Source organism: Malania oleifera, chromosome 10 (genome assembly GCF_029873635.1).
Source record: "Malania oleifera isolate guangnan ecotype guangnan chromosome 10, ASM2987363v1, whole genome shotgun sequence".
In the NCBI taxonomy this organism is placed as follows: domain Eukaryota; kingdom Viridiplantae; phylum Streptophyta; class Magnoliopsida; order Santalales; family Ximeniaceae; genus Malania; species Malania oleifera.
In genome coordinates this window covers 12,698,939-12,756,222 of record NC_080426.1, presented here as the reverse complement: position 1 = coordinate 12,756,222, position 57,284 = coordinate 12,698,939, and the positions used below count along the sequence as shown (strand labels likewise).

Genomic DNA, 57,284 nt, shown 5'->3' with positions numbered 1-57,284 from the left:
TTAACAACCTATTCTTAAAATATTTTAATGTTCAAATTTAGGATATGATTAAAATAAAAAATATCTATGAGCTTTTTTTGAAAAAAAAAAAAAATCACAAGTCATGTAGAAAATATTTTATCATTTTTTAATTGTCTTGCATGAAATGATTATCCTTGTAAAGTGTTACACTTGAATAAAATAATTAAGTAATATTTTTACTTTATTATGATTTTAAATGTTATATTTTTATTTTGATTAGTTTAATCATAGTTTTTAATTGTTATATGATTTAAGGATGAAAATGAACATTTTTTAATTAAAATTTTAATTTGTTTTAGTTATATAAATATTAACAAAATAGATAGTTATTTTTTATTTGTAATATTTTATTTTTTTATTTTATAATTTTTAACAATAATACCAAGTACCTTAGTTATTGGTAAGATTCATTCATAGCATAACAAAGAAACGTGCAAATGGGCCAAAGGAGAAAAAAATAAAAATTCCTCAATTTTTCTTTAAAATAAACGGGGCTTTGTAGTGAAGAGAACAAAGCGATAAAAAATATATATTTAGAAAAGGTAATGGAAACAGCTAATTACGCATTATTTTAAAATATTATTTAAAGTTTTTAATATAAATTCGAATGACAAATAAATTCAAACCTGCCTTACAAATCGATCATAGAATTCTTAATAATTTTACCAACGGAAAAAAAATAAAAAAAATAGCATGTGACTTACCACCTAGACATCAAAGCCATTGAAAATTTTAAATTAAACAACTTAAAATCTAATGAATAAAAGAATTTTATTTTATTTTATTTTTTTGATTACATAGGAACTACAACCATCAACAAGCCCTTCGGACCCTCCGGTGTGGCACCAAACATACGGATTAGCGTCCTCCATCCCAGTTCTTGTTGATCAAAGCAAAATCCAGATGCGGACACGACTTCTGTGCATCAGTTAGACGTTCGGCTAACCTGACCACCGTGACACATCTCCATTACTATCCACGGTCCTTATTGACTCACAGAGAACTCTCACCATCCACGGTTCTTACTGGCTCACAAAACAAACTCTTATCATCAACGGTCCCCGCTGGCTCATAGAGTAAGCTCTCACCATCCACAGGTACCGTTGATTCTGTGAGTATATCTACTTGGAATTGAACCCCCGATACTCCTTCTTATGTGCTAATGTCTTTTCACCGCACCATGCTCGTGGGGAAAAAAAAATAAAAAAAAAATAAAAAGAATTTCATAATTAAAGTAAGACTAGCTTTCATCAGTCGTCTCTGAATTTCCACTTATTTTACAGTTAAGGTGAACATAAAGTTTATTGCGTACAAAAACGTTTAACTTATCATAATTTTATTTAAATTAAGGTTTCTATTACTATATATATATTGGATGTTTGAATGAATAGAATATGTTTAAATTTAAAGATTATTAACGGGTGAGTAATAAAAATAAGCCTAAAATCAATTTGCTTATTTCTAAAACACTAAAAAATAGTATTTATTATAAATGGTACAACACAAATCAAATCAATACGCAACCAAAGTGAACATATCATAAATAATTTTAAACTCTATTGTGTACAAAAGTATTTAACTTATTCAGATTTTATTTAAATTAAGGTTTCCATTGCTATATATTGGATGCTCGAAATAAACAAAATATGATGAAATATAAAGATTATTAACGAGTGACCAATAAAAAAAATTAAAAATCGATTTGCTTGTTTCTAAAAAATAAAAAAATTATTATTTATCATGAATGATACAACACATATCAATTCATATGAAAATTATCAATATATTATTTAAATAAATAAATAAGCTTATGTCAACAAATACAAAAACTTTTGTAATGATGTTACCTCGATGCTCAATAAAGTCATTGCCTGCTTACAGAAAGTCGAAAAGAAAAGTCAAAATATATTCAGAATCTAGTATTTTTTTTTTCTAAATAAAGGTGGGTTGTTGAAAAAAAAATCGATTCAAATGACTATTTTTATGGAAAGTATTTAATGAGAAAGTTCATGCTTTAACTTTAAAATTTTCATAGACCATCACGTGTCATTTTCTCCAAAATCGACAAAATAAGATGCGTTGTACTTGCCTTTTGTTATAATTTCTTTTCCCATCAAATATTTTTGTCCATTTTATATATTCACTTGTTTAAATTATCAAGATCCTAATTCCTTAAAATTGCAATATTCTCATAACACGATCGTAAGAAAATTAAATATTACTTTTGAAGGTGTTAGGAAAAAAAAAGTATGATTTAAAATTATGATCTTAGAGAGTATGCACAATAAAAACACCAAGATTACATCTATAAAGTTATGTTGAGGTAGGTGTAGAGCCCTATCATGACTTCCAAGTGCATGCCATGTGTTTGTTGCAATTTTAAAAATAGAAAATAAAAAAAAAAAAATCCAACACAACGTAACATGTGCCACATTGTTTTTTTTTTTTTTTTTAAATTTATTTTGTTAATTTTGCGAATGGAACAGCAGATGATTTGAGTGAAGCAACACGTGGCATGCATTCAAAGCAGAGGAAGGTGCTCTGTCCCCAATTCCATTTCTATTTTTTTTTTAGAATATTATAATATGATATAATAATAATAATAATAATAATGGAACTTGAAGTCAAATCAACCCATCTCTTCCCTTATCAACACTCCATTGGCACTTGTAGCAGTAACCATATTAGTATTTTAGCTTACCATGAAAGTACCATTTGATGTGGTTGGAGTTTTAAAAAATGTGGTGGGCTTCCTAGTTGGAGATGATGGACTTTCCTGTCAAATTGGTGGGCTGCCACAGCTCACACCCAAAAAGCCAAGATAATATTATATATATATATATATATATATATATATATATATATATATATAATATTGACCTACATTTAACAAAAATTAAAGTATTTTTTTTAGATTTTAAAACTTTTACAAACGTTCTTCACATTTATTTTTTAGGATACATACACTTTAAAAAATCTGTCAAATATAAAACTATGTTTTTTTGAAATCTTAAAATAGGTCCTGAGATTTTTGAAATCTTAGAAAAAGTCATTACTTTTTTTTTTTCTAATTTTAGGAAAAGTAAATGTTTTATTTGTGTGTATATGTCAAAAATTAGAAGATATGTTTCAAAGGTTACCCAAAAAATATGTCAAGAAAATTAGAAAATATTTTTTAAATGGAGCCCAAAAAAGTTTGCAAGGAAAACTCCAACTATTTCACTTGTTTCATAACTCCTTTCTAGTTAAATCTATTCAAATAAAATAAATTTTTAAACTTGGGTGAGTTAAGAGTTTGAATTTCGCAATACCATGTCAATTATTTGTGGGCTCAACTTTCATTTTCTATTATATTTTTGCATCATATATTTAATATTGTCTGATCACCAAATTGAACTTAAATTAGGCCAAGCTCAGATTGTTGAAACTCCCTCTTAGTATAATATAGTCCAAGTCAGGGGTCTTTTCAGCCTAATATTACATTTTCAAGTTGAGTTTGAATGCTTCATTATATCAGCTATCAACCCAACTTCACTCAAATATATATACAAAGAGAGAGAGAGAGAGAGAGAGAGAGATCCTTGCACAATAGAAGGGGGATACAATTAGAATTCCATTTTCAAAAGCTTGCACTAAAACCATAAAGCGTAAAGTACATGATCCATTGAATTCAGAATGGATTCAATCATCAAGTGGTCCAATAAAACTATTCAACGCGCATATGGTAAACCACTTTTCCAGTGTAGGCTCAGCATCCAATATGTACACAAAATTCCGCAGGCACCAGCGCAAATGGGGAATACTGAATATGGAAATCCTAATCATTAGACTACCAGTGGTTGTTTTTTAAGCATTCCATGAGAGGGTCAAAGGCACTGCCAGAGTTCCTCCCCTCTTATACGAGGCTGCTTACAAGGAGACCTTCACTGCCTACCTTCTCCATTATCTCTTCCTGCTCAACATAATGAACAACAATTGCCACCATGAGGATGCATCTTTTTGTTTGAATTAACCAAAAAAGAAAAAGAGATATATACAATGGCAGCATTCTAAAAATACCCTAATGCAAATTTTGAATTATGACATAATATGATATGAATAAGAATCTCTTTTTCCCTGCTCAGCACCTCAGCATCTTTTTCAGAAGTTGTTCCAATCTCTACTTTTCCCCCACAATAAAACTAACAGAGGAACAGTTACCACCACAACCGTTTTGTTCGCAGCCATCCTCATATTGCTGTCAAACCATCACAATTATATGAACTTGGAATTCCATAATGCTTTTCTAATTTATACCCCTAAGGAATGACATATCTTAATGGACTAGTTCAAGAAAAAAGCAATGAGACGAGTACATAATCTTATTTTTATCATTTATATGTATGTTGCCCCTGAACTGAAAATGTTTCTTGAAGAGATTGAAATAATTTTGTTCCATCATTCTGCTCAGCTGAAGATATGCTATTGGTGCAGAACAAATGTGCAGGTTTACTACAAGAGAAATTGGAAGAAGGAAGGAGGAAGAAAGGAGGAAGAAGGAAGAAGGAAGGAGGAAGCAAGGAAGAAGGAGATACAAGGTGGGGGGGAAAACCTCACACAAAAAAAAAAAAAAAAGATTCTTACATGGCTTTTGCAGCCTACTCACAAGAAAATCACAAATAAACCCATAAAGATGCAAGAAACTACAAATAAACCCCTAGAAGCTACAAACAAAACCCCCAAAACATAAGCCTACTAAAAATAAACTAGAAAAACATAATAACTACTAATACTAGGTTTAGGGCCTAACAATCCCTTGACATTATTCTTTGAAATTCGTCCCCAAACTGGGTCAAAGTGATCCATCCAATTACCCGCTTCCCATCCTACATCAATTCCCTCCTTTTGAAAAACACTCAACTACGTCAAGTTATCCCACTTTCTAACAAAGGAACGGATGGCATGCTTCAATTCAGGCCTGTAAAGAAAAGGGTTAGATGAGTTGAGAAGAAAAGGCTCAATAAACCCACTGAGGGAGTAGCTGAAGGATTGGCGTGGATAAGTTTATTGGGATGATCCTGGTCAGGCCATAGGGTGTTGGTACTAAAAGAGGTGAGGCCCATTTGGAAGAAGAGGGGGCTGGTATTTACACTGAAAAGCAGAGGGCAGGTGGGGTTCAGATGGAAGCTCAAACTGTTAAAAACACACAGCAGATGGAAACTCAGTCTCCATTTAAAGTAGCCAATGGTAACACGTTAGCAAAGGATCTTCAGAATGATTTGCCTGATAATATTCCTGTTTAAGAAACTTCTACCTCTCTGATGTCTGCTCTAATGGGTGTATCACATTCTCCCGATGGTTCTGGGACAAATAAAAGTTCTCATCTTGATTCAGAACTCAGAAGATGAAATGGGTAGTATGTGTGATTCAGAAAAAAAGATTATTGTTAAAATGGCTTTGAAGGGAAGGATACTACGGCTACCAATTTGTCGCTCTGAATTGATTCTGAATACCAAGTTGATATGGAAGATGTGTCCTGGCATGCCAGCAGGCAAGTAGAAACAAGAAGATCTCTGAAATTGACTCAGGTTGGTGTTCACCATTTAAAAACACTGATATCCAGGTAAAAAGGCTTGTCTTGTAGTGACTGGGAGGGTGAGTTTTTCAGTTTTTCTCAAACTGTTTTGTGTAGACTAGTGCTTGATCATTTCCCTCTCTGGTTGGAATCTAGCAAGTTTAATTGGGGCCCTTCTCCCTTTTGTTTTGAAAATATGTAGCTGGATCATCATTCTTTTCAATATTTGGCTAGAGATTCTTGAAGTGAGGATTTGGAAAAGGGTTTGTTGACCTTATAGGTCATGCTCGGTTTTGATGATGACAAATACAACTAGCAAAAATATGAGTATAACCCTAAGCAGGCTCCCCCTATCAATATGCAACCAATTACTTTTACCCAATTATTTTTGCCCTCTCCATCTCCCCCTTTTGGCAATAGCAAAAAGGGCTATAATAGTTAATGACTCTAGGTAATGGGTAAGTGTTACATTTATACATTATAAGTTTTGGAAAATTTTTGAAAAAATTTCAGCAGAGTGCCGTTTGTAAATTGGACTTTCCAAAACACATCCTGTATAAATTGTAACTTGTTTGAGTTTATATATCCTAACAGTTTATCCACAACTACTCAAACAGTTCAGTATGATCCAACTATAAAATATAAAGTCCAGTATTATCATGCAGTAAATGGAAGAATGATGCACACAAGCAACAAACACTATTCACAAAATCTAAGGCAATAAAACATATCAACCATAAGATTAGTTTCTTAGACTTGTAAATTTTACTTGAAAGCTCCTTAAATATTTGATGACTATGTGAAGATGAGGTTTAATTTTCATTTAGTGTTCACTCATCCTTTCGAAAAGATTTTAAAGTTAACTTTATCATAATCATTTTTTGTGGCCAAAATAAACATGTATTTTTCACAAGGTATAGTATAATGAAAGCATGTTGGCCTAATACCAAATGTTACAACAATGTGGTCGAGGAGATACTAACTGTTACGATACCACTTGTTAGAGTACCACATAGTTAACGTATTTTTCAAATGATATATAGAATGAAGGCACAACACATATTTATTTCTCAGGGGCTAATGATTTTAATGTTAAGTGACTCCCCCTAAGAATAGGCATTTTCTTTATACATTAACTTGCGTATAATTCAAGTACTATTTTAGAAACACAACTCAAGTTTTAAGAAAATACTCATTTAGAGAAGATATAGAGTTATGTGTAATAATGTCAAAAAAAAATTTGGCAACATTTTGTTTGAAAATGTGATCAATCCATAAGAACATGCCAATGTCTAAGCACTTTAAGTATATACGCACAATCAGCTCCAAGGGATTTAAGGATTTGAAGCACATAAGCTAAACGTGAATATTTAATATCTGAGATCAAAATTCATTTGCACACGAGATATTCAATCCTTTCAGCTTTTTGGATAAATGTCTACAGAAAATTCGGCAACATGACATTTCCCAAAATTAACTTGCACAAAAATGATTCTTAAACAGTAGTATCTCAAGAGTTTAAGGCATGCGAGAACCTAAATCTGCTAGCAGACAATTCTCATCAACTGCATCCGCCATGCAGGAGACATTCTATAATAAACATGCATTTCAGTAGCATAGTTATCCAAGCACAAAAACTCGTGCAATCCTGAATTCTATCAAATATATATGATCATTAAGCAAAAGCACAAACATCATAAGATAGTATCTGCGTGTGCATGTGGTGAGTGTGATCGTCATGATAAAACAAAAACAAAGGTAAAAGCTATTTTATATAGGTACAGACCATATGATATAAAATAAAATGAATCATAGCCACAAATTCTGATCTGCATACAACTCTCTTGGGCCTAGATATCCCCTCCATCAACACCATCATCAGCACCATCACCTGCGTCAAAATCGAAGTCCATAGTCATCCGGTCTCTCTCGTCCTGCATCTCCTAATTCCAGTCATTTAACTCACTGAGCTAACTGCCATGGTCCTCTCTAAATCTGTGAACCGACTAGCAGTGGAGATGGAGAACTGTTGAAACTCGTCATGAAGTGCAGCAGATGACGACGCAAGGTCTCTAAGATTTGACTGAACTGATCCTCTAAACTGCCCAAAGGAATCAGAGAGGCTAGTGATGGCTGCCATCGGATCCACATTCGATGGCTGCACGGGCTTTGATGGAAACTCCTGCGGAGCCTCCTCACGTGCTGCAGCACCCCTAGATGGCAACCAGACGTTGCCGACCAGCTCATACCAAATAAGTCTCAGGGTGACGGCAGAAAATATATCAATAGACCTCCTTCTCTTCAATGTAGCCACATTAGTGCGGGTGACTCCTATGGATCGAAACAGCTTGTTCAAAATTCCTCCGTACGACATAATAATCCTGTGGCCAATCATTTTGGCCATCATCCATCATATTATCAAGCACGGTAGATCTAACTTTTTGCAAGCAAACAAACACCACATAATGAAGCAGTCCAAAAAAGATACATGCACTCTAGAACCTGCCTTGGGTAGGATATTATATGTGATCAAGTGGTGCACGACTTTGGCCTCTAAAGTAAACTGCCTATATTGTGGGGGATGATTTTGACTGGCTATACGTGGATCGGACATGGTTAGGTTAGCATGTAACGACCCGACCCTTTACACGGACCCAGGTGGCTACCGAAAAAAAGAGAATACCTGTATCTGATAAACATGCACGAACAACCCGCCCTAACTAGGGACATATTGTAGTAACCCAACCCCCAAAAAAAAAAAATAAACAAATAAATAAAGAGATATTTTGGAAGGAGATATTTATTTAGATTACTTAAAGGCTAAGTTAGGTTTTATTTTATAAATTCTCTCTCTAAGATCCTTCGTCGTTCGTCGTCCGTTTCCAAAAATGGAGGGTACTGCGTGGATCAGAAGAGGAAACTCTACAATTTTAGCGGATCGGATTGTCGTTTCGGAGATTTTCGTGTCTTTCCCAAAAATCAAGGTAGAGATCTGATCTTAGTTTTGATTGGATAGTAGTATAAAATATAGTAAGATTATGTTTTGTGGTTTTAGATTTGGATCGTTTCAGAACGTAGTTTCGTTTCGAGTTTAAGGTAAGGGGAATTTGATTACAACAACATTTTTGGAAAACTAAACAGCTAAAAGGCTAGTTTATACTTATATGTATGATTTAACTGCTTAGTTGCTAAATTCTACCAAGTAGAAATGCCGATTTTACAATTTTTGGTAAAAACGAGAATTTTGACGTATGATCTCCAAATCTTACGAAAAACACTTATTTGCATTTATATTGTAATAGGAGATGCTTGAATCCTTTCAAATAATGTTTATTGGATTTATATCATTTAGCGGATTTTTGGACTAAACTCGTGTGATATATGTTGAAATGGAAATGTATGAATTTTCTATACTATTGATATAGATTATGGGAATGGAGTTCCAATTTGTTATACTGAGTATGTGAAAAATAGAGGCCGGTGATAACTGAGCTGTATTTGTGAAAATGGGTAAACCGAGTGGATAGGCGCCGATTTGAACCCGATGTGATTATTTGAATTTGTGAAAATACTGGAATTGCACATGTTATTATGTTTTATTATAAATTGTATATATGATAAATGGAACCATAACTTGCTACTAAAGGAGTTGAAAGATACTCCAATAATAGGGGTTGAAAGATACTCCAATTTAAGAAGTTGAAAAAGCTTCAATAATAGGGGTTGAAAGATACTCCAATGGCAGGGAATATTCCTCAGCTAGAAGGATACAGTGCAACCACTCATATTTAAAATCAGTGTGGGTACATAGATGGTCGGCTAGCAGGTGTAATGAAACCACTGGTGAAATAATAAACCAGATGGGGGCAGTCAGACTATATACAGATACTTGACATATGCCTGCACGAACAGGGCATTGTTGGAGATATCACAGTGCACAACTCGTGCCATGGGATAAATAGGCAATACATGTATGACAAGCTGGTAATTGTTCTAATAATCATATGCATGATTTAAATATTTGATGTGCTGATAAATGTTATACGATACAGTATTATAAACAAATGTTTCAAATGTATAAGTTTGTATGAAAATGTGCATATATGCAGTCACACACTGTTGTAACACTTTCTTCCTTACTGAGAGGTGTCTCACCCTATTATACAACCTTTATTTTCAGGTCCATCAGTACGTCGGTCCTAGTAGCTAAAGGGACTAGGGAGATTTTTTTGGTTAGCTTACATAAGCATTTGAATCTTGTATTAAACCTAGATCAAAGTCCTTTTTGGAGGGTTGTAATAACAGGATTTATTCTATGTCTGGTTTCATATAATTGTGGATGTATTAGTAAATTCTGGTATAAGACTAATATAAATCCCAATGGATGTTTATGTTTTTCCGCGACATTTACATCGGAATTATGTATGATTTATACCCTATGTCCCTGGTTAGGGTGGGTTGTTCGTGCATGTTTATCAGATACAGGTATTCCGTACGTTTGGTAGGGTCCGTGTAAAGGACCGGGTCGTTACACATACGGGTATAAATCATACATAATTTCGATGTAAATGTCACGGAAAAACATAAACATCCATTGGGATTTCTATTAGTCTTATACTAGAGTTTACTGATACATCCACAATTACATAAAACCAGACATAGAATAAATCCTGTTATTACAATCCTTCAAAAAGGACTTTCATCTAGGTTTAATACAAGATTCAAATGCTTACGTAAGCTAACCAAAAATAATCTCCCCAGTCCCTTTAGCTACTAGGACCGACGTATTGATGGACATGAAAACAAAAGTTGTATAATAGGGTGAGACACCTCTCAGTAAGGAAGAAAGTGTTACAACAGTGTGTGACTGCATATATGCACATTTTCATACAAACTCATACATTTGAAACATTTGTTTATAATACTGTATCATATAACATTTATCAGCACATCAAATATTTAAATCATGCATATGATTATTAGAACAATTACCAACTTGTCATACATGTATTGCCTATTTACCCCGTGGCACGGGTTGTGCACTGATATCTCCAACAATGCCCTGTTCGTGCAGGCATATGTCAAGTATTTATATATAGTCCGACTGCCCCCATCTGGTTTATTATTTCACCAGTGGTTTCATTACACCTGTTAGCCGACCATCTATGTACCCACACTGATTTTAAACATGAGTGGTTGCACTGTACCCTTCCAGCTAAGGAATATTCCCTGCCATTTGGAGTATCTTTCAACCCCTATTACTGAAACTTTTTCAACTTCTTACACTGGAGTATCTTTCAACCCCTATTACTGGAGTATCTTTCAATTCCTTTAGTAGCAAGCTGTGGTTCCATTTATCATATATACAATTTATAATAAAATATAGTAACCTGTGCAATTCTAGTATTTTCACAAATTCAAATAATCACATCGGGTTCAAATCGGCGCCTATCCACTCGGTTTACCCATTTTCACAAATACAGCTCAGTGTATTAGTGGCCTCTGTTTTCCACATACTCAATATAACAAATTGGAACTCTGTTCCCATAATCTATATCAATAGTATAGAAAATTCATACATTTCCATTTCAACATATATCACATGAGTTTAGTCCAAAAATCCGCTAAATGATATAAATCCAATAAACATCATTTGAAAGGATTCAAGCATCTCCTATTACAATATAAATGCAAATAAGTGTTTTTCGTAAGATTTGGAGATCATACGCCAAAATTCTCATTTTTACCAAAAATCGTAAAATCGGCATTTCTACTCGATAGAATTTAGCAACTAAACAGTTAAATCATACATATAAGTATAAACTAGCTTTTTAGCGGTTTAGTTTTCCAAAAATGTTGTTGTAATCAAATTCCCCTTACCTTAAATTCGAAACGAAACTACGTTCGGAAACGATCCAAACCGACAACCCGAAAACCTAAAACCACAAAACATAAACTTACTATATTTTCTACCACTATCCAAATATCCAATCAAAACTAAGATCAGATCCCTACCTCGATTTTTGGGAAAGACACGAAAATCTCCGAAACGACGGTCCGATCCGCTAAAATTGTAGAGTTTCCTCTTTTGATCCACACAGGAACCTTCGATTGTCGAAACGGACGACAAACGGCGAAGGATCTTAGAGAGAGAGAGAGAGAATGAGAGAATTTATAGAATAAAACTTAACTTAGCCTTTAAGTAATCTAAATAAATATCTCCTCCAAGATATTTATATACAAATATCTTAAAATATCTCCTTTCAAAATACCTCCTCCAAAATATCTCTTTATTTATTTATTTATTATTCATTATTTATTATTATTATTATTTATTTTTTTCGGGGTCGGGTTACTACATAGCAAATGTGGCAACCTTAAAATCCTGTTCATGGATATAGGAAGTTACCGAGTCTGGGCACTCAAAGTCTCCACGATCTATATCAAGGACATCAGAAAGATACTGTGCATCGAAACGAACATCTGTCCTTAAAACTCTGGAGAAATATCCATTTTCATCATTTCCCAAATTCGCGTAAAATAACCTAACATATGTTGGGTAGTGGGCACTAGGCTGATAAGATATAAAGGTTTTCTAGCCTTGATACTCAAACATGTTCATGACATTTCCAAAATACCGATCCATAAATTCTAAGTCCAGAATCTTACCCAGTATTGCTTCTTTAGGACGAAACTCCCGCACATATCCGATCTTGGAGCGATCTGTCAGAAAATAGTTGTCCTCAGCTTATGCCAGATCGTGGGCTTCAATACGCTCGTTTTGATGAGCCATGGGTATAGGATGAAAGAAGTTAGGCACTGGTGTAAGGATATTGGCTGATATTTGGAGGAACAGTGACGAACGCTCTGAAATTTTCTAAGAAAAATGAGCTATGAACGTGAAGAAGGTATATATATATATATGGCAGTTCGGTCGACCGACGATTCAAATTCTTCACAAACCGACACTGTTCGGTCGACCAGAAAGGATTTATACTGAAATGGGGGGTCGACCGAGGTAGCGTACTGTTCCTTTGTTCGGTTGACCAAGGGAAAACCGACAGGTTCGATCGACCGGAGTGGAGAAGCTCACTGAGGTTCGGTCGACCGTACGGTCAAAGTCAAGGGCGTCGGTTGACCGGGAGCTTTTATTCAGTCAATGCTTGGTCGACCGAGCATAGTAAATTTCCCCTATTTGACTTCATTTTGATCGAAAGCTCTCCCTTAGGTTCAAATTTGATATGTTACACATATTTTCACATTAGCATGATTCTTAGGGATTCTTGATAAAGAAATATTACACAATTGAAGCACGTACCAAGATTTGACAGATTGAGCGTAGATTACTTCCTAGTCTCGCAATTACTACAACCTCTAAATTTAGAGACTAACAAAGGATCAGTTAGAAGATGATTTCACTTTGAATGCACTTTTCCTTGAGTCCTACGGGATTCTCTATCATGACTAGCCAATCCATTTCTCTTCTCAAGCCTCTGGCACTTCTGATATTTTTGTTGAGTTTGTGGCATGTCAGACTGCAAAAGAAATATGGGATGAACTAGAAAAGAAATATGGAGAATCCTAGGAGAAGGAGATAGTAACTCCTTCGAATGCTTCGAGCTCAAATGATCAGGAAGAAGTGAATCATAAGCTAGTAATCAACAAGGAGGTACATGATTCACCTTCTGGTTCAGTTTGTTATGCAGTTGATGATTCTTATGTTAATTACTGCAAAATATCATGTGAAGAATCATCTGTGGTTCCTTGTGAAAATGCTGCTGTTGTTGCATGCAATGCTTCATGTGAAAATTATTGTGCTAATTCGTTTGATATCCCTTGTGATATTACTATTGACACAGCATGCAGTAGTTCATGTAATAACTATGGTATATCTTATGTTGAATCACCAATTGTCTCTTATAATGATATAGTATGCATGAATTCATATGATAGTTACATAGAAAAATCTTGTATTGAATCATGCTACGAGTTTTATGATGAAAGCATATCATTGAATGGGCAGTTAGAAAAGGAGTTATTTAAAATTCATAAGTTTCTAGTTAGAATGTCATATCATAAAACATTTCTGAAAATCAGAACAAAAGGATAACTATACAATTGAGAGAACTAAAAGATTATCATGCTCTCCTTGATAAGATAAAAATTAAAAGGATATTAAAAATTATCGGCTTAAGGAAAGAAGTAAGTGATTATTCTAGAGTTTCACCCAAAATAAAACATGGAGAGAATAATCATACTAAACTCTTAAGATTCAAAAGAAATAAATTTGTCAAAAAGGGTACATGCTTTGTTTATCAAACCCACAGTAATGCCTCAATGAGTAAAGCTAAAATAAATAAGCAAAATCCTGCACGCATATATAAAGTTTGCTTATCCTGTATGAGAAAGGGGCACGTTTGGCTCAGTTGTCTACTCAGAAGTGCCAGAGGCTTGGGAAGAGAAATGGATTGGCTAGTCATGATAGAGAATCCCGTAGGACTCAAGGAAAAGTGCATTCAAAGTGAAATCATCTTCTAACTGATCCTTTGTTAGTCTCTAAGTTTAGATGTTGTAGTAACTACAAGACTAGGAAGTAATTTACGCTCAATCTGTCAAATCTTGGTACATGCTTCAATTGTGTAATATTTCTTTACCAAGAATCTCTAAGAATCATGCTAATGTGAAAATATGTGTAACATATCAAATCTGAACCTAAGGGAGAACTTTCGATCAAAATAAAGTTAAATTGGGGAAATTTATTATGCTCGGTCGACCAAGCGTTGACTGAATAAAAGCTCCCGGTCGACCGACACCCTTGACTTTGACCGTACGGTCGACCAACCCTCCGTGAGCTTCTCCACTCCGGTCGACCGAACCTATCGATTTTCTCTTGGTCAACCGAACATAGGAACAATACGCTACCTTGGTCGACCCCCCATTTCAGTACAAATCCTTTCTGGTCGACCGAACAGTGTCGGTTTGTGAAGAATTTGAATCGTCGGTCGACCGAACCGCGATATATATATATATACCTTCTTCACGTTCAAAGCTCATTTTTCTTAGAAAATTTCAGAGCGTTCGTCACTGTTCCTCCAAATATCAGCCAATATCCTTACACCAGTGCCTAACTTCTTTCATCCTACACCCATGGCTCATCAAAACGAGCGTATTGAGGCCCAAGATTTGGCACAAGTTGGGGACAACTATTTTCTGACAGATCGCTTTAAGATCGGATACGTGCGGGAGTTTCGTCCTAAAGAAGCAATATTGGGTAAGATTCTGGACTTAGAATTTATGGATCGGTATTTTGGAAATGTCATGAACATGTTTGAGTATCAAGGCTAGAAAACCTTTATATCTTATCAGCCTAGTGCCCACTTCCCAACATACGTTAGGTTGTTTTACGCGAATCTGGGAAATGATGAAAATGGATATTTCCCCAGAGTATTAAGGACAGGCGTTCGTTTCGACGCACAGTATATTTCTGATGTCCTTGATATAGATCGTGGAGACTTAAAGAGTGCCCAGACTTGGTAACTTCCTAGATCCACGAACAGGATTTTACGGTTGCCACATTTGCTAACCTAACCATGTCCGATCCATGTACAGCCAGTCAAAATCGTCCCCCACAATATAGGAAGTTTACTTTAGAGGCCAAAGTCGTGCACTACTTGATCACATATAATATCCTGCCCAAGGCAGGTTTTAGAGTGCATGTATCTTTTTGGACTGCTTCATTATGTGGTGCTTGTTTGCTCGCAAAAAGTTAGATCTACTGAACTCGATAATACGATGGATGATGGCCAAAACAATCGGCCACAGGATTATTATGTCGTACGGAGGAATTTTGAACAAGCTGTTTCGATCCATAGGAGTTACCCGCACTAATGTGACTACACTGAAGAGAAGGAGGTCTGCTAATATATTTTCTGCCCTCACCCTGAGACTTATAGGGTTTGAGCTGGTCGGCAACGTTCGGTTGCTATCTAGGGGTGCTGCAACACAGGAGGAGGCCCCGCAAGAGTTTCCACCACAGCTCGCGCAGCCATCGAATGTGGATCTAATGGCAGCCATCACCAGTCTCTCTAATTCCTTTGGACAGTTTAGAGGATCAGTTTAGTCAGATCTCAGAGACCTTGCGTCGTCATCTGCTGCACTCCATGACGAGTTTCGATAGTTCTCCATCTCCACTACTATTCGGTTCACAGATTTAGAGAGGACCATGGCAGTTAGCTCAGTGAGTTAAATGACCGGATTCAAGAGATGTAGGATGAGAGAGTCCAGATGACTATGGACTACGATTTTGACGCAGGTGATGGTGCTGATAATGGTGTTGATGGAGGGGATATCTAGGCCCAAGAGAGCAGTATGTAGATCAGAATTTGTGGCTATGATTCATTTTATTTTATATCATCTGGTCTGTACTTATATAAAATAGCTTTTATCTTTATTTTTATTTTATCATGACAATCACACTCACCACATGCACACGCAGATACTATCCTGTGATGTTTGTGCTTTTGCTTAATGATCATATATATTTGATAGAATTCAGAATTGCATAAGTTTTTGTGCTTGGATAACTATACTACTGAAATGCATGCTTAGTATAGAATGCCTCTTGCATGGTGGATGTAGTTGATGAGAATTGCCTGCTGGTAGATTTAGGTTCTCGCATGCCTTAAACTCTTGAGATACTGCTGTTTGAGAATCAATTTTGTGCAGGTTAATTTTGGGAAATGTCCTGTTTACAGCCAACATGCTGCCGAATTTTTTGTAGACATTTGCCCAAAAAAGCTGAAATGATTGAATATCTCGTGTGCAAATGAATTTTGATCTCGGATTTTAAATATTCACGCTTGGCTTATGTGCTTCAAATCCTTAAATCCCTTGGAGTTGATTGTGCGTATATACTTAAAGTGCTTAGACATTGACAAGTTCTTATGGATTGATCACATTTTCAAACAAAATGTTGCCAAATTTTTTTTTGAAATTATTACACATAACTCTATATCTTCTCTAAATGAGTATTTTCTTAAAACTTGAGTGGTGTTTCTAAAATAGTACTTGAATTATACGCAAGTTAATTTATAAATAAAATGTCTATTCTTAGGGGGAGTCACTTAACATTAAAATCATTAGCCCCTGAGAAATAAATATGTGTTGTGCCTTCATTCTATATTTCATTTGAGAAATACGTTAACTATGTCGTACTCTAACAAGTGGTATCGTAGTAATTAGCATCTCCTCTACCACATTGTTGTAACACTTGGTATTAGGCCAACATGCTTTCATTATACTATACCTTGTGAAAAATAAATGTTTATTTTGGCCACCAAAAATGATTATGATAAAGTTAACTTTAAAATCTTTTCGAAAGGATGAGTGAATACCAAATGAAAATTAAACCTCATCTTCACATAATCATTAGATATTTAAGGAGCTTTCAAGTAAAATTTACAAGTCTAAGAAACTAATCTTACGGTTGATATGTTTTATTGCCTTAGACTTTGTGAATAGTGATTGTTGCTTGTGTGCATCATTCTTCCATCTATTGCATGATAATACTGGACTTGATATTTTATTGTTGGATCATGCTGAACTGTTTGAGTAGTTGTGGATAAACTGCTAGGATATATAAACTCAAACAGGTTACAATTTATACAGGATGTGTTTTGAAAAGTCCAATTTACAAACGACACTCTGCTGAAATTTTTTCAAAAACTTTCTAAAACTTATAATGTATAAGTGTAACACTTACCCATTGCCTAGAATCATTAACTATTATAGCCTTTTTTTCTGTTGCCAAAAGAAGGAGATGGAGAGGGCAAAAATAATTGGGTAAAAGTAATTGGTTAAAATAAATTGGATGCATATTGATAAGGGAAGCCTTCTTAGGCTTATACGCATATTTTTGCTAGTTGTATTTGTCATCATCAAAAATGGGGAGAATGTTGACCTTATAGGTCACGCCCGGTTTTGATTATGAAAAATACTCATTATATCTAATGAGTGTTTGAGATTATGTGCAGGAACTTAAATTGACAGATCAGAATGCACATAGAGAAAGTGAAGATTAAAGACCTAATTACTTTACGTTATAATATATTTCACTTGTGTAATTGGTCTGTAATAGTAATTAGGATTTTTACGTGTAATAATCACATACATCAGATGCATGGCCTAATAGGTAAGCTCAAATTGAATAATAATTAAAAATAGACCTAGAAAAGACCCTAAGACACACGATTGCACTTGTTTATATTAGGCACTTGAATAGGGTGATTGTGGAATGAAACAGGACTGAAATGCACAAAATGTGCATCTTCGGTCGACCGTCCTGTGCAGTTCATTCTACCCCGGTCGACTAAACCCGGTCCGAGTCAACCAATTGACCACAGTCCGGTCGACCAAACCTCCCTGAAGTCAACAGTTTGACTTCCTGGTTGACCGAGAGAATTTTGTATTGCACCAACCTGGTCGACCGAGTTCCCACGTGTGGGAATCCAACGGTCTAGTCGACCGACCAGTTTAGTTCATTCTAGTCCTAGTCGACTGAACCTCGCAAAATTGAAAAAATCGTCTCGGACATACTTGTCCGGTCGACCTTGGCAGTTCATTTTTGGCCTGGTCGACTGAACCCCAAGAACTTGGGGCGACCGAACTTGTCCTGGTCGACCGGAGCTCTCGAGTTAGACCTATTTTTTACCGCGGTTAACTCAGTAAAACAGGCTTAAAATAATTAAATAATGATTACATATTTTCTAATAATCCCGACCATATCCCTAACGGTTATAATTCTAGAGGAATCTATTTATACCCCTTCATTTGGGATGATTAGCTAGAGATTAGCCAACTTGATTAAGAAATTCTCTCTCAAGCTCTAAATTCCTACTACTCATTTTTACACTCCATTTTCACTCATACTTATCTTCTACTATTGTCTAAACTCTCTGTAAGTTGATTGAGTGATTGTTTTGGAAAGGTTTGCTCTCCTTGTCTTGATTGATTGATTCCATTTTCTTGAAAGCAAAACCTTGAGTATTCTTAGGAGACTTTATTAATAAGTCTTGCCTAAGAAAACCTTGGTCGATCTTCTGAGATTGTATATTCATTGCAATATCTTGAGAAACTCGTATTTTATTTTGGTTGCAAAATATTTTCAAAATCATTTACAAATATCTATTGTGTTTTATCTTGAAAAATATTTGAAGAGATATTGGTTAAGAGTTAAAAATCTTTGTGGCAATATTCATTGAGTTATATCTTTTGCTGATTACAAATATTCAAATTCTTTTGCAAACCCAATTTAGACGTTGCTCAAGCTTTATATTATTGAGAAGATCTGCTAGTTGAAATATATATAAGGATTGATTGATATCTTTATTTGAGCATTTAGATTGAACATCTTGTGATACAAAGATCATATAAGTTTGCACTCTCACGCACTGGATACATTGATAGCAAATATATTTGAGAGTTGATATATTAAACCACATTGAGTTTACTTATTATATCTTGTTGGTGGATTATATGATTGTGCGTAACTAGGTACACATCTGCTTTACATGAAAGCATAATCATTGTATCATTTCACTGATTGTGAACATACTGTTGTATTTCCAGGCACGGGCCTAAAGAGGGAGACTAGCCCTGTGAAATAGTCCCGGATTGGTTTAGACCTGGTTAGGAAAGTTAGGTACACCATCCTATTAGGGTGTAGGTTGAGGTCAGCCCCGCTAATTGACCTGGTTGTAAAGATTGAGGTCAGTCCTGTGCTAATTGACCTGATTGTAATCGGTGCCGCTCCACCCGTTAAGTGAGCCATTAGTGGAATCCTTGGGCTTGCGAGCCAGAGGTGGGGACGTAGGCACAGTTGGCCAAACCCCGATAACATATCGTGTGTCTTGTTATATTTCTGCACCTTTCATTTACCGCACATGTATGTTATGGTGTGACTAATGCGCTTGATTTAAATGTCCGCACTTTATATTATTGGCGCATTTGGAATTGCATAGAAAAACCCTAGGTCGTATTTTACGGGTATTTCATTTAACCTAGGAAATAAATTTTAAAATTCCAATTCACCTCCCCTCTTGGGAATACATAAATTCTAACAGGGTTGGTAAGGATACATGGTTATGAAGAAGCTTAAGCATCTTAAATATAACTTGACATGGGTTAGGGAGGCTTTGGGAGACGTTAGGTTTAGCAAGGCTAGCATTTTTGCTGAGTTGGATTATCTATATAGGAGAAGAAGATGTTTAGTCTTTCAGAGAGTGAGGAGGTTAATCAGGTTTCTTTGAAGAATGAGCTAGACGATTTGATTTTTAAGTTAGGACTTAAGAGACAAAAGACTAAATTGAAAAAGGTAAGACGGAGATTGTGGGTGCCATAATTGATTTTTTCTCAAAACCTTTACAGTGGGGAGGATGCTTGCAGGTCTATGATTGAGGGGTTAAATTGAAAGCCCATTTCTAGGGCAGATGTCTTGGTTGGAGACACCTTTTTGAGTAAGAGGACGTGAAGGTAATTGTGTTTTGGATGGAGAGGGATAAGGTTCCGGGTCTGGATGGGTTTAATATGGCTTTTACCAAGATTGTTGGGATGTGATTAAGTGGGATTTGCTAAATGTGTTTAATGAATTTTACTTGTAGGGGATCCTAAACAAGAGCATTAACTACATTTTCATATGACCATGGTGCCTAAGAAAAGTAGATCTATTAAGATTGCTGACTTTAGACCTATAAGCTTAGTGACTAGTACGTATAAGATTATTAAGCGCTGGATAATAGATTGAGTATTGCGCTTGATAATACTATTTCTAAGACAATGCGTTTGTGGGGAATTTTTTGGAAAAGATTATTAAGTGCTGGATAGGGTAGGGAATTTTTTAGAAAAGATTTTTGTTAGGAAAGGGTTCAGATAAAGATGGCATTCTTGGATGAGTGGATGTTTCTCAAATATTTTCTTCTCAATTATAGTGAATCATGAACCAAAATCTTGGTTTAGTGCGTCAATGGGTGTAAGACAAGGGAATCCAGTTCTCATTTTTTTGTTTGTGTTGGTGGTAGATGTCTTGAGTAGAATAGTAGATAGGGTGGTGAAAGACTTGGAGGTTGGTAGAGAGAAAATTGTGTCCCATCCTCAGTTTGTCGATGATGCTATGTTCTTCTTAGGCGACCATAGTCCTTCTTTTTTGAATATTCTAATTCTTCTTCAAATCCTTGGGCAGGTTTATGGGCTTAAAATAAACTTGGGTAAGAGTGGTTTACCTGCTATTAGTTTGAGTTTCAATAGATCTACGGAGTTGACCTTGTTAGCAGGTTGTGGTATATTAGGTCAGCCCTCGTCTTATTTAGGACCCTTAGGCAATCCTTGGCCAGTGGCCATTTGGGATCCCGTGGTGGAGAGGGTATCTAAGCATTTGGATGGGTAGAAAGGTGCTTTATGATCCTCCTAGGAGGGCGCATTACTCTTATTCAAGCTTGTATTGCTCATATCCATTTATATTATTTGCCTATTTTTAGGGTTCAGGTGGGTATTGTAGTAAGCTGAAGAAAATTATAGGTCTTCCTTTGGTCTGGAATTGGGAAGAAGAGGGATTATGAGTTGGGAGGTTGTGTAGGCCTAAACTGGAGGGGTGTTTGGGTCTTGGAAAGTTGCTGTCTAAGAACACTGGCCTATGGCTAAATGGTTTTGACAGTTTCCTTTAGAGGATTCCTCTCTTTGATATAATGTCATTAAAAATAAATCTGGATTGAATACGAATGGCTCAGATGCTAATTTGGGATATAGACGTTCTTCAGAAAGTCCATGGAGGTCTATCTATCATATTTAACCCCTCTTTCTCATACTAAGTTTATTCCTAGTAATGGTTAACAAATTCATTTTTGGGAAGATATCTAGGTGGGGAGTACTTATTTGTCCGTTTCCTTCCTCATCTTTACCATTTGACTCAAAGACATAATACTGTTTATCCTTCTTTTTTAGAATCTGATGGCGACATGCCTTCCTGGGACTTCCATCGTCATTGATCTTTTAATGATAAGGAGGTGGAGGAGTTTCCTTGTTTGTTGATGATTTTGGAAAATTGTTGTCCTTCCTTTGGAGCAGGTAGTCATTCTTGGTCCTCAAGATTCTTCGAAGGATGGAAGTCCCAGGAAACTCCTGCGGGATGTTCTTAATAGAGTTAACAGCAACAATCTTTTATAGAGTAGGAGATCTTCAAAGGCACTTTCTCCTGATGTGTGCTTATTATGTTTTGAAAAACAGCTTTTCATCACTTTTTGCACTGTAGTATGGCTTGGAATATGTGAATAAGATCTTTGTTTTATTGGGAGAAACTTGGGTATGTCCAGCTAAGGTGGAGGATTTCTTGGACATTTCCTTTTCTGGTATTGGAAAAAGCCAAGATGTAATTGCTTTATGAAATGAGCATTTTTTTTTTCCTGGCAATGATGTGGGATTTATGGCTGGAACATACTGTGCATCTACGTACAAGAAGTTGAATATCTCTTATTTGGGACAATTCTCATTATCTAGCATCACTTATGTGTGCTGGTGCTGGTTGCTTTAAAAGCGTGAGATTCTCTTACTTCCAATGGGGTTGGCTTGCTCTGTTTAGTTTGATTGTTGTTTATTCCTTTGGTTTTTTTCTCTGTTTCCTTTGTTTTATTCATTTTGTTTAGTAGCTTATTCTACTTTTAGTGCATTCTTCCTTATGTAATGAAATCATCTACTTTTGTCATCAAAATAAAAAAATTATAATAATAATAATGCAATAAAATTGAATTAAAAAATTTTAAATGAATAAAAAGCAGTTTGAAGAATTTATGTATAATATTAGCATTTGGATTAAATGTTTGTAACTCCCAAAATATTTTGTAAATCATATTGAACATAATAACCGAGGGAGTGAATTTTTATTTGAATTAGATACATCTCAAAAAATACCAAACCGACCCCCAACAACAAGAAGCTAATCCCACTAGGTGGGGTCAGCTACATGAATCCTTTCCCGCCAATTCACCCGATCCAGAACATTTTTCTCTATTAGATTAAGGGCTATTAAATCCTTCCTCACTATCTCATTCTAAGTTATTTTAGGCTTATCCCTACCCCTTTTCATGTTAGAAACAATAACTAACTCACTTCTCCTCACAGGTGCTCTATTAGACTTGCGTTTCAAATGCCCAAACTGACCCCCACATGGTTCAAATTTAAATAACTAGAGAGAGAGAAACTGAAGTTGGTTAACCGCGAGATGTCATGCAATGGTTGACAATATCTTTCAGCTTGAATTGCCCTTAAAAAAAAATGTGCTATGAATTACAAGAAGTTGGTGACTATTAAATTCTTTAAGCAAATTCTGTTTATGAAACACAATAAACACATTACTCGGATGACATCTTTAGACACAAAACTCCTATGAGTGAGTAGGAATAGGCCATATATCAGACCTGATTTTCACAAGAATTCTACAAAAGTATTTGCCCGGTAAACTTTCATATGACACAACACCACTTCCACACGATGAATCCACTGTGTTTCACTGTAAATGCTATGAAAACAATACCCCACTCATTTCAAGATATTTCTAAAGCTAACAAAATTTAAATAGTATCCCCATCTCTTTCCAACACGCATTCCAAATTTCTGACTCTTGACTCTTTAAACATAATAATGCAAAAAAACTTTGAGATCAATTTCAGAATCTCACCAACAATCTCTTATTTGGTCTCTGAAAAGGCTAATAAAGATATTAAGGGGTTTAAAACAGCAATTGACATGTTCTGGTAGAGGGGAGAGGACTCATGGGAAGTTGTAAAGGTAAGGCAGGGATTACTTATATGAGTTGAAACATGTAGCCAGCAGATGACACATGATTCATGGGATTCTAAGAGTCAACAACGCAAAGACCTCCCTACACAGTTTTTCAAAACTAAACAAATAAATGCATAAATGAACATATAAATAAAAGTAGGTGTTGATGCAAACTGCATTTTGACAAATGATAAAACCTTCAAATGGACAAATACCTGGATTACCCTTGTAATTATCCCTGGACCCTCCTGATTTACAATTAAAAATAAAAATCATTAAGACACAAAAAACACATGCATATGAGTGCGTCAATGTGCATGCACACGTGTGTGTGTGTGTGAGAGAGAGAGAGAGAGAGAGAGAGAAAGTTTGCATTAGTTCATATCTGAATTTTTTAATATTAAAGCTCATACACCTCGAATTGCTTCTCCTCCCATGACACTTGCCTCCACGTTTTTGACTCAAGTGATTCCCATGAACTTGGAACTTGAATCGTCTCCACGTGCTGCATGAGTCTTAAGCTACCTGCAACATAGCTTACTTAAATGGTACTTCCAATGCAGATCAAGATATTTTTAACCATCTATCATAAGAGGGTACAGTAACCAAGTAACACTTTTGGTCTAGAATTTCAAGTAACCAAGTAACACTTTTGGTCTAGAATTTCAAGTTCAATGAAAAATAGGCCCTTAATTATCAACCATTGAAAAAGAGACCTTAATGCATCAAACTTCATATATCAAAATAGTTCCTAATTCAATTGAATAGATACCTTGGCTTACTACTAAACTAACACCAGAAACTTTACGTGTCTTCTATACTAATGCCAGGGAAATCAAATAACAATTTCCAACTTGTGTGTTATTAATGTAAGCTGCATTTCTACATTCATCATGTCCAATGTCAATGAGCCAAAAAAAAAAAACAAAAGACTTGAGCGCATGGTGGTACAAGAGCCTGTTCTCAACAAAAAGAAACAAAGAAGTGCTCGGGGAAGAAAATATCAAAAGTAAAGAAGACAGTTATGCTGAACTACCATTTCACCTTGCCAACATGATTACAAAGTTGTCAATTTATGTTAACTCTATATCACCAATACAAAGACTGAAATACATTTTGAAAGGCTAGTTTAGCTATTACAATAAAAATTTTAGTCCTTGACTAAAATTAAGTTTTAGGTCAAGAAAGATCCTTTGGATCTAATCAAATATAAGAATGCATGCATCATAAATGTTGGTTGCAAATTTGCAATTATTTTATTCTTTGTTCTCTTTCTTTCATTGCTATTTACTACTTTTAACTGGATGACTAATCAATTCCTTAAAATGAAAAAAGATTACAACAAAAAAAAACCTTCTACAATCACAAAAAAGAGATCTCTAGACATCACAACCAATTGCTTTGTGGGAATATAACAAAATTTCTTTCATGAATTATTAGAAACCAACTCGACAGATTCACAATTTACCTAATCTTCAATTTCTAGTCCAACTCTACTAATGGGAAGAAACCTTATGCTACATGAATTTGAGGAATTTTTCTTGAATGGCGTCTGGCTCTACATCGACAAGTAACAAGAAAAGATGAAAGAAATTATCAAGCATTTCATTGAGATACTAATTAAAATTGTGTTGTTGAGTCAGAAAAAAGATAACTAGTGATTCAATATACTCTAGAAATACCCTCGGTACAATATTGATAATCTCACAAAGATTCAATTTTAGTCAATTTGCAGAAATCATATTTTACAACATTGATCCCCTTTGACAGTACAAGAATATGTGGAGCTTAGCATATCTTGATGTCACGTCCCAAACCCCGAAAGTGGGCCCCAGGGTGTGATCTGAGAACCTAACCTGTATTTGTATCATATAAATATCCATGATACCAATAAATATGAGTGTCCAACCCGATAGGGCTTGCGGATACCCTATTCACAACCACTACTCACATGAATAACGCAGAGGAACATATTTCAACCTATTACATTCATTCATACCAGAGTACTAAGTCTGTCATAATACAAAACATCAACCCAAGGTATCCAACATTATCCAAAATGACATCCTAGCTACAGTTCAGTACTCACAACAGTACTTACAAAAACTAACTGAATACTAAGCTCCAGAACCCTCTAGAATGCTAGGTCTAGCTACCTGAAGAACCTGAAACAGATTTGTATGATTGGGGTGAGACACTTCTCAGTAAGGAAGAATCAAGTTATATCAGTGTGTGGGCACATGAGTGTTATTCCAATAAAAAACAAAGCATTTCGCATTTTTAGTATTTTCACAAACAGTTCCAGTATATTTCACAATCATTGGTATAATTCGGCAAACCGGCATGTCATTATTGAATATTGACCCACGGTATTGAACCGGCATCCCACAACCCTCGATATTATCCGGCAAACCGGCATGTCATTATTGACCCCACGGTATAGAACTGGCACAAATCTAGTGTTTTCATACTCTTCGGCATAAATCGAAAAATTACGACCATCGATATTAAGCCAGCATGTCTTACGACCCCACGATATTAATCCGGAATGTCTCGACCCCACGGAATCAAATCGGCATGTCATTATTGACCCCACGGTAATGAAACCGGCATGTTAGTAACCACCATTCCTGAAAACAGTTTGGAACTCCAGTTCCTATATTTCATTTTAGACACATCACAACTCAATCATCATAAAATATCCTCTCTTGCCACACCTATTTGGATAATTAAACAATTATGATAATTGATCCGGAAATATAGTTTAACATAAAATAAAGGTACGGTCATCTCTATACTTTAGTTTTATTCAAATAAACAATTTTCCAAAAAAACGAAGACGATACCCGAAACCCTAATTTTCCTAAAAACTGTACACCCGAAAAACTAGCAATCTCACCCGGTGAAATTTTCCAAACAAGTAACCAAAATATCCGTATAAACATAATCTACAATTCTACCAGATCAGATTTTAAAAATAACTGATATAAACAAATCCCCTTACCTGTTCCCGAATACTGAAATACTACTCCAAACGGCTCGAAACAGTCACACGGATTCCCAAATCCTAAAACCGAAAGACCATACGTCAATATCCCTATTTAGTACAGATCTACAAGTCACTAGGCTCGTTTCGACCCTTACCTCAACTTCGGGGTAAAAACCCTGGAAATCCTCAAATCGAGATTCTACTGACTTGTAGAGATTCACCCGCTGATCCACGTAGTAACGTTGGATCGTTAATTCGGGCAACGAGCTGCTTGAGATCTTAGAGAGAGAGAGAGAGTGAATTCGCGGTTTAGAGAGAGAGAGAGAGAGAGAGAGAGAGAGAGAATTATATAATAAACATAACTTAGCCCTAAAGTAATCTAAAAATATCTCCTCCAAGATTTTTTTTTTTCTTTTTTTTTTTTCGGGTTACTACACTTGAAGCACAGGAAAACGTTCTTTTGCTGATATTATCACCAGCATTTGATATTGGGTCATTCATAGCATTACTATACCCACTTACTCATTTTAGGTTGGTTATTCGTAAGCACAATTTTAGCTTACGATGTGTTTGGAAGTCCTCGGCCAAACAAATATTTTACAGTGTCAACAAGGAATTCCATTAATAACTGGCTGGTTTTGATCCTTTAAAATTACTTGATAAATTTAGTAGATCCTTCTAGGAGGCCTCTATGACCATAGATCAAACCTATCCAATTTTTACATTGCGCTGGCTGTTCAAGAACTAATTGTGCCTACTATTTCCTTCTAGGGGCTATTAATCATTTTTGTACTTGCTGTTTTATTTTCTAATTATTTCTTCAATTAATAGATAACAGAATTTTTTTTTAAAAAAAAAAGGAATATATTTTAAATAATCAAGCTCTTAATTATTGAAACATAATAATCAAGCATTTGCAGCACTTGGAGAGGTGCTGTGGGACTTATGGCTGTCCTCGCTACAAAATAAATGGCGGAGGCCCAAACAGTGATTGTCTGCCTATGAAAAACAAATTAGGACTAAGAGATTTACTTGTTACAAATGCCTCTTCCCAGGCTTCATGCTTTGACCATGAGGGGGCAACTTCACGAAGTGGGATCCCTTTGGTCAAGCATACTCTGCACCAAACAAATCCTGTTACACAATTCTCCCATTTTGGTAAACAATGCACTGCCTTCATTTACTGAAAAACAAAGTTAAGCAAATTGTGCCAGTAAAGACTGTGGGCAGAGGTTTGCACTCAAGAAGATGTCCAGAATCGCTAGGCAAACAGCAGATCTTATAATAATACAACATATTTCTATAAACATATTAACCTTTCATTTGGATTCACATAGAAGCATAGCAACACTTTCTAAAGACACACATTGAAGGAACAAAACATTTCCAATTCTAGCACTTACAGGATGGGTATTGAAAGGCAGCCACAATAGAAAACCAGTGATCAATGTGCATATGGGCAATTCCATTGCTGTCCAAACGCCACAGTTTATCACAGGTCTATGATCCCAACTAGGGATGTCCACGTTTAATTTGATACCATGGTTGTCAAAATGCTCTGGCAAGCTTTGGTTCATTAAAATTTGTATTCCTAAGCGAGCCACTAGTCTTTTCCATAATCTATGAATCTCAGAGAGCCTACAAGGCATCATATATTGAATGTGTGTGTGTGTGTGTATAAAATATCTAAAGCACCATTAGGCAAACTTACTCAATCACAAGTTGGCGTATAACTCCTGGAAGGACACCATCTCTAAGAGGAGCAGTTTGGACTTCAAAAGAATATGAATTTGTGTTATCATTCAAGAATCTCTCTTCAGCTTCATTGTTATCCTGAAAATCAATTTAAAAAACATCCTAAAAGCATCCTATGTCATACAATTAATTCTAAGGTCTAAACAAAACAAGACCCATGATCTACAACTTAGTTGATCAAGCATCACAAAATCTCTAGCACTCACTATGCGGCACACAGCAAAGAAATTCGTTACACAGCCTTCAAGTATCTGATCACCATCATTCGACAACAACAGTTCAGTAGCCAACGGAGGCTTCAACTTCTCTAGAGGCTTCCTAATCCTACCTAGACAACAAACTTCCCCAGTTACACATTACAGAATCACCATAATAAGAAAGCTGGAAAAAAATAACCTCATCTATTTTGATTTCTAAGATAAAACAAGGAAATTAGAAAATTAAATATTACAAGTAATGATTTTTCTACCTCAAAACCTACAACCTCTGCTTAGTTCAAACATGTAGTAAATAAACCAAATTTCTTGTATTTAAAAGAAAATTTCATATTAAAACAATGAACTAATTAATTATTTTCTTTCATTTTTGTAGAGACTTAACATAAAGTAACTCGTGATGCTTAATTGATAGACAATCTAAACGCAAACACTAACCTTACCCAATCAGAATACTTCGCGGCCGCAACATCCCTCCCACGACCCACCACAGCCAAATGCGCACCATGTTCTCGTTTACCAAACACCGGAGGAACATAAGCCCCGACATGCACACACACATCAAGAGCCTGAGATATTCTATCACCATTAACCTCTTCATTTCCCTTCAATTTCTCTAAATTACCACTAACAAGAGCCGTAATTGCCAATTCTTCACCACTTCTCCTCTCACTCGATGCAACCGGTAACACTTTACTCAATGAATCGTTAACAAGGGACTGAATCACGGACTCCCAAATTGATGATTGAATTGGCAAGGAAATCTCAGATTTTCCACACTTGAAAAAAAGTTCGGGACTGGAACTGCAGAGAATCCTCGCCGAATCGGCAAGTCTACGCAAATGTCTTTCCCAAAACAAGAGGCAGGAAGCATCGTTGTGAGTGCGAGTTGTTGTGTAAGCCCCTGGGTTAATTAAATTTTGGACTGTAAGCAATCAAATTAAACTGCTACTTTGCTGGGGAAAATAGAAGAAAAGAAAGGAAAAGAAAAGAAAAGAAACGAAAATTTCCAAACTACCGATGGTTTCTCAGCGATTACAAAAAACTAAAACATTTCATGGAAGAAAAAAAAAATCTGTGGGGATGGGGAGCGGACCTGGATGGGATTGGAGGAAGGATGAGACGGAAGGGGCGTCGGAGGTGGTTAGAACAATCCCGTTGGTGAAGAAGAACCTGCTGCTCGTCATTTTTCGTCTCTGTCGGTGTTCTCAGCTGATTCTAAGCATCGCATAGGATCAACGTTTATAGACGTTAATCGGTCTAGATATTAATATAATCATTTCTTATAAGTTATTCTTTAAATTTAATTTATATATACTTTTTTGTTTTTCAGAATTCTCGCGAACTGTCCAAATAAGTTTTATGGAAATAACATAAGGTAATCCATAGAGTGGATTTATATTAGAAAGAATGTCAGGCATAGGCCTCACTCAATTTATTAAAAAGGTATGATATATATAATGTGAAATGGAATTAAAATAATAGTATCTTTGAAAAATGCATCTGCCAAATATGGGATTTAAGTTCAAATAAATAATATTAGTGGAGCTGATTTAGATTTTTTATTTTTTATTTTTTTTTGAGCTAATTCATCCTACTTCTAACTAAAGGTGGCCAACCGAGTAATAGTATAACCAATTGATTTTGACTAACTTTATCGAGATTAGAAGAAAATTGTGCAAATGAGAGGGCCCGAGTATTAGTATAATCATCACGTCCCTTGGAACTATAGGAAGTTATGGTGACATGTATAGAAAGAAGGAGGACTAAATTTATATAGTATTTCCAAAAAAATATAATAAAATATTTTAGATTATTGACCTTGCGTTTGAAAGAAGTATTAGTTTGGACATGTATGGATTTGGAGAAAATGTAATTCACTATAATATTGAGTTTTGTGACTTTTGTCTAAATTTAAATCAAATACTAAAAAGCAATGTAAGTTATTTATTTCAAGTCTTAACTTGAGATAGAGACAAAGAGATCTTCAATAGCATATTAAGAATGAGATAGAGAGATCTTCAATAATATATTACAAATAAATTAATTTTTTTTTTTTCAAACAATAGTGTTCGAAACTCTTTGGACAAAGGGTATGTTGCTATACTTTTCTCCACTTAAATACTAAGGTATCATATCAAATAGAAAGTTGTTTATCCAAAAACTCAAATACTTACTATTTAACTAAGGGAGTCTTGAGTTTACCACCTAAACTGCCATTGAGGGGCATTACATATAAATTAATTATGAAGCATAAAAATTATGAGAATTTATAAAGGATAATTATAAGCTCTATCCTTTTTAAGAATAAGCATAGTGAAAATTTGAGTTTTTTTTTTTTTGTCTTGATTAATGTTCAAATGTTATGTGTATATCAACAATATAATAATAGTTTATGATTATGAATTAATAACTTAAAAAATAATTTTATAAAATATATAAATAAATAAATTAAAAATATGTTATGCTTGAGAGCCTCAACCCTCACAAATTGTAGGGTCGTTGATGGACTAATGATTACCTAAGGGCTAAAGTTAGTTGGTTCAATACATAATTTTATCATTTCTATAGTCTATCATTTTGTCATAAACAAATTATAATTGCCAAATTTCCTTAAATTACAAATACATTATAAAATTATATCAAATATTTTATGTATGAAAATAGTTTGCACAATCCGCATTAAAAACATTTTTATAGTGTTTCTTCAATGCCGACTTACAATGTCATTGGTCGTTATAAGAATATTTACATACATAGTTTGAGTAAAATGTAATATAAAATTATATTAAAAAATTTGTTCAAACTCATCTAAATTTAAGATTCAAAATTCATACTTGCAAAGCAACTTAATAATTTTTTTCTCTTGAAATTTGAGAAAAAGATATGATTGTCTTTTAAAGTTTTAATCAAAAATCTCACAAACCTCACTTCATATTTGATTTTATTTTTGGTATTTATATTCCCTTTGTCAATTTATTGTCATGCCCAAGAAGGAGTGTAAAATCTCAAAAGAGGTCATGAAAATTTTAGAATATCAAGTAACATGTTCATTTTGGTTAGCAGGGTTTTTTACTAGAATTTTAGGGGTTTCTTTTTACTTTTTTTTTGGTTAATTTTTACAATCTCGGGTGATCTGGGATGTGCTGACATTGAAGTTTAAAAGGTTTTAGCATATGGGAATTCTTAATTTTATGTAAATGGAACTATTAGATGTCCTAATTTATAGGTGAAAATATGTTAAATTTGGTATATATATATATATATATATATATTTAGTGTATATTTTTATATTTGATTTTGTTTTAAAATTTTAAGATATTTAATTTTTTTATTTAATATTATATATTTATATTTTGATTCTAATATATATATATATATTTATATATATATATATATATTAAATTTGTAGAGTCTTTGTGACTATTAATTAATAGAATATGAAGAGGAGGAATGATACAAATGGAAAGATATTAATATAAATAGACATTAAAAAGCAAAAAACTAAAAAGGAGGACGTGATGAAGAGTGGAAAAAACGAAAAATAGCCTAGCAATGAAGACAGCTTGGGAGAGAGAGAGAGAGAGAGAGAGAGAGAGAGAGAGAGAGAGAGAGAGATGAGATAGAAGTTCTTTTAAAAAACTATGAAAAAATAAATGAAACTAGGAGGAAGAATTTTATTTGTAATGAAAAATTCCGTGAAAAATTATATATGTTTTAAAAAAGCAATTGAAATTTAAAATTTTGATTATGTAATTAGATGAATCACATTTTTCAAATGATAGAATTCGAGATCCTTTTGGACATTTGACTACTTCATTAGGATAATAAATCTCCGACTTTCTATCTTTCTTCACTTAAATAGTAAGGTATTATTTTAAATGAAAAGATATAACTCCGAAGATTCGAATTCTATCCATTTAATCAGTAGAGTCTTAAGTTCTTTTTTTTTTTTTTATTTAGTATATTAAATTACAAATTTATCCCATAACTCTCACTTAAAATGTGTGAATGAAAAAATAAAATGACAATTTCGCCATAAAAATAGCAGAGTGTGTGTGTTTTTTGAGCAGGTTCCTTATCTAAATAATAATATACCTAAAGAATAATAAATACATATTCCCCATCCCTCAAGAAATTATAAGTTAAATTATGAAAACGTAGCATTTTTTTCAGTTGAAAATTGTAATTAACATTTATAGATTTTTGAGGGAAACGTTTCTTATTCAATCAGCACACATGGCAGGAATTTGAAAAAAAAAAAAAAAAAAAACAGAGGACAAGCAATTTTAGTTCATACTTAGGTGTTAAAATTAATCAATAAGTAAATTTAAAAGAAAATGAATAGAAACTTTTGAAAATTAAGATAAAAATTAGAAATTTAATTGATAAATGAATTACAATGAGCGACATTTGTGTGTGTTTCACTTTGAATATATAATTGCATGCTCTTCTCCAATGAGATGCTAATTAGAAAATTAGGAATTTAATTAGAAAAAATAGTAAGTGCAAGATGCACGTGTGTGAAATTAAGAGGTATTGTTTAACTTTAATTATTAAAAATGTAGAAAATTGACTTTGACCACATAATTAGATTTCAATAGGTTCACATGAATTTTGGAATAATTCATGATTTTGCTTTATCAGTAGTCTAGTCTATCACATGGAATAGAACATTTATCCATATTATATTTCCTCAAATTTAATAATAAATGCTATGAAAACAATACCCCACTCAATTCAAGATATTTCCAAAGCTAACAAAATTTAAATAGTACCCCCATTTCTTTACAACAGGCATTCCAAATTTCTGTCGCTTCAAACATAATAAAGCAAAAAACCTTTGAGATCAATTTCAGAATCTCACCAACAATCTCTTATTTGGTCTCTGAAAAGGCTAATAAAGAGGTCAAGGGGTTTAAAACAGCAATTGACATGTTCTGGTGGAGGGGAGAGGACTCGTGGGAAGTTGTGAAGGGAAGGCAGGGATTACTTATGAGTTGAAACATGTAACCAGAAGATAACACAAAAAACACATGCAGATGAGTGCGTCAATGTGCAGGCACACGAGTGTGTGTGTGTGTGTGTGAGAGAGAGAGAGAGAGAGAGAGAGAGAGAGAGAGAGAGAGAGAGAGAGAGAGAGAGAGAGTTGCATTAGTTCATATCTGAGCTTTTTAATATTAAAGCTCATGCACCTCGAATTGTTTCTACTCCCATGACACTTGCCATACATCAAGTGATTCACATGAACTTGGAACTCGAATCGTCTCCACATGCTGCACAAGTCTTAAGCTACCTGCAACATACCTTACTTAAATGGTACTTCCAATGCAGATCAAGATATTTTTAACCATCCATCATAAGAGGGTACAGTAACCAAGTAACACTTTTTGTCTAGAATTTCAAGTTCAATGAAAAATAGGCCCTTAATTATCAACCATTGAAAAGGAGACCTTAATGCATCAAACTTCATGTATCAAAATAGTTCCTAATTCAATTGAATAGATACCTTGGCTTACTACTAAACTAACACCAGAAACTTTACATAGCTTCTATACTAATGTCGGGAAAATCAAATAACAATTTCCAACCTGTGTGTTATTAGTGTAAGCTGCATTTCTACATTCATCATGTCCAATGTCAATGAGCCAAAAAAAAAGAAAAAAGAAAACTAGAATGCATGGTAGTAGAAGAGCCTGTTCTCCATAAAAAGAAAGAAAGAAGTGCTCAGGGAAGAAAATATCAAACAAAAAACTGAAAGTAAAGAAGGCAGTTATGCTGAACTACCATTTCACCTTGCCAACATGATTACAAAGTTGTCAATTTATGTTAATTCTATATCACCAATATAAATACTGAAATACATTTTGAAAGGTTAGTTTAGCTATAACTATAAAAATTTTAGTCCTTGACTAAAATTAAGTTTTAGGTCAAGAAAGAACCTTTGGATCTAATCAAATATAAGAATGCATACATAAAAAATCTTGGTTGCAATTATTTTATTCTTTGTTCTCTTTCTTTCGTGGCGATTTACTACTCTTTAACTAGATGACTAACCAATTCCTTAAAATGAAAAAGGATTACAACAAAAAAGAACCTTCTAAAGTCACAAAATAGAGATTTCTAGACATCACATTCAATTGCATTGGGGAATATAACAAAATTTCCTTCATGAATTATTAGAAACCAACTCGTCAGATTCACAGTTCAACTAATCTTTAATTTCTAGTCTGACTCTACTAATGGGGAGAAACCTTATACTACAGGAATTTGAGGAATTTTTCTTGAATGACATCTGATTCTACATCGACAAGTAACAAGAAAAGAGGATAGAAATTATCAAGCATTTCATTGAGATACTAATTAAAATTGTGTTGTTGAGTAAGAAAAAGATAACTAGTAATTCAATATACTCTAGAAACACCCTCAGTACAATATTGATAATCTCACAAAAATTTGATTTTAGTCAATTTGATGAAATCATCTTTGACAACATTGATCCCCTTTGACAGTACAAGAATATGTGGAACTCAACATGTCATGAAGCACAGGAGAATGTTCTTTTGCTGATATTACCACCAGAATTTGATATTGTGTTAGCTTTGGTGCAATCCCAAGAGGAGGGGTGAATTGGGTATTTAAAATTTATCACCTAGGTTAAACCAGATAAGCAGTATTACTTAACCTAGGGTCTGTCTAAGCAAATGTAAATCTAATCATTTACAATATAACATACACGTGCAGTAAGTAAATTGCGGAAATGTAAAGAACACGTACGATATGTTATCGGGGTTCGGCCAACTGTGCCAACACCCCCGCCTCTAGCTCGCAAGCAGGAGGATTCCACTAATAGCTCACTTAAGGGTGGAGCGGCACCGTTTACAACCAGGTCAAATTAACACAGGGCTGACCTCAACCTTAACCAGGTCAATTAGCGGGGCTGACCTCAACCTACACGCCTTAACAGGACGACGCACCTAGCTTTCCTAACCGGGTCTAAGCCAATCCGGAACCATTCCAGGGCTAGTCTCCCTCTTCAGGCCCGTGCCTGGAAATACAACAAATGTGTATAAAATTTGTACACGGAAATATGCTTCTAGAAAAGCAGATGTGTGCACCAATACAGCTCAATCAATAAAGCAAGCACGAATGATATGTAGATATGCTCAGTGCTCTAATGTGTGCTAAACACTCAATCAAGTATGATAATCAATCAAGATCTAGAGTGCGTATCTAAGCAAGATTTGAAACACAATATTCGAATATCACAAAATCATATTAGGGTTTCAAATATGCTAAGCAAGATAGATCAAACAAACTCAATATGATATTTCAATTTCTAAAGCACAATGAAGTTGTTTGAAAGATTAGCTTTTCACAAAAGGATTTTTGCACACAAAATCTAGGTTTAGGTATCTTACAACAATAATGCAAGAACCACAACCCTCAAAGTCTTCCCACACAAGATTTATCAAATGAAATCCGTGGAAAAACTTTAGGCTATACTCTCAAATAAAATCAATCAACCTTTATACCAAAAGAGAGTATTAGCTAGAAAGATTACGCATAATAGCCTTATAGAAATACTCACAATGCTTAGAGAAATAAAGATTGAAGAGTATGTGAGTGTTTGCAAGAAGTTTTTGGCTAATATAGGGTTTTAAGAGTTGAGAGAGTTTTGCCGTAATCAAGTTTGCTAATCCTTACTAATAATGATAAATGAATGGGTATATATAGGCAAGGAGGTATTTTTGACCGTTGGGGACCTATTGGGCATTATTAGGAAAGTTTTAAATCATTTTAAAATAATTAATCCTGTTTAAAAAATATTAACTGCGGTAAAAAATCAGGGCAACCCGAGAGGTCCGGTCGACCAAAAATGTTTCGGTCGACCAGGACTCAATTGGCTCGGTCGACCAGGGGACTTTTGAACTGAAAGGCTCGGTCGATCAGAGATGGCGATTTGCCAATTTTTCGAGTTTCGGTCGACCAGGGCATTTTGAACTGCCTGGTTCGGTCGACCAGACCGCTGAAACTTCTCCCGAGAACCCTTCGGTCGACCAGGTAGTTGTAGCACAAAGGTTGTCGGTCGACCAGATGGTCAAATGTTGACTCAGGAGGGTTTCGGTCGACCAGAGCCTTTTAAACTACAAGTTTCGGTCGACCGGGTAGTTAAAATGTTGACCAAAAGTAGTTTCGGTCGACCGTAGTGAAGGCTCGGTCGACTGGGGCTCAAATCAGTGAGTTTCGATCGACCATAGTGAAGGCTCGGTCGACCGGGAGGTCAAAAAGTTGACTCCCAGGTGGTTCGGTCGACCGAGGACAAATGAACTGTAAGGGCTCGGTCGACCGGCCTCTACTTTTATGCACAAACACTGTTCAGTGTTTTGGCTATAACTTTTCCTATACAACTCCAAATTGGATGTTCTTGATACCAATAGAAAGGTAAGAGAAAATTCCACAACTTTAATGTTGAATACATTTTAAGATAATGACTTTTGGATTGAGAAAAATGTCCATCAATGAGACGGAAGAAACATGAAGGGAGTTTTCTCTTACGGACATGCTTCAGTGTTTTGGCCATAACTTTTTCTATGTAACTCCAATTTGGACGTTCTTGGTATCAAACTCAAGCTATGGTAAAATTCCACAATTTTCATTTTGAACATGATTTGATATGACATCCAATTGAGTAAGAAAATTGTTCATTTCTAACATTTGGTCGACTAGCCGGTTGACCGACCCTTTTGAAAATTTAGTTTTTGCCTTCTTTTAACTTTAAAACCATTTAAAAACCTTTGTATAAGTTAGGCATTTTATGACAAAAGTTTTTCATGTTATTTGGAGGTCCTATGGTCAATCTAAGGTCAATTTGAGCATACCTACTTATTATGCATGATGCAAATTATTACAAGCCATATGAGTGCACAGTCCATAATAAAATTACATCCCAGAATGAAGAAACTGAAAAATAAATACAAATGTAGCACAAGATTCTTCATTCATCGGCACGAACACCGCACGCCATCATAATAAGTCTTTTAGTCTCGAAGCGTGCACAAGGTGATCCTGCATACAATTCTCAGTACAACCATTAGTACCAAGAGTATTTGTCATAATCAAAACTGGGTGTGACCAATCAAGTCAACATATTGGGTCACTCATAGCATTACTATCCCCTCTTATTCATTGCAGATTGGTAATTCGTACCCACAATTTTAGCTTACGATGTGTTTGGAAGTCCTCGGCCAAACAAATATTTTACAATGTCAACAAGGAATTCCGCTAATAACTGGCTGGTTTTGATCCTTTAAAATTTCTCGATAAATTTAGTAGATCCTTCTAGGAGGTCCCTATGACCATTGATCAAACCTGTTCAATTTTTACATTGCGTTGGCTATTCATGGACTAGTTGTGCCTTCTATTTCTTTTTTGGGGTCAATATCAGCAATGCAGTTCATCCAATGGTAAACCTCATCCAATAAAATACATTTGAGTTGCAATCTGAAATTGGCTTAGAACGGATTTTGATTCTACAGTTTTACAGTTCTACTGTTCTACATTTTATGTTTTTTTAATTAGATATTAGTACATAAAATGTAAGAGTTTTTTTTTTTTTTAAATATATAATGTCATTTTAATTTATATGAAATGTTTAAAAAATTTTAAAATAAATAAATTATATTTTTAACTAGGTGATCCATTTATTAATTAGGCGAATTTGGATTTACACATTAGTCATCCGTTACTAAGACGGATTAACCGAATCCGAACCTATTTAACCCTTATCCGTTTATAACCCATCCGAACTTGGCCCGTTAACCTGTTTTACCAATTCAACCCATGCAAACTTTCTCAAACACACACACGCATATTCATTTATGGGTAAATTATGATTACTCTATTTTTTTTTTTTAAAAAGGCTTAAACTTCCTACTCCACATAAACATGCATTTCATTTTTATGACTAGGGCTGGGTTGATTGCTCATTAGTTTTTTGCTATAATAATAATAATAATAATAATAATAATATTATTATTATTATTATTATTATTATTATTCATCTTTAATTTATTTATTTACAAATAAATTGATTTTTTTTAAACGACGGTGTCCAAGACTCTTTGGACACTCGACCAATCTAATGGGATAAAGGGTCTGCTCCTCTATCCTTCTCCACTTAAATATCAAGATATTATCTCAAATAAAAATTTGTTTTCCCAAAATAAGTATAGTGAAAATTTAAGTCTTTTTTTTTTCTTTCTTGATTAATGTTCAAATGTTATTTGTATATCAACAATATAATAATAATTTATGATTATGAATTAATAATTTTAAAAAATATATAAATAAGTAGATTTAAAATATGTTATAAATGAGAGCCTCAACCCTCGCAAATTGTAGGGTCGTTGATCCACTAATGATTACCTAAGGCTAGTTGGTCTAGTACATAATTTTATCATTTGTATAGTATGTCATTTTTTCGTAAAAAAAAATTATAATTGTCAAATTTCGTTAAATTACAAATACATTTTTATGTATGAAAATAGTTTGTACAATCCGCATTAAAAATATTTTTATAATATTTCTTCAAGATTAAAAGGTTTTAGCATATGGGAGTTCTTGATTTGTATGACATACAAGAGAGAGAGAGAGAGAGAGAGAGAGAGAGTAGTTTATTGGCAGAAATTGTAGGTCATGGACCATAGTTTATCAATCATCTATTTAATATTTATTAACGTGTATGCATGGAAGTTCATAATTTCATGTAAATGTAACTACTAGATATCCTAATTTTTAGGTGAAAACATGTTAAATTTGGTATATATATCTAGTGTATATTTTTTATATTCAATTTTGTTTTAAAATTTTAATATATTTAATTTTTTATATTTAAATCCGCAGTCTTTGTGAGTATTAATTAATAGAATATGAAGAGGAGGAATGATACAAATGGAAATATAATAATATAAATAGAAATTAAGAAGCAAAAAGCTAAAAACGAGGACGTGAAGAATGGAAAAATGAAAAAAGTTAAAATTTTGGCAGAGTGATTTTAAAGTTAGGAAGCTTCTGTTCTTCATTTTCTTTTTCTTTGGAGCCTCAAAAATGAAGATAACTGGAGAGAGAGAGAGAGAGAGAGAGAGAGAGAGAGAGAGAGAGAGAGAGATGAGGTAGAAGTTTCTTTCAAGAAACTTTGAAAGAGACTGGAAGGAAGAATTTTATTTGTAATGAAAGATCTAATCGTGTAATGACAAAATCTTATTAGGTCCGATTAATATGTTATGTTTTTAAAAAAACGATTGAATTTTAAAATTTTGATTATATAATTACATGCATCACATTTTTCAATTAGGTTAGGAGTTGCATATAAAATATTAAAACGATAGCATTTGAGGTCTTTTTGAACATTAAACTAATTCATCAGGATAATGAGTTCGATCTAACTTCTATCTTTTTTTTACTTAAATAGTAACGTATTATTTTAAATAAAAATAATAATTCCTGAAATTCGAATCTTATCCATGTTCATTTAATCAGTAAAGTCTTTAAGCTCTTTTTTTTTTTTAGGTTATTAAATGATAAATTTATTGCATCACTCTCACTTAAAATGAGTGAATGAAAAAAATAAAATGGCAATTTCACCATTTAATAAATGTGGAAAATAGCATAGTGTATGTATTTTTTATTTTTATTTTGGAGCAAGTTCCTTATCTAAATAAATTAATACCTATAGAATAATAAATTATAGTAAAAACTTCACCTTACCTATGCCTCAAGAAATTATAAGTTAAAAACCCCCAAGGTTTGGTTCAAGTGATAGTACGGGCTGCGAGAGTGCCTTTCACGAGGTCAGGTGTTCAAACCCTCCCGGGCTCGTTTCCGCCCCTAGAGTTCTAAATTTACCCTCCCTTTGGAGTTGTGGGGTCAACTTCAAGGGACGCAGGATTAGTCACGTGGACTGTAAAACGGACGCGTGGATACTCGGTGCGTATTCCAAAAAAAAAAAAAAGAAATTATAAGTTAAAAAAGAAAAAAAAAAGAAAAAAAAATATAAGTTAAATTATAGAAACGTAGCTTTTTTTTTTTTTTCAGTTGAAAATTGCAAGTAAGAGGTATTGTTTAACTTAAATTATTATAAATGTAGCAATTTGACTTTGGGCACATAATTAGATTTCAATATGTTGACATGAATTTTGGAATAATTCATGACTTCGCTTTATCAGCAGTCTTGATTGGCTTCATTTTCAATTAAAAATGACCATTTATGACATTATATATTTGTAGAAAGAACTACTTTAGTTTTGCATGGCAAACATGAGTTGGCTCAAATTGATTAGTTACCCATGCTGCCCTACCCTCTCCCTCAGCCGGTCAGTCCCTCCCTTCGAGTGTTTTCCCAATTTATCTTTTTTTTTTTTTTTAAAAAAAATATATTAAATAATATCTTTCTCGGGAAAATAATTCTCAGAATAACTCTGACGTAATCTCGTTACTTGGAATAGTGAGATTTAAGCAAATCTCACTACTTCAAATAGCAAGATTTGCCACATGTCATTTCAAAAATTATTTAATATATATATATTTTAAAAAGGTGATAAATCAAGAAATAAATTTTTCTACATAATAAATAGGGAAATAAATTTTTTTAATATATATTTTTTAAAAAATGATAAATCGAAAAATAAATTTTCTGCATAATAAATCGAAAAATAAATTCTTTTTATAAATTTTTATATGCTATAATATTATTATATATAATAAAAACATTAATAATGATAGCATAATATTATAAATTATAATTAATTTTAATTGATTTTCTAGTTTTTAAGATTCATATTAAATAGTTAAAAAATTAATATTTTGTTTAAAAAGTCAAAATAATTTTTTATTTGTAATTTTTAGATTTTTAAATAATTATTAAAGTAATTTTTTTTAAAAAAAAATTAAATTATATAAGTTAATATTTTTTATCACTAATTTTGGATTTGAATTCACAAATCAAAATTTAATATATGAGTGCATGCTCTCAAGTCTTAATTAACAACACAAGAGTTAGAAATCTAAAAAACAGTAAAAAATATTTGTTACCTTTTCTATATGAATTTTAAAAAATAAAGAACGTCATTTTTAATTATTTAAAAAATAAAAAAATAAAAATAGAACTATTTCTACAAGAAAAAAGTGTCAAATTTTTTATACTATTAAATTATTTTAGAAAAAATTTCTAAAAAATGAAAAGTTATCTATTTTTAAAATATTTTTTTAAACTAAAAATAAAAATTAAAAATATTTCCCATAACTAAGTAGATCCTTAATTTTTTTTAAAGTCTTCATGATATTTATTTTTACATTTAACTTGTGATTAAAAAAACATAGAAGATGACAATTTTTATATTTTGAGAAATATAAAATTTTAAAAAATGTGACTCTCTTATCTTTATGCTCACATGTGACAATACTTACAAAATATGAAAATTTTAATTTCTTACAACTCATGAGAATCTTATGTAGAAATTTTATTTTTATTATGAACCAAATAGAGAAATGAGTATCGTCTATACATTTTCTATATTGATATAAGGCAGAGTAAATAAAAAATCTTTAAAAATATATTGAATAGAAAAAAATAGATATAATTAAATAGGAATTTTTTTTTTCAAAAATTTATTATTCCAAAAATAATAAGAGAAAGAATTAAATTTTATTTTATTTTCCGATTTATTACGTAAAAGAATTTATGACGCAAAAAATTTATTTCTCGATTTATCATTTTAAAAAATATATATATTAAAAGAATTTATTTCCCTAATTATTGCACAAAAGAATTTATTTCCTGATTTATCATTTTTTAAAAAATATATATATTAAATAATATCTTTTTTAGGAAAATAATTTCCAAAATGACACGTGGCAAATTTTGCTATTTAAAGTAGCAAGATTTTTAAATCAAGTTACTCCAAGTAACAAGATTACGTCAGGATTTTTCCGAAAATTATTTTCCCAAGAAAAAGTATTATTTAATATATTTTTTAAAAAAAGGATAAATGGGGGGAAAAAACTCCACTCCCTTCACGCCTCACGGCCTCCCTGCGACCACTTACCGAGTCGCCAACTGGATATCTTAAGAACAATTTGTTTCTATCATTCTATTCTTTCCTCAAGTTAGTGCTTCTGCCTTCTACAAATTTGCAATGAGGGACAACTCCGGCTTGCGAGTAAGGATTGCTTAAATTGGGAAGTTATTCTTTCAGTGTTATGCCTAACAAGGTAAAAGTGAAATAGGAAAGGAATTTATGCTTTGAGTAAAGGTTCTCTCTCTCTCTCTCACTCACTTTATTTAGAAAACAAATAATTCCACCTTCAAACCAGCATTCAAGTTGTTAATTTGTCCATTAGTCACATTTTTTTTCCTTTTAATACTCACTTGAATTTTAATTTCCTTCTTCAATCCCTAAGGCTAAGAGCCATGGATTGGATAGGCCCAATTTTGGACATTGCAACCCGCTTGTGGGATGGCACGTCGAAGCATATAGCCAACATTATTCATTTGAAAGAAAATCTCAACTCCTTGAGAAAAGAAATGAATGAACTGAGGAGAGCTTATGAAGATGTAAGGATTAAGGTGGAAGTTGCAGAGGAGCAAGAGATGAGGCGTACGCGAACAATTGATGGCTGGCTTTCTGAAGTAGAAGCCATGGAACAGGATGTTGATGAAATTCTGAAAAAGGGTGATAAAGAAATCCAGAAGAAATGTTTGGGAGGATGTTGCCCCAGAAATTGTAGATCGAGTTACAAGCTTGGAAAGAGAGTAAGTGCAAAGCTAAACTCTGTCGTTGAGTTAAAAAAGAAAGGACTAGTTATTGATGTTGTGGCTAACACGCTGCCTCCAAGTCAAGTGGAGGACCAACCCATGGAGCAGGCTATTGGTGTAGACTCAACATTTGCTAGTGTTTGCAAATGCCCTGAAAACAAGAAAGTAAGAATTATTGGGATTTATGGAATGGGGGGTGTCGGGAAGACAACCCTCATGAAGAAAATTAATAACGAATTCCTAAAGATGAGACGTACTGATGAGTTTCGCATAGCGATTTGGGTTGTGGTATCAAAACCGCTAGATGTGGAAAAAATTCAACAAGCAATTCTTAATAGATTAAAAGTCCAAGAGGACAAGGGGAGAACTAAAACCAAGGACCAGAAAGCTACACAAATATATAATATCCTGAAAACAAAGAAGTACGTGTTGTTGTTGGATGATATGTGGGAGCAACTTGATCTCACGAATGTTGGGGTCCCTTTTCCTGATGACAAAAATAAGTCCAAGGTGATATTTACGACTAGATCAAAGGAATTGTGTAGCCAAATGGGCGCTGACCGGAAGTTTGAAATGCAGTGTTTAAAGGGGAAAGAAGCAATGACTTTATTTAAGTCAAAGGTGGGCAAGGAGACCCTGAGCGCTCATCCAGATATTGAGATGCTTGCAGAACGAGTTGCTGGCGAATGCAAGGGTTTGCCTCTTGCTCTCATCACCATTGGCAGAGCAATGCTCGGTAAGAAGAAACCAGAGGATTGGGAGAAAGCAATACAAACGTTGAGGAAATTTCCATCGAAGTTTTCAGGTATGGGGCGTCATGTGTATCCTATATTGAAATTTAGTTACGATAACTTGGAAAATGAAACCATAAAACTTTGTTTTATTTATTGTTCTATATTCCCGGAGGACTATCATATGGATAAAGATGATCTTATCAAATTTTGGATTGGGGAAGGGTATTTTGACGAGATTGAGGAGGGTGAAGAAATAATAGAAAGTCTAAAATCTGCATGTTTATTAATGGTGCGTCCTAGATTAGAGAGTCTGGAAGTAAAAGTGAGGATGCATGACGTTCTTCGTGACATGGCTTTGTGGTTGGGTTGTGATTGCGGGTCGAAGAAAAACAAAATTTTGGTACAAGAAGAAGATGTTACAAAATGGGAGGAGGCAGAAAAGGTGCTCCAATTAGATGGAACTAATTTACTGGAAATAGTTGACGTGTCATTGTGTCCAAATTTGCGGACTTCAATTCTTAGAGATGCTAAACTAAATGTCTTTCCTAAAATTGGCCCTGCCTTGACTGTTTTGGACAGATCACGTAATCGGAATATATCTGAGATACCTTGTGGTATAGGTGAGTTGGTTAACTTGCAGTATCTTAATCTGTCAATGACAAGTATTGAAAGGTTGCCGGTTGAGCTAAAGAATTTGACAAAGTTGAGGTGTTTTATAATAAACACAATGCTACGTATGAATGGAATCATACAAGGAGTGATAGCAAATTTTTCTTTCTTACGAGTGTTTGAAATGCGAGATCATGAGCTTGCATATGATTCTGAATTCATTTTGTTAGAAGAGTTGCAGTGCTTGAAGCACGTGGCAATTACAGGGATCACCATAAAAGCACACTCATCGGCTCAAAAATTTCTTAGCTCCCTAAAGTTACAGAGCTGCACAAGGCATCTACATCTTTCAACTTGTGCAGGTATGACCTCCCTCAAATTACAATCAAGCATGAGGCTCTACGGACTTGTCATAGAGGGTTGTAATGAATTAAAAGAGGTGGCAGTTGTGGTGACAAATTCTGGAGAGGAGAAGGAAAAGGAAAAGGATAATCCAAGTATTCATTATATTATGCAAATGAGGGATGAATATTATTGCTTCCCCAACCTTCGTGAAGTAGTAATTTCGTCATGTCCGCTACTGGTGGACTTGACATGGCTCATTTATATTCCCAACCTTCAAATTCTCTGCATAGATACGTGCAGGTCAATTAAAGAAATTATACGCGGTGGCGGTGAAGGTTGTGACGATGGATCAGTGGCTGTTGACAGCTACAGAAACAAGGTATTTTCAAGACTCATAACTCTAATGTTGTACAATTTACCCAAGCTGAGGAGCATCTATGGGCAATCCCTACCCTTGCCTTCCTTGACGGATATTTCTGTTAGAGGCTGCCAAAATTTAAAGAGGCTCCCGCTACGATATTCCAATACCACAAAGAACAGTAGCAGTGCTCTAAAGCGAATAGAAGGACACCCAAGATGGTGGAATGCTTTGCGATGGGAGGACGAATCCACCAAGGCCCATTTCAAACCATATTTCCAAAGACAGATGAACATTTTCTTCCGATGGGTAAGTATAGTACTACTCTTTTCCCATATTAATGAATTGTTTCAGTTGATTAGAACTTTATCTGTAAGTCATTACTCGTTACCCCCCACTCTCCCTTTGGTTTCAAGTCGTAGCTTCTTCGTAAATTACTCTCACAAGGCCTACACATGCATCTCTCCAAAAACGCAGCATTTTCTTGATTTAGTTTCTCCAAGTCGGTTATTAAAAAAATATTTATTTATTTATTTATTTTAAAAAATAAAGTCTAACCTATCTATATACGGCATCTTAATCATTTTTTCGGTTTAGAGTTTTCAATTTTTTTTGGTTAAGGTTTTTTATAGTTCGGCCCATTTAATAACTACAGCTAACCAAATGATATATTATAAATACATAAACATGTATTTATAATTCTTTTCCACTTCCCCTGATTAATTTTATGCATCTAGAAGAGAAATTTTGGAAATTACTATTTTCCTAAGATCGTTGTTGTGGTGGTGATCATCATGCACATACTATAAAAATCAGTTTTTCGAGGCCAAATCACATATATTAATATTCTGTCAAACTTCATTCCAATAAGAAATTTTGTAATATTTAACTGTTCAATTTATCCTCGTTATCTATTATAGCTTTTTGAAAACCTCCACTTGTTTGGAAGTCTAAAATTAGAACTTGATTTTAAATTCGGTGTAAATTTAAATATAATTTAATATTAAATTTATGTGAATCCAAAATTAAATTGTTGAATTCATGATTCCAAACATATGGTGAATGTTCTCAATTTTATTGACTTCAATTCGAACCGATTGAAACCCATAGTTCTATGATTGTAGGCAAACGCCCGCCAAATGAGGAGGAAAAGTTTATAATTTAATTGAAGAAAATTGTTGAAGGGAGCTTTCGTATATTGAATGTTGCCTTTTCATTACTTTCTTATATTACAGTATATCTACATGTAATAATATCAATGGATCAATGATGCATCTCTGCACAATTTATGTGATTTCTTATTCTTTCTTAAGGAACATGTTATGCTTCCATTTGTCAATTGGTTTGAGACACTTCCTCCTCCTCTTGGTTGTAAATTGTCGATATAAAAAATCGAATTCAACCTCTTCATCTCTGTGGTGATCATCCGCAACTAAGAGAAAAAGGGAAGTTTGGGAAATCTTGGTACCTTTCGAAGAACTCTTCTTATGCTTAAGTCAATATCGAAACAAGGTATAGGTAATGCAGTTATATATCTATGTGTGTGTGTATTACAAAATCTATTATGTTCACTATTTCTCCTAGTGTATGCTTAAGGTTATGTGCCTCATCAATAATAATCAATTCCAATATACAAATCATTTGAAATGACTAAAATAATGCATACTTATACGTGCTTAATCATAGTTCCAAATTTTATTCAAAAATTACATTTAATTTTTAATTTTCTCATAATTGATACTTGAATCTCTTAAGAATCCAAGACATTTGGTCATTAACCCGGTGACATTTGGATTTGGATTAATGTAAAATAAATTGTATTGAAATCCAAATCCAAGACGTTTGGTTATTAACCCTATGTTTGGTAATATTTGAATTTGGATTAATATAATATAAAATTGTATTGAAATTTAAATCTAAGAACCAAAATTCATGCTTCTAAACACATTCAAAACTATATGAATACTAGGCACAAGACAATATAACATGTAAAAATTTTAATACAAAGTTAAGTGAGTTTAGTTTGTAGGTACACAAACATATGTTATACACATAAATTATTTTAATTTATTCAACTAGTAGAATGCATCAATAGTGAGACTCCAAAAAATATAGATCCTAAAGGTACAATGACCTTAACTTAAACATGACAATTAGCTCAAAGTTCTGAAGGTAAAGTATATGAACACATACTCACTGTTTTAAAAGTTCTAAAAACTTCAATGATAATATTAGAGTGGGTCTTGGGCTCAAGGTGGGCCTTGAGAGGTAGCAGCAAGCAAGTGGACCCTAGAAAAATTATAAACATGCCTAGTAGACCCATATAAGTCCATAAGCTGACATGTGTGTGCCTGCACACGATCTATACTAATGCTACTCCAAATTAGTCATCTCCTTCACTCAAATGCTAGTTTTGATTGCGCCGACTCCGCTATGACAATCTAAATCTAATATTGTGTTGGGAGACATTTTGATTTGAAATTTGTATTAAATTTGGATAGAATTTAATATAAAATTTGTATTAAAATTTATTTAAATTTATTCATGTAGACACCCCATTTGTCCAGGGGGTTAAATATAATAAGAAAACATATATATATTTTTTTTATTTTTATACAATTACAACAGTTGAAAATACAAAAAAAAAATACAGCAGAAAACTGCAAAAAAAAAGTATAATACAACATAAATAAATGCAGTAAAAAGGTCATTGGCTGTAAAGAATTAAATGGGAAGATGGGAGATTAACAATAAAATGGTGGTTGGCTATTAAAATTAAATGGCTAGGTGGGAGATTACCAATAAATAGGTAGTTGGAGGTTTGAGTTTAAAAGCAACAACCAATGTTCCCCAAGCCCATAAATTGAGAGTTTTGTGCGGACAACTAATAAAGAGTGAGGGAGAGGAGAAAATTGTTTGCTGAAAATTTCAAAATTAAAGGTGCTTGCAAAGTCAAATTGATAATCAGATGGTTATATCTTGTATGATTGAGTTAAAATTTTGACAAGTTGTTTGTGCTTCATCCTTCTTTGTTTTAGTCAGTCGGATTGTCATTTAGAGCTTTGTAACGTCGGTTTAGTAGCTTAGACAAAAGCCCTACTGTAGCAGCAGCTTCAGGATTAGAAGCAGCTTGATCTAGACGATCAGATGGTGATTTCCCGACCGATTGAGCTGCAATTTTGATAAGTTGTTTGTGACTCATCCTTCTTCATTTTGGTCGGTCGGATTTTCATTTGAAAATTTGTAACTTTAGTTTTGATCAAAGTCAGTCTGCCTCTCATAGAAAAAATAAATTTCTTTCCATGTTGCCACTTCCTTTCCATTTTTTCAAGAATCAGGTCCCAAACATGACTATCTGACAACTTTGCTCTCAAAGGAATGCCGAGGTAAAAAGAAGGGAAGGAGCCCATTGAACAACTAAAAATGTCTGCGTTAGAGTTTGCATTCACAATATCTCCGATTGGGTACATAAGACTTTTTGATAAGTTAACTTTCAACCCGATAACTGCTTCAAAGTAAAGCAAAATTGCCCTCGGATTTGTGAACTCCAAAAGGTATTTCAAAGGCTTCTACAGTGGCGGGTAAGTCCTACAAGTATATATTCTTCATTTCTATACATACACTATAACAATTAAAAAGCAACTAGAAGATAACCTCACTATATATACAAAATGTCGACATGAATAGAAAAGAACTAGTTCTAATAGCACCTCCTCAATTGGAACTTAATCCTAGTATTTAAAGTTGTCTGCTACTATTTTTTTCTCTCTTTACATTTCTTCTCTACTTTTAAAGCTCTCAAACGCCTTAGTTATTAGCTTATGATAGTTATAAGGCTTCTTCCTTTTATCTCTTAATATGTATGTGTAGCTTTATATATATATATATATATATTATAGGTTCATTTTAACTAATATTAAATAAAGAGGTTCATTTTTAATTTAAAATTTTGAACTTGGAGATAATAATTAAGTTATGCTATTTATGTTTTCGCTCTATTTAATAACTAATGAGTACAATTCTATAGGATGTTACACAAAATATATTTAAATTGTACAACTTATTGTTGAAATATTTTACTCAAAAACATTCTACAACTTATTAATGCATTCTACTTAGAGCTTCACTAATCTTAAGGGGTTTCTTAGAAGATTGAAAGTAGCAATTCTGACAGCTATCTGTGGGGAGATATGGAAGGAAAGGAATGGGAGAATCTTCAGAGAAAATTATTCCATGGTCTCAATTATGTATGATAGACGTTTATCTAATCTGTTTCATTAGTCTAGGTTTAATTTCCTGTAGTATAACCTAGATTGGGATGAATTCTCTTGTATTCTCCCCGAGCTAGGAGGGTGACTAGTCCTCTCTCTTTAAAGTTCCTCTTTTAGCTTCTTTGTATCCCTTTTTTTTTGAAAATGTAATATTATTAATAAAGGAGACCCAAGTAAGATGCTTAGAAACTCCAAAAGGATGAACAGAAAAAGGCAAGGAAAAGAACCTCTTGAAACAAAAAAGTACGCAGGAATTTCCCAAACTATAGAAAAACCGCCATAACCCATAAATAAGTCTAAATTGTGGATTTATTCAAGCTAAAAAAGTACAGACTAAAACGAGGAGAAAGCCACGGGAAATAGGAAGGAAACTGAAACTAGATAGGAAGACTGCATTGAACTTTTGCTAACAAAATTCAGAGCTTAAAAATGGACTAAAGTCATGGATGCAACTATAGAAAACCCATGAAAGCCAAAATTAACTCATGGCGTGATAGGGGAGAAACGAACAACTAACTGAGAAATCAAGGCACTAACCTCCAAGATCTACTAGAATACAGTGAAATTCTTCCCAATCCACGTTTGAGAGAGAGGGGTGAGACCTAGACCAATGGAAGAGACTGGAAAGACATCTAGAGTGAATTTCTGCAGCAGAAAGGTAGTGTTCCCTAAAAATTCTTCTATTGCCCTCTTTCTAGATCTCCTAGAAAACTACCCACATGATGGCTGCCCTGAGGTTCTTTAGAAAGCCTTTAAGATGCAAAGAATTCCAAATATCATAGAATGAGTTGATCTCATAAGGCATGACAATCTGTAATTGCAGGGAACAACATATGGAGGACCACACTTTTCTACTAAACTGACAATGAATGAGAAGATAATTAATATTTTCGACATCCTTATTGCAGAGAAAACACATAGTAGCCAGATTCCAACCTCTATTTTGAAGGTTATCTAAAGTCAGAATTCTGTTATTAATTGTCAGCCAGCAGAAAACACTGATCTTTGCCGAAATGAAAATGTTCCAAAGTTTGATTGTTGGTTTAAGACGACTTTGGTGGGAGTGCTGTGCAAGAACATTGTAAAAACCTAGCCACCAAAAATAATTTGGAGGAGTTAAGATCCCAGGAACATGAGTTTGGAAAGCTTCTTCTAATCGAAGTTTTATAAAGAAGCTTCAAAAGCTCCAGCACATGATTTGCCTCCTTTCCTCTGCTTAGGTGCTTAAACACCAGACTCTAAAAGGAGGTATTATTATGAAATTGCAAGATGTCTGAAATCTAGGCCTTTTGTTAGGACACCATGATGAAAAGGTTTTGGAATAGGTTAAAAAGGGTGTCTGAGGAGGCCCATTTGTTAGTCCAAAATTTTGTTTTAGTCCCATCCCCCACCGAAATAATCAAATTCAGTTTAAGTATATTCATCCAAAGACTTCCACCTATTGAACGAGAGGGAGTAAAGGAATGCCATATGGGAGTACCAAACCCATACTTGACACATATCACTTTTTTCCAAAGGCTATTGTCTTCAATAGCGAATCTCCAGATTCATTTGCCCAAAAGAGCCTTATTCATGATCTCCAAACGTTTGATTCCAAGCCCTCCCTTATTTTTAGAATGCAACTGACTTCCAACCAACCAGAGCATATTTAAAACTCTCATACGTTCCTCACCAGAGGAAATTTATTTGGTATCTTTCCATGATTCTAGAACTCCTTTTTTGCAAAGGAAGAATTGCACATGTAATAAATAGGCAAATTGGAAAGCACTTAATTGATCAATGTCAGACAGCTTCCCAAAGAGAGAAAATTTGACTTCCATGTTGCCAACTTCCTTTCCATTTTCTCAAGAATCGGATCCCAAACATGTTTGTCTGACGCCCTTGCTCCCAAGGGAATGCCAAGGTGAAAAAAAAGGGAGGGTGCCCATCGAACAGCCAAAAATTTCTGCCTTAACGTCCACATCCAAGATATTTCTAATTGGGTACATTCGTCTTTTTGATAAATTAACTTTCATCCCGGTCATTGCCTTAAAGCAGAGCAAAATTGCCCTCAGATTTCTAAGATCCGAATGGGAATTATTGCAAAAGATAATAGTGTCATTGGCAAAAAGGAGGTGAGAAAGGTTTATGGAATGAGTCTGCTTATGAATCTTGATTCCCTCGATCAATTTTTTCTCCATACCAAGGGACATCATTTGAGAGAGCACTTCCATAATGATAACAAAGAGAAACGGGGATAAAGGGTCCCCTTGTCTAATACCCCTTGAGCTTTTGAAGAAACTTGAGACCTCACCATTAAGTAATAAGGAGAAAGAAGCTGAAGAGATGCACCACTTTATCCAACTTCTCCATTTGGCTCTGAACCCCATTAATTCCAATAAATTGCTAAGGCAATCCCAATTAACATGATCAAATGCCTTTTCCAAATCGAGCTTGCAAACAAAACTTTTGTACTTTTTCTTTCTCAAAAAATCAATGCTCTCGTTAGCAATGAGGGTAGCATCAAGAATTTGTCTCCCTGAGACAAAGGTCATCTGATTCTCTGAAATGATTAACTGAAGCACCGATTTCAATCTAATAGATAGAACTTTAGCGAGTATTTTGTAAAAGATACCCACCAGGAAAATAGGTCTAAAATCTTTAATGTTCTCTGCTCCGCCTTTTTTTGGGATGACAACGATAAAGGTGGCATTCAAGCTTTTCTCAAACCTCTCATAAAAGTGGAATTCATGAAAAGCTGAGACAATCATTCTTCAAGAATTTCCAACAATTTTGAACAAAACCAATAGTGAAGTCGTCTGGCCCCAGTGCTTTGTCCCCATTCATCGTGGACACAGCCTTCCAAATTTCTTCCTCAGAGAAAGGCCGCTCCAACTCGATCCTACAATGCGAAGGCAAAATAGGAGTATTGTTTCCAGCCAAACGGGGTTCAAAAGAAGGGTTCTGTTAGAAGATCCTGAAAGAACTTGATGGCTTCACTTTGGATCTCACTAGGCTTCTCACAGGCTTCATTGTTGATAGAAATTCTTAAGATGTAATTGTTTCTCCTGTTCATTGAGGCCATTTTGTGAAAAAATCTATGGTTCTTATCTCCTGCTTTAAGCCATAACTCCCTCGATTTGATTCTCCACAAAATTTCCTTCTTGTCCAACATATGGAGAAGATTCTTATTTGCTTCCTTTACGCGGGCTTTCTCATGAGCCTCAAGGCAACCCGTTTCAGATTTCCTATTCCAATTATCAACAGCTTCCAACAAATTTGCTTTCCTCAAATGCTCACCTTCACAGTCCAGTAAAATGAGTAAAATGGGATTGTGGTTAGAAATACAACGATTTAGAGCTTTTTGGCATACATCTGGAAACAAACTCAACTAGAGTGGACAGAGCAAAAACTTGTCTAACCTAGAGAAAATGGGGATATTATGATTGTTAGACTAAGTATAAGGTGCCCCACTCAGAGGAAGGTCCACCAAATTCCATTTAAAAATAAAATTCGAGAAATCACTCATTGACCTCGAAATATGAAAGCATCTTGTTCTCTCATTGAGGAACCTAATCTCATTGAAATCTCCACAAATGCACCAAGGGAGAGGGGAGTTATCTTTTATCTGGGAAAGTTCTGCCCATAAGGATAATTTTTCTTGGCAATTCTGCGGACCGTACACGGTCGATAAAATCCACTCTCCTCCCACCAGGATATTCTAAAATGTTAGTGAGAGAGAGAGAAGTTGCCTTCAACAATTTGTTTTTGTCTAAATAAACTAGATTTCCTTGCAACCAGAATTCCTCCCGATGCTCCCCTTGAGCTCAAAACTGCCCAATCAACATCACTGATTTTCCATATGGATTTCATCGTTACTTTTTTTATATAATCACACTTTGTTTCCTGGAAACAAATGATGTCCAATTTCCAAAAATCCAACATATGCTTAATTTTACTCCGTTTTTCCTTGCTATTGAGTCCTTCCTTGCTATTGAGTCCTCTAACATTCCATGATAAAATTTTTGGATTCATACTGGAACTGAAGTTGTATCCATAGATGTCTTACATTTCTCAATAATTGTCAAAAGAGCTTTAAAATTCTGCCCACAATCTTCCTTTCTAATACCAACTTCACTACCGATTCCTACTGCTCTCTCTATAGCCCAATCTCTAGATTTGTTCTTATCTGTGACAATATTAAAACAAGAAAAATCCACAACTAAACCACAATTACAGCAAGATGGAGGACTTACCTGAAATGAGTTCTGAAATTGCACGGGTTCTGGAGATATTCTGATATTGGGATTCACGATCTCATCTGCTTAGTTTGTTGGGGCTACCAAACCGAGTGAAGAGTCGGCTTTGTTTGAGAAAGGTCCAGTGTCCTGACCATTTGTTTTTTATTTTTTTTGGATATCGTCTGGGTGTTCCCAGCCAGCATCTATCAGATTACCCTAGATGCATCCCAGCCGGCATCTACCAGATGACCCTGGATGCATCACAGCCGAGACTAATCCCCACGCCCCAGAACCCACCCCAAGACCCTGCAGGGAGGTAAATCGAGTGTCCTGACCATTTGGTTTTTTTTTTTGGGTACGTCCCGGGTGTCCACTACCGTCAACGACGTCCGTTTTACGGTCCGTCGCACCGGACTGTGACTAATCCCACGCCCTGTAGTATGGCCCCACACACCACAGAGGGGTAAATTCAGGCGCCCAGCCGCAGGAATCGAACCTGGGGTGGGAAGATCCCTGACCTCGTGAAAGGCAACCCCTGGAGTCCGCCCTGCCAACAAAGCTCAGCCCTGGGGGCAATTTCTTTCAAAAGAAGGGGTGCAACACAAGGACTTCCCAGGAGTCACCCATCCTAGTACTACTCTCGCCCAAGCACGCTTAACTGCGGAGTTCTGATGGGATCCGGTACATTAGTGCTGGTATGATCGCACCCAAATGGTCACCCATCCTAGTCCTAACCATTTGTTGGGTTTACAGCTGCTTGCATGGGCCGTACAATTTTTCCCTGACATCCCTAAAAGAGCCTTCTGGAGTATGGTGCTGGGTATGTTGCCTTTTCTTTTTTTTTTTGGATCGGTAAAGGTAAATTTTATTAATACAATCAAACCTGCTGCTGCGTATGTTGCTTTTGCTTTGCGTGCACGATCTTCCTTTTTTCCTTTTCGTTTCCCGAGTATGCACCTTTGAGGTACGGGAAGTGCTGCTGTTTTTGCTTTTGTTTTCTGCCCACGTGCTAATGTTTTGGGAAGTGGGTTGTGCTACCCACCAACAACTTTCCTTCCTTCTTTTCCGGCGAATCTCCATCTTTGACAGCTTCCTGATCTTCTTCTCCGGCCGCCCGCCGAGCATCCCTCTGTTCTCCCATTTACGTCAGCTTCTGCATGGCACCGGTCTTACTGCATGGCACCTAATCACCGGTATCCGTCAAATTCTGCAACAGCTCTACATGGCATCGATCTCCGGTCTCCGTCAGCTTCAGCAAAGGCAACGTGTACTTCCCCAGCCGAGCAGCCCGCGGCCCTTTATGTGCTACTCTAGTAGTCAAACAGCCCTCTGTGTAATTCTCTGTCTCCATTCCAACTCTAACTGAGCAGCCCTCTTCTTCTTTGTGAACCCCTCTATTCTCTGCATTTTTTCCTCTCCGGTATTCAACCTTCTTGAAGACCCCTTACTTTTTCCTTCATGATCTCGGAGTACGTTGCAGGAATTCGTGTCTCCGATGATGACCGATTTCGGGAATGTTTTGCTGAATGGGTTACGGGGATATGGCTTGTGATCCGTGTTGGTCTTTTCAAAATGGATCTATGCCTTTCTTCAACGAGTTCAACCTTAAAACTGGTGTCCCCGTCGGCGATGAACACAGCTTCCGCTATATTACGCTCAGCCTTCACTTTGATTCTAATTACTTCTCCCAACCAATCGACTTGCAAGGGATTTTCCAATCGTCCTCCACAAAGCATTTCTATGGCTTCCACCATGGCACTGCATCTGAGATGAAGCGGGAGACCTTGGATATGGATCCAGTTAAAAGTTCTAAGCTCCCTTGGTTTATGACGTAACGTGGCTGGATTCCATCTTTAGATGATCATTGATCTCCCATAAACAGACCTTGAACCTGATCTCCAGATCGCCTTGGTTAATTCTCTGCAGTCGAAGATAAATAATAATTGATCAAATACCATTCTTCTGATTTCCAGCCCACCCTTGATGTTCCAATGATCGATGCACCATTTTCTGATGGTTCGCATTTCTATTGGGTCATCTTTGAAGTAGCCTACAATAAAACACTTGAGAAATTCAACTCTTTCGTTGGTGCTTTTGGTATCCGTTTGAAGAAAAATACCGGATTCTTCAAAGGTGATTTTGCATTCTCCTACAGTGAAAGGATCGCTGCCCCTCAAAGCTTGCGCATATGATTTCTCGCTTGTTATTTTGTTACTGAGTCTGCCTTCGTTTCTTAAAAACTCTCTATGACTTTCTTTTCCTTGTATTGTCTTGTTCACCAATTTGATGCTTTTGATTTCTTGCTTCAATCTCTTGCTTTCCTCCATCTGAGCATCCATCTTGAAGTCGATAAAAAAGATGCCTCTGTTGATAACCGTTTCTGAGACCTTTTTAGATTACTTCCTTAATTTGACTTTTTTCACGAGCCACCATCTCTAAGCTTGCGACCAACCATGGGACTACTGCAACGTGAAAAAGTATGAATCTTGCAAAGCCCCGACCTCTTGCTGTGATTGATAAGAACTCCTCTTTGAATCTAGAGGTTTGGCTCAGATCCACTGAAGAGTTGCCCCCCATGAATGTCATCTTCATGCTCGCTTTGGAATGATGTTGATTCCTTGGATTGGTTTAATGGCTTAAGAGAGTAACATGTGGGGATGATTAAAAGCTTTTAAGAAAGAGAGTAGCCTGCGTACCAGCCACAAAGTTGCTCATAGAGAGCTGAGTTAGATGTAAATGATTGGTCCTGGTGTTATGATGGTTGTAGGTGATTATGGTGTTTGTGGAGGTGGTCGGAGGTGATGGTGGTGGTGGTACAGGTCGAAGGAAATGGTGATGGTTGTTGAGAATTCCACTTGTGAAGATGGTGGTTGGAGTTGGAGGCTGTGGCGGTGGTCGGAGGTGATGGTGGTGGAGGTACAATTCGAAGGTGATGGTGATAGTGGATGGAGGTTGGGGACTCTGGCAGTGATTGGAGGCTGTGGTTGGTGATGATGATCGGAAGCTGTAGTTTGAGGTGCTGGTGGTGGTGGAGAAGATGATGGTGATCGGAAGTTATGGCTGGAACGTGGGACGGGAGGCTGCTGTGGTGTTGGCTGTTGTGGTGGCTGCCGGAGAAGATGCAACTCACGGTGACACGTTAAGTAGGGTGTTGTAAAATAATGTAATGCAGGGTGTTGGTCGGAGGTGGTCGGAGGTGATGGTGGTGGTGGTACAGGTCGAAGGAGATGGTTTGTATCCCTTTTTGGAAGCTTCAAGCCACTTGCTTGTCTCTTCCCTCTTAATAAATTTACTTTTTCAAAATAAAAAAATAAAAAAAATTATTAATGCATTCTCAAAATTTAAAGGAATGAATTAACAACTTGTAGAATATTTTTTTAATGTAAAATGTATTAAAAAATTGTACAATTTATTGTTGAATTTCACTCAAAATATGCCGCAACTTATTAATATACGAGTAAGTTGTACAATTTGACAATAAGTTGAATAATTCAAAGTTTCAGAATATTTAAATTGTAAAATTTAGATACATTTTCTATAATTGTTTTCATGAAAGATTGAAAATAGATACA

At 34.8% G+C, this 57,284-nt stretch overlaps 2 protein-coding genes and 1 non-coding gene across 7 annotated transcripts; 1 reads left to right on the top strand and 2 right to left on the bottom strand.

The window, feature by feature from the left end:
* Positions 1-3,602: 3,602 nt before the first annotated feature.
* Positions 3,603-29,618, bottom strand: LOC131167089 (uncharacterized). 5 transcript variants are annotated; one of them, XM_058125885.1, is made up of 8 exons: positions 29,457-29,618; positions 28,799-29,264; positions 28,352-28,469; positions 28,102-28,223; positions 27,423-27,508; positions 23,817-23,926; positions 23,617-23,649; positions 3,603-3,973 (listed from the first exon to the last, which is right to left on the bottom strand). In XM_058125885.1, exons 1-8 carry the CDS (start codon positions 29,545-29,547, stop codon positions 3,917-3,919), a joined length of 1,083 nt encoding a protein of 360 aa, XP_057981868.1. In that variant the 5' UTR covers positions 29,548-29,618; the 3' UTR covers positions 3,603-3,916. The 5 variants fall into 5 exon arrangements, 3 of the variants coding, with proteins under 3 accessions (XP_057981868.1, XP_057981869.1, XP_057981870.1); XR_009139985.1 differs by lacking the exons at positions 3,603-3,973; positions 23,617-23,649 and adding exons at positions 26,406-26,468; positions 26,546-26,668 and having other exon boundaries at positions 23,816-23,926; XR_009139986.1 differs by lacking the exons at positions 3,603-3,973; positions 23,617-23,649; positions 23,817-23,926 and adding exons at positions 25,512-25,566; positions 26,406-26,468; positions 26,546-26,668.
* A 13,212-nt stretch (positions 29,619-42,830) lies between these two features.
* LOC131166512 (probable disease resistance protein At5g63020) lies at positions 42,831-50,450 on the top strand. Its single transcript, XM_058125109.1, has 2 exons — positions 42,831-45,530; positions 50,316-50,450. Exons 1-2 carry the CDS (start codon positions 42,831-42,833, stop codon positions 50,448-50,450), a joined length of 2,835 nt encoding a protein of 944 aa, XP_057981092.1.
* A 3,853-nt stretch (positions 50,451-54,303) lies between these two features.
* On the bottom strand, positions 54,304-54,421 carry LOC131167191 (5S ribosomal RNA). The gene has a single exon (XR_009140048.1). It is a non-coding gene; the product is annotated as a 5S ribosomal RNA (ribosomal RNA).
* Between the last annotated feature and the right edge of the window lie 2,863 nt (positions 54,422-57,284).

Bases quoted from the DNA above. Each gene is read 5' to 3' on its own strand.
- LOC131167089 (XM_058125885.1), bottom strand. From the start codon at position 29,547: ATGACGAGCAGCAGGTTCTTCTTCACCAACGGGATTGTTCTAACCACC. The intron at 27,509-28,101 runs GTAAGTTTGCCT...TGTTTGGTGCAG, and splicing joins ATACGCCAACTTGTGATTGA to AGTATGCTTGACCAAAGGGA. The intron at 23,650-23,816 runs GTGTATGAGCTT...ATTGTAAATCAG, and splicing joins GGGAGGAGAAGCAATTCGAG to GAGGGTCCAGGGATAATTAC.
- LOC131166512 (XM_058125109.1), top strand. From the start codon at position 42,831: ATGGATTGGATAGGCCCAATTTTGGACATTGCAACCCGCTTGTGGGAT. The intron at 45,531-50,315 runs GTAAGTATAGTA...CTGTAATTGCAG, and splicing joins TGAACATTTTCTTCCGATGG to GGAACAACATATGGAGGACC.